Below are 72089 nucleotides of genomic sequence, written 5' to 3'. Positions count from 1 at the left end.
GAAACAAGGTGAGGAATAAGATGGAAAAAATTATTGTTATCTGGACTTTGTTCTGCTGTAAACAAAGATTTGAAATAATTCAAAGCTTCTTCTTTAATTGCCCCCTGTTCTTGAATCCAGTTACCATACTTATCTCGGATTTTGACTATCTGGTTTCTTTGTCTTCGCTGAGTTGTGGAGGAATGAAAAAACTGAGTATTTTTATCTCTACATGAAAGCCATTTGATTATTGATTTTTAAAACCAGTAGACTTCTTCCAACTTATAATGAAAATTCAACTCAGCTTTGATTTGAGAAACTTCTTCTTGTGAAACAGAACAAAAAGGAGAATATTGAATTATTTGAAGAGTTCTTGATAACTCCTGAATTCTCTTTTGAGAATTTCTGACATTCCTTCTGCTCCAAGATAACAAAGCTTCTTTGCAAGATTCCAAGTTTCCCAACAGATTATCTGAGGTAGGATGGTTTGAATTCCACATATTCTTGATAATATCATCACAATCAGAAAAAGAAGACCAGCGCAAATCAAAATTAAAATTACGTCTCAACTTTTTGGTCTTCGATTAAGAAATAGAATCAAAGGATGATGATCAGAGCCTTTAAATTTTCCATGTATTAGTTGGCTAGAAGGAAACAGAAGATGCCATTCTGGATTACTAATGGCCTTGTCGATCCGCTCCATGACGCTAGCTTGTCCTGATTGCATATTAGACCAGGTATGCCTATTCCCTTTGAACTCTAATTCTTCTAGCAACCCATTAAACAAGAAATTATGGTATTCATTTGCAATTTGCCTGTTAATTGAGCGATGACCCCACTTATCCTCATGCTGACTACAAATATTAATATCCCCAATAATTAACCAAGGTTCTCCATCATGAAGATTCAAGGACCTAAGATCCTTGAGAAAAGAAATTCTTTTATGCTTCGCTGGCTCCCCGTAAACAAAAGTTGCATGCCAGGTGGAGGAACCGCTGCAAGATACATCTATCCAACGAGAAGAGGCACCCAAAATCTGCAAAGAAAAATAATTATCCCACCAAAGAGCTAATCCCCCTGATGACCCTGATGGTTCCGCATAAAAAGAGTGAATAAAACCAAACTTCAATTTCCATCTATCCATAAAATTGCACTTCTTTTTAGTCTCTGAAAAGAAAACTAATCCGGGCTTATTTGTTGTTATTTGCTCTCTCAGAGCTTGCATTATCAGGGGTTGCCCGGCCCCCTGACAATTCCAACACAAAAGACACATGGCAATTTTGGTGGCTTCTGGCTACCCACCTTAGTCTCAGAGATGGTACAACCATTTTCCTTTTCAACATTGTGATACCCTTCCAGGTTGGAGGTTCCTGTCTGTGTTTGTGGTTTATTTGAGGTTAGAGTTGCTGTTCTAGCTAGGGCCTTAAGCTTGGGTTTTCTTGAAATGGACAGTTGTTTGGGCTTAGGGACTCTATGGGCTTCTTGTAACTGATGTTGTGTTTCAGAGAAAGGGTTGGCCAAAGTAAGGTTTGTGAAAGTAGAGCAGGGTTGAATGGTGTTTAGGTCGAGAATTGGGTTGCTTTCGGGGATGTGGATTGGTTTTCCAATAATTTGAGCCCAAGAAATCCCAGATAAAGAAGGCTAAGGTAATGGGTTTGGTACATCCAAATTGGGAAGCTTCAAGTCTTCTTTTTGTCTCTTTATAACTGAGAACAAGTTTGACAAAATCTTCTATTTTGAAGAGGCATGGTTACAACAGAAGTGAGCTGGATTGTCATCTGAGGAAGATGACATTTGGTCTATTTTATGGGTTAGGTCAACATGAGTTAAGGTAAGTTTGCTTGTTGATTCAATTTTCTCATAGGTAACAGACAGATGTTTAGGTTTAGGGTAAAGGCTAGTTGATTTGTGCAGAGGTTTGGTGAGAGAAGTAGTGGTTGGAAGATTGGTTTGCGTGTTGAGGGAATGACTAGGTAAATGTATAATGATTTCTTGGTTAAAAGAGGTAAGGTGTGGTTGACTTGTTTGGTGGGTTGGAGTTTGCATGTGCTCTTGTAATTCAGAAGAAGAAACTTCCAATTAAAGAGGGTAGTTGTTACGCGCCACCGCCTTGGAAGTCACCAGAGGTAAATCCTTTTTTGTATGTGTACTTGTTGGATTTTTCTTTGGCTTTGAGGAAAAAATTTTCGCTCTCATCCATGGACTAAGCTCCTGCCTTTTCCCCTTATTTTCACTTCTAGTAACTTGATTTATATTTGGACATGTTTGGATCTGGTGACCTAATAGACCACACATATAGCAAAAGTCAGGAAGCCTTTTAAACCGAAACCGAACCCTTTCCAAAGAACCATCTGCGCTTCTATTTGTAAAACCTACAAATAGCGGCTTCCTTTTATCCACATCTACTCTAATTCTCATACAGGTCCCAATAGACACATCGTAATTCGAAACTAGATCAGTATCAAGCACCCCATGGAAGATCTTGCCTATTTTAAGAGCATTTTCTCTTGTCATTTGATTTCGGGAAAGGCCATGCACTTGAACCCAAAACAGACATGTAGAGAAATCAACTTTTTCTATTTTTAGATGTGGAGACCATGATTTCAAAATTAACAGAGCATTGCTAACTGACCAAGGAATGCCTTCTAAAACTCTCTGTTTATCTCTTTCATGCTTGAAAGTGAATAGAAAAGTATTCTTATATTCAAGAACATTCTTAACATTAAAATCAAAAGCAAGATTCCAAACCTGATTGAGAATATTTCTAACATGGTTTATAGGGAAGCTTCTTGTTGCCAGAACTTTGCCCACCAGAATTAAAGTTGATACAGATTCTGCTTCCTTATCATTTGTATCAAGTTCTAAAGTGACCTCATTCCATGACAAGGAATTTGTTCTCTTACAAAGCTCATTAATAGCTTCCTGGGGCTGATCCATTTTACAGACCTAGGAGGTATCAGCAATTAATGGGATCTTATAAGAAAAAACCAACTACCCTGTAACACCCTCACTTTAGATAGTCCGTACGTTCTACTGTTCCCGTAACCAATGTCTGACCGGACAGTTAGAATGTTTAGAAATTTAGACCAGAGTGAGGAGTCATCAATAGATCAAATAATGGTAAGAAAAATTAAGAAAAAATTTTAGAAATGAAATACAACAAAGTTAAATGAGCCGGTGCTTCAGTGATGGGTGACCTAATGGAAAGTTGCGGTGAAGACAGCTAGTAACCCTAAACCCGAGGGGAACTCTGTGAAATAATTTCTGGGATTCTAGAGAAGAGTTACGACACCCTAGGTAGCATTAGAATGCCAAGAAAATGTTAGGAGAATTTTTAAGATCGGTACATACAGTTTTGGCTCCTTAAGCCAAACGGAGAGCATTTAGTCATTTCAACTTTAGAGATGATTTTTAACCGACTTGTCCGATTAAGTGAGTGAAGATTTTTTTCAAAAATATGAAAAAAAAAATTATGAAAAATTAATTAAAAATGAGTGAAGAAAAGAAAATTGAAAATGGAAAATTAGAAATGGAAAATGGATTTATGACATTACCTAGATGATGTCATAAATGTGAAATAAAAATTGTCCACCAATTGGACTTCAACAAATACACTTAAGAAGACTTAAAGAGGGATAAGAAAAAAAAAAAAGTCATCTTCTACCTTTGGGTAGCCAAACCATAGAGAGAGAGAGAGAGAGAAAGAGAGAGAGAGGGAAGAGAGAAACCTCCATTGGAGCACACTTTAAACTTGTGTTCTACCCCCAAAACCACCTCAAAACCCTAGCTTCTCTTCACAAAAATTTATCCTCACACCTAGAGCAAGACTTGGACAGCAAAAAGAAAGAGAAAAAGTGGAGTTTTCAAGCCTTGGGAATTGGCTAATTCAAGGTTAGTGCCACTTCTTCCATAAACCCTTGAGTTTACTTTGTGTATATTATGAATTGAGTGTTAATTTGGAAGAAAGAAAACAAATTATGTATGTATGAAAAACCACCAATTTTGGCAGCCTAGGGACCTTTAGGGTTTCAATGATTCAAGTGAATTATAATTGTGAATTGATGCAATTGAACATAAAATTGATGATTAGAATATTTGATTGCATGTTGTTTGCGTAAATTAGAATTTTGGAGTAGGGTTTGGGGGCAAAATTAGGGTTTTAATTATGTGTTGGTAAATGGAAGTCCTAATGGTCAATAAGTGACCATTTGGCTACATTTGATGATGAATTGAAGTGATTTATGCCAATGGAATTGAGGTTAGGTATGCTGCCTTAGGTGACTTGCAGGGCTGGATGTGAGTCCAGCAGGTTTGGGCAGCTGCAACTTGAGTGGTGTAGGTTCAATTGATGCAAGGCCAAGGGCATGAAACTAGACAAATAATGGCACAACTTTGATAAAGAAACCTTGCTCTGAAAACAAACTTAGAATACCCTAAAAATTGATCAAATCCGGGTAACTAACCTACTGGTCCTGGAAATTGACCAAATGAACAGTGTTTGTTCAAATAGTCATAACTCAGTGTAGAAATGTCCAATTGACCTAAATTTTATATCAATAAAGCTTAGACAATTTAGGACAACTTTTTTGAAGAACACCACCTCAAATTTTGACCTGAAGCCATCTGAAATGCTGGCCAAAGATAAGGTACCAAAACTGCCAGAACACATTCTGCCCAGAAATTCTCAGTAGATACCAATCCGGCCAGCCTTGCTTAAATTAGTATATCTTGAGCCAGAAAACTCCAAATAGAGTAATTCAAAAAGAAAATTACAAAAGACACATAAAGGAACAACTTTCATGAAGAAAGTTTTATCAAATTTTTACTGTAGTCAGGTCCAATGGAACAGTGAATTTGGATCTCAAATTCTGAAAATTTGAAATAAAACCTAGGAGGCTAGGAATTGAGTTTGGCAATCAATGCCAACAAAAATAAAATGCAAAATATGGTATCTTGGTGAACTTATGCTTAAGAAATCTATTATAAATTAAAAAGTCAACCTTTGAAGGGAAATAGTCAAGTGAATAGTAACTATCAAAAACTTAAGTTACTAATGGGGTCAATGGTACCCCACTTAAAGGATTTAATATATACCTAAATTATGAGAATAGGTAGATGGGAATTGTATTCTCATCATAAATAGAACTTAGGAGACATTGTTAATATATTTTAAAATGTGATTTGTAAATCAATATAAATGAAAATGTTAAACCTAGGGACGTGTAAAATGATGTAATAAATTAGATAAGGAATTATAAAGGAAAAAAATAAATGATATAATTGATAAATTGTGAATTATATAAATGAAATTCATGAATATATGCATTAGATGAAAATGAGTCTAGATATTGTATTTTCACTAGGAAATAAAGTTTAGAATATTACAATAAATATATATAATGGAATATATAATGAAATAATAGACCCATTAATATTAAATGGTACATGAGAGAAAATAAGGGAAATTATAAATATCTAGTAAGTAAAGATATCTCTTGAATTACAAATCATAATTCATATAAATTTTGAAATGAATAAATGAATCACATAAATGTGTGAATAGGACTTTAGTTCTCATTAGGAGAAAAAGAAAGAATATTTTGAGTACAATGGTACATGAGAACTATTATTGTGAATTGTGATGAATATGAGTGATATAATGAATGTATGAATTATGATGAATGCATAATTTATGTAGAATTGTATTTTAGAAATTTATACTTCTGCTAGTAATAAAAATTAAAATGTTATAAATTATAATTAGAACATATAATGAAATAATGATACTTATGAACCCTTAATGGTACTAATGTGTCCATGTATTGCCTAGACACGTGTGTCAGATTGGATAGATTGGCATGCCAATAGGGTATTGTTTGAGCAGTACTGCATAAAGTTTTATGCCTGTATTTATGGCTTTAAGCCTGTACTCATGGCTTGTATGCCTGATTATCTGTTATCATGGCTTTTAGCCATACTGATATGTTATCATGGCTTTTATCCTTACTGACTGCATATGTGGTTGACGTTCCCTATTTCACGTCCCATGGTATGACGGCCTGAGACACCACAGTGTCCAGTGCCCACGACCCGCTTATCCAGTTTAGTTAGTCTGTCATAGGTTACTTAGGCAGTAAAATTTATTGAAATAAGTTAAGAATATTAGTAATTAAAAATATTAGAAATTAAATAAATAATTAAGACGTCCTAAAATAAATTAGAACGAAAGATAGTTTATATTAGAAGTATTACATTAAATTAGATTAAATTCCAGAGTATCCAAAGTATAATCCATTTCTTTCTTTATTTGTATATATTATTTTCTTGTTATATTATTGCACCACTAAGCAACAATGCTTAGCGCGATGGATTGTTTCCTTCACGCAGGTACTGAAGCTCAAACCCAGTGGATATTTGACTGGGATTTTTTTTGGAGTCCAGATCTGCAGAAGTGTCAGAAGTGTTCAACGTTGTCACCTCCTCAGCAATGAATGTAGATAGGGCTCACATTAGTCATATTATGTATTTTTTGTATTATAATTATTTCATATGTTGTAATGCAATCGAGGAAATTGTATTTAATATGTATGGAAATGAATGGATTTGTACAAATGAGTATGTGAATTGCAAGAATTGAATGTGAGATGACTATAATGAGTATGAATGATATTTTCATTGTAAAATATTATTGAAAATTTCAAGCAGGTGAATAGTAAAATACGCCAAATGATAATAAAAACAGGGAAAACTCTGCTGATTTCTCCTTAAAAAAATAATTGATATTAAAATATAACGAGAACAAATTATTAAAAGAATAAAGTAAGATAAGATAGGGTGCTCCGGCACTGAGTGTGACATATCTTGCTTGGCTACACTATAGACAGGTAAGGGGTGTCACATACCCGATTTAAGAGAGAGAAGAAAACCTATAAGAGGATTACTAAGATGGGTAAGTTTCAAACTTGAAACAAATTACAAAGAGAATTGAGAAGGAAACTAAGAAGGGAAAGGGAGTTCTACAAAGAGAACACTGGCCTTTAAGTCACATCACTTACATACTCCTTCTTTCTTCCTTTGCATATTTTATCTATATATTTTTTTAATCAAAACCCATCCAACAAACTTCTTTTACTCTCCCAAACAACCATATATAAAAGTTCTCATTCTCTTGCATTTTCTTTTAAACTTTCACTTCTTGCAAAAAGCCCATCTTTATTAAAATGATACCAAGCTTTCTCTCTCTAACCATCACATAAAAAACTTATTTTTACCTCCATAAAAAAAAAACTTTCATTTTTTACTTCATCCTTTCTCTATTTATTTTTAAGAATTGACAACACATCTTCCCCATAGTTAACATCGTTTATCCTTTCATCGGCATTTTTGAAGCCTCACCTTGCTGTTCATGTTGTTTGGACGTTGACTTTAATACCATTGTGAGGCCACCACCATTTGTGCCATTCACGAAATTTCACTAATGCTATTCTTGATTATCACTACAACTCTTGGATTCACACCATTATTCTCAAGTACTTTTGACTCCCCCGGTCCTCACTTTTACATGTTTGTAATATGCTCATTTGTATGTTTATTTTGAACATGTTGGGCATTGATTTTGTCTCTAGATTTATTTTCATAGAAATGGCATCTAGCTCCTTTACATTTGGCTCCTCTTTAGTAAGTACCTTAATAACAAATTCCTTTGGTACTCGATGTTTATCTTGTGATACACTTAAAAATATTTGACTTATATATTGACAACCCGTGGAACCTTAGGAGACATAGAATACACCCAAGCTAGTAGATACGATTTCCACATACCAGGACTATGGATGGGATGAATGGTGGGAAGTTATACAAGTTAACCAGTCAAGCATGAGAATTATGAGCGCATCGAGAGGGATACTAGTCGATATTGGAGATTCGTTTTACTAAGCTATGTTCGGGGAGGCAAAACACTCCCACTAAAAGAGGAAGAGTCATTTATTGCTTATGAGACAAACACATTAAATGGTGAACAATCACTAAACCACGCCATTGCAAATACATCATTATTGAGACAATAATTACCATAGTAGGTGAGATAGGATATCTGATTAAAGACAAACCGTAAAAGCTAAACACTACAACTGAGCTAATAACCCTAACACGCCATTTGACACTGGCCCTATTGAGTCAAAGGTTAGTATATAAGGTTTCACTTCTTTAAGTTAATTCAATTGAACCTACACAAACCCTAATTCCTTTTGACACTAATCCATGTATCATCCATTCGCGATACCCCTTGTATCACCAAACATTATCTCGCTTGGCTTTTCTAATGTTTTATTCTTAAACTGTGTAGTATTTTCCACTTTGCCCCACTTGGCCTCATAGAATTATTCCTTGGGCCCTTTCTTTGAGGAGCAATAGCAGGCTACACTATTAGGAAGGCCTCATGAATCCATGAGATATTACACCTTTACTCTCTCAAGAGCTAACCCATTAGCCCGAGTTGCAAAAGGCAATAATGAACTGTACTTTGCCAGATGGGATGGTCTATTATTGTATATTCTGTACCTTTTTATGCAAATTATCTTTGTTTTATTATGGAAATTAGTTCTTAGCACTCTAAACTAGGCAACCAATTTTTTGGATGCCTAAATTGTAGGAGGAATTCTGTGAATTTTTTTTTTATTCTACTATGGAGGTTTTCCAACTTCATTTACTACAACTTCCCTGGGTGTAAAATCTTCCCATAGCCTTCCAACTCATAGAATAAGTTCCCATTACCTTCCTAGCCATGATTAATAGCCACTTTTAAATTATTTTGCAACTTTTCTATCAACTCCCTTAAGTGGCTCCCATAGTTCTCTTAGGGATTTTTGCTTCTGTTTTCTAACTTTTTCATTTTATTTCAGAATTTTATGTGGGGAACAATAGTATTGGCCCTTTGGCTCCTCCATAACAACTTGTACTCAATCCTTTTCCTTTAAGAGGTACTGGAGAGTTGCTGTCATTAGTGATGATGCGTTTTTATGTGCCTATAAGGGGGTCAAAATTTTTCATCAATTTTAGAACCTTGAAGCATGTTCAGTTCTAAAATTCATGAAAATTCTTGACCCCCTTATGGGCACATCACTTTTAGCCTTGTTCCAAAGTTGCCTATTGACTTCAAGCTCTCTTCCAAGGATTTCTTTTTAGATTTGCATGTTATGAAAACTATATTTTGATGTAATAAATTTAACATATAAATGAACAATCAAGTATTTGTTGAATAATAAATCATGTTGTGTTTTTTCTTTTTTTTTTTTTAATTTATGAATTATAGTGGCCTCATGGCTTACTTTTATAATTAGCATTTTGTCAACTTTATATAATTGGCAATAATGCCTACTTATTTACACTTTAGCCATTATGTTGGCTTTTATCTCTTTAAATTGATTGCAGGTAAGCCTAATGAAAGGTTGTGGGTAGACCCTAAGGAAAGGTCATAGGTCAACCCTAAGGAGGCAGTGAATTAGCCTTAGGTGCTTCTTCATGCTTGGTGCTCCTTCATTAGCCTCCCATAAGGCATGATGGCTAAGGGCTTGGGGAACTCTTCTACAGGAGAACTGCGCACCTCATTATCCTATTTCATCTCCTCTGGGGAACTAGGGTTTGAGGCTATAACAAATTTTAAATTTATGATATGGGCCTCACCTAGGAGTCATTAGTTGATGCCCCCTAAGTCCTTTAGTGCGCCTTTGATACACTTGTATTATATAGATATTTTTAAGCACATTTGTATAGTATTTCATAGCATTTAGATAGGTAATTTCATGCATAATCATCAAATTCATTAACTTTTGTAAATTTCATCACTCTACACTAAATTTTATGTTTTCTGCTCATTTTTAGGTGCTTTGAAGAAGTTCGAAAGCATAGGAGTAAAGAATGAGGCTTGGAAAAACTCAAGAAACAAAACATTGTTGCTGATACATAGTACACGAGTCAAGTAAACACAACACAGACCCGTGTAACCTGCTATCAGGAGAAAATCAAAGAGGTCAAAGAAGAAACACAGTACACGGGCTGTGTAACATGACTCATGTAACCTGCGGAGACTCGTGTAAGATTCTACCTAGCAAAGCTCGAAGAGTTCCTGGAAGAACAACAGAACAAGGGCCGTGCAATTGGACCTGTGTGAATAGCTGAGACTCGTGTAATCTTCTAACCAAATACGTGATGCAGCCTTCAAGTTCTAGTAAGTTACATGGCCCTGTGTATCAGCCAATAGCCAGTTTCCTGATTAAGTTTCAGCTCCAGTTTTTACAGAGAGAATAGACTCCTGATGCCTTGGGGACTCTAAAACCTAACCCTAGAACATTCAATATAAATAGAAGCAGCAGAAAACAGAGAAAAGATCCCGACATTAGCATTTTCACATACATCTTCATTATTCTCTCCAAGCCGTCTTGAAGAATAGCGCATCAGCATCAAGGAGGAGTCCTCAGCCGAAGTTCCATAAGTTCAAAGCTGTAGATTCTCTTCGATTCTTTTGTTCTATTTCTCAAGGCTGCTTTTATGTTCTTTTATTTTACTTTTATTATGTTTGCTAAACTCACCATGAGTGAGTCGATTCTTTATTCTAAAATTAGGAGAGTAACACTTGTAATCATTATTATGGATAGATATTGAGTTTCATCTATTGGATTTGAGTTTTGTTCTTTGATTTAATATTGTGTTCTTAATGCATGCTATGTGTCAGTACCCACTTAGACATGATAGAAGATACTAATTGAAGAACTGAAAGGTGAAGATTGGTATTGGAAAATCAGAGTATTAAACCTAGGAAATATGACCTAGAGCTGATGACCTTTGTGGAGTTCCATAATTAATCACAGATCTAAAAGGGTTTTTATTAGGACTAATCACCAATAAAAGTAGGGTTTAGCTCTAACTAAGACACACCTTAGGTGCCTTGAGAGAGGATCTAAGATATCTTAGGATTAATTTCCATCAAAGCAACGATCCTTAATCCAATGAATGAACAAGATTAAATCTATAATAAGGTTAAAGTGTGAAATCTTAATTCTGAAATTATTTGAATAGATTGTTTTATTTTAAATCCATTACTCTTTTAGTATTTAGCATTCAAAATAGATCAGATTCATTGCCCCATTTTATTTGATAGCCTAGACAGTCAAAATTGCTATGTAGTTTTTTACTTGCTAATTAAATACCTTATGGGACGATACTCTATTCACTACTTTATTACTTGTTAGCGATCTGTGCACTTGCGAGGTTTTAAAACTAGCCAAAATAAGTTTTTTGGCCGTTGCTAGGGAATTTGTTTTTAGTAATTTTAGGCGATAGGCAATTTAGCTTATTTAGTCATTTACATTTATTATTTAAATTTGTTTAATTTATTTTCATTCTTTTATTTTCTCTCAGGTATTTGGTTTGGTACATGACCAAAACAAAACCGGTTGAAGAAATTTTAGACTTGGACCCCGAGATAGATAGGACTCTAAGAACTATCAAGAGAGAAAGGAGACATTAAGAACAAGATCAAGAAATTTTAGAAGCTCCTATCATGGCCAACATCAACAACCAGCCAAGACCCTTGAGGGCTTATGGAGCCCCATCTTTCTAAGGATTCTAGCCCAGTGTTACAAGATCCACAGTGGAGGCCAACAATTTTGAACTAAAATCGACATGGCTCCAGATGATCCAACAGACCCAGTTTGGAGGTTCACCTACAGAAAATCCATACTACCACCTCCAGTGCTTTCTTGCCCTATGTGACACATTCAAATAAATGGAGTCTCTGATCAAGCTATAAGACTCAGAGCATTCTCATTCTCCCTTCAAGATAGAGCAAGGAAGTGGTTACTCTCTCAACCAGCTGGAACATTCACCACTTAGGAAGACCTCTCACAAGCTTTTCTAAAACGATATTTTCCACTTGCGAAGACTGCAAAATTGAGGGTTGAACTCAACACCTTTAGGCAAAAGGTAGGTGAATCACACTATGACGCATGGGAAAGGTATAAAGACCTATAGAGAAAATGTCCACACCATGGCATAGAGGATTGGCTCCTAGTTCAGAATTTCTATAATGGGCTATTTCCCTCTACAAGGAGCACAGTAGATTCAGCTGCAGAACTATACCTGATGGAGAAAACAGTAACACAAGCTCTTGAACTTTTAGAAAGGGTCGCCCATCACAACTATGAGTGGACAAATGAAAGGGGAGATTCAAGAAGAACAGCAGGGATCCTGAACGTGTACGCCCTAAGCATGATAAATGTTCAATTTGACCAGCTCACCAAAAGGCTTAATAGGATGCAAGCCAATGCTATAAGGATGAACAATAAACATTGCGATAGCTGTGGAGGAGGGTGTATGACTTTAGAATGCAACAACTTCAATGAACCCTCTATAGAACAGCTAAACTATGTGAATAACAGAGGAAACTTTAACTAGAGGCAGGTTAACAATCCATATTCAAACACTTACAACCCTGGATGGAGAAACCACCCTAACTTCTCATGGTCTAACTCATAGAATTAGCTAATGAACAAGTAGTAAGGGCACAGACCACCAGCACCCCCAGGTTTTCAAAACAGAGGATAAAACCTTACACAGCTACCACCGCCTCCTCAACCTCAATAACCTGAACCAAAGTTGACTATAGAATTCATGATGGAGGGTTTCCTAGCAGCCCAACAACAGCAGAATGAAATGATAAAGCAATTAGCTTCCAGAATGGACCAACTAGCCACCCACAACAAGATGCTTGAAAACCAAATTGCTCAGCAGGCAAGTTCTTCAAGCTTAGCTGCTGATAAATTGCCAAGTCAACTAGAAATGAACCCTAAAGAGCACTGCAAGGTAGTTACCTTGATGAGCAACAGAACATTAGAAAAACAACCATCAGAGGAAAAATCAACTGAAAAAATCTCTGATGAATCTGACAGCCAAACAGAGGAGAATGAAGAAGAAGCTAAAAAGGAATAGGAGCAGGAAACAAAGAAGAAGAAGAAGTTACCAGAGCCATATCAACCTCCTCTATCTTTTCCTCAGAGATTTTAGAAGGCTAAATTATATAAGTAGTTTGGAAAGTTTTTAGAAGTTTTACAGAAACTCTACATTAACATTCATTTCACAGAAGCACTTTCTCATATGTCATCCTACACTAAGTTCCTTAAAGAGATTCTTTCAAAGAAGAGAAGGTTGGAAGATTATAAGACTGTTGCTCTTACAGAGGAATGCAGTGCCATATTGCAAAACAAACTGCCACCAAAGCTCAAGGATCTAGGAAGCTTATCCATACCTTGTCTTATTGGCAACATGAAGATAGACAAGGCACTTTGTGATCTAGGTGCAAGTGTGAGTCTGATGCCTCTATCAATATGTCAGAATCTGGATGTAGGAGAGCTCAAACCGACAACAATATCATTGCAATTAGCTAATCGATCAGTCAAATACCCGGTTGACATCCTAGAAAACATCCTCATCAAGGTGGGAAAATTCTTCATCCCCATTGATTTTATTGTCTTAGAAATGGAAAAGGATGTCCAAATTCCTGTCATCTTGGGAATACCTTTCTTGGTAACCACCAAAGCTATCATAGATGTTAAGAATGGGCAGTTAACTCTCAAGGTAGGAGATGAATAAGTGGAATTCAACCCTTTTAGAGCAGTAAAGGATAAACTTGAACCTAATGAATGCTTAAGGGTTGACATAATTGACAAGCTAGTTGAAGAGGAATTGCATGAAACACATCCTAAAGATCCTCTTGAAGCATGCACAGTGCACAGCCACACAGCGGATAATGAAAACACGGAAATTGCAGCTTGTGCATAATCTTTAGAAGTCAGCCCATCCATACCTTTAGCTCAAGCTCTCCAGGTGGAAGAGCTAAAGGAGGAACAACCCAAAAGCAAGCCACAAGAAGATACCAAACAGGTAGAACTGAAACTTTTCCCCTCCATACTAAGGTACGTATTCTTGGATTTAAATTCTAAATATCCTGCTATTATCAATGCTAACCTATCTGAAATAAAAGAGGAAAAATTGTTAAAGGTACTTAGGACCCATAGTAAGTGAATAGGGTGTAAAATAAAAGACCTGAAAGGGATTAATCCTTCAATTTGCATGCATAGGATACCTATAAAGGAAAATAGCAAACCCACTATTGAACATCATAGGAGAGGAGACTTAACCCAAACATGAAGTAGTTAAGAAGGAAATTTTGAAACTATTAGATGCAGGTATTATATACCCAATTTTTAATAGTAAATGGGTTAGTCTAGTGCATGTAGTGCCTAAGAAGGGTGGGACAACTGTCATTCAAAATGAAAACAATGAATTAATCCCTACTAGGTTAATCACAGGTTGGCGTATGTGCACAAACTATAGAAAATTAAATAGTATCACCAGAAAGGACCATTTTTCTCTCCCCTTCATAGACCAAATTAGAAAGGCTAGCAAAACATTCCTATTTTGTTATCTAGATGGGTATTCAAGATTTTTCCAAATTCCTTTTCACCCAGAAGACCAGGAAAAGACTACATTCGCATGTCCTTATGGAACCTTTGCATATAAAAGAATGCTTCTTAGTCTTTGTAATGCCCCTGCTACTTTTCAAAGATGCATGATGGCTATTTTTTCTGATTACATTAAAAATATCATGAAAATTTTTGTGGATTATTTTTATGTCTATATAACTACTTTTGATGAATTCCTAGCTAACTTATCCAAAGTGTTGCAAAGATGTGAAGAATCAAACCTGGTTCTAAATTGGGAAAAATGTCATGGTAAGGGAAGGTATAGTTCTTGGGTACTTGGTATCAGAAAGAGGAATTGAAGTTGACAGGGCAAAAATTGAAATTATTGAAAAGATGCCACCACCAACATCAATCAAGGGAGTGCAAAGCTTTTTGGGACATACAGGCTTCTACAGAAGATTCATTAAAGACTTTTCCAAAATAGCTAAGCCATTGACTAACTTGTTAAGTCAAGATGTTCCCTTAGATTTTGATGAAAATTGCCTCTTTTAATAGGATCAAAAAAGCTCTAATTTCAGCACAGATTATGCAACCACCTGATTGGGAGCTACCATTTGAGGTGATGTGCGATGCAAGTGACTATGCAGTTGGAGTAGTGCTCGAACAAGGGAAGGATAAAAAGCTCCATGCCATTTACTATGCCAGCAATACACTTGACTACGCACAAATTAACTATGCTACCACAGAAAAGGAATTCCTAGCAGTGGTGTTTGTAATTGGCAAATTCAGATCCTACCTATTTGGATCAAATGTCATTATATTCACAGACCATGCTGCCATCTGGTACCTTTTGAACCAGAAGGAAGCAAAGCCAAGGCTGATTCAATGGATCTTACTCCTATAAGAATTTGACCTTGAAATTAAGGACAAAAAGGGATCCGAGAACGTAGTAGCTGACCACCTCTCAAGGCTGAAACAGGAAGACATAGGGGACATTGAGGATTTACTAATTGATAACTCATTTCCTGATGAGTAATTACTAGCATTCTCTCAAGCTCCATGGTATACTAACTTTTTTAATTATCTTGTATGCAGGGTATTGCCACCAAACATGTTTTATCAGCAAAGGAAGAAATTCCTGCATGATGTGCGCTTCGACACATGAGAGGAACCTCTACTGTACAAGAGATGCAATGATAGGCTAATAAGAAGATGCATACCAGAGGAGAAAATGGAGAGCATTCTGCAGCACTGCTATTCATCATTATATGGAGGACATTTTGGCATCACAAAAACAGCAACTAAAATTTTGTAAGCAGGGTTTTTTTGGCCAAATCTATTTAAGGATATGAGATCCTTTGTGCTGGCTTGTGATTAATGCCAAAGAATAGGGAATATCTCAATAAGGAATGAAATGTCACTGCACGATATACTTGAAAAAGAACTATTTGATGTGTGGGGAATAGATTTTATGGGTCCATTCTCAACCTCCTTTGGAAACAAGTATATTCTGGTTGGTGTTGATTGTAACACCCCTCACCCATCTACAGTGTAGCCGAGCAAGGCGTGTCACACGGAGTGCCGGAGCTTCTAATCTTATCTGATTTCATTATAGTTCTTGATTTACTTGTTCAAAAATTGTATCTGAGGTTTAGGCTATTTTTACTGTTTATCAAAATCTGACTAATTTGGAAATTTCAAAAATTTTAATGATAATCTAGTAGAGTGCTGGTTGTAATTTAGACTAACAATTCTTATGAACCTGCCAAAAACAGTTCACAACATATTCAAATTCACAGCTCAATTTATCTCAATAATATCTCATCAGTTTCTCAAAATCAGAATAAATCTCAAAATTTCTCAAATTTAATTTAGATCAGAATCATCAAGATCATATAATCATCTCATCAACTCATATATTAGAATTTCTCAATTTGATAATTTTACATAACTTATAAAGATAGTTACAAAAGTTTCTTTTATACAGGATATACATATAATTTACAATATGCTAAGAATGAACAATATACATAACATGTGTAATATGAGCCCTATCTACATGCATTGCTGAGGAGATGACAACCATGTACTCTTCTAAGACTTCTGTAGATCTAGACTCCAAAAATCTCAGTCGACAGTCTATTGGTTTTACCTTCAGTACCTGCGCGAGAAAATAATTTCATCGCGCTAAGTATTTCTGTTTAGTGGTGCAATAATATAACAAGAAATAATATATATAAATAAAGAAAGTAATAAATCATAATTCTGATATCCAGGAATCAATTATTCTAACTGTATTGTATTTTAAGTCTCTACGGTTCTGCAAATTGTATTTTTGTTATATTTCTATTGCTAATCTCTTTTACTCATTTCATTCAATGCTTAATTTAATTGTACTGAAATTTCCGTATACTTAACTTAACTGCCTGAATTGAATAATATTTTAATTGACTGCCCTTGTAGCCTAAACACTTACCAAACTGGATAAAATGGATATACTAGCACTGGGTACCTAGTACCTCGGGCTATCACACCATCGGCCACAAAGTATCTCCTGGTGTGCAAACAGTGTGGCTAAAAAGCCATATACTTAATCAGGCATTAAGCTGAATATAATAATATAATCCGTATAGCCATAGGCTATTAAAATCATAGTATGGCATAATAAGCCAGAAAACACAATATGGCGTAGAGCTATTTACAGAATAACTATCAGAATCCTATTGGCATACCAACCTATCCAAACTAGTCAACTAGGCAAACTAAGGCATATTACAAGATTAAATATTTATTTCTTTATTTTTAGGGTTTACTAGTCATTATACAATTCACTGGTCAATGAAAATGTTGACCTTTTTATACATCATGGATAAGTTAATTCTAGTATCAACATGTCACAATCTGCATTTTAATATGCTACCAATATAGTGCAATTTACAATTCTCACAAGTTGGCATTTATTGCCAAATTACTTCAAGGCTTCATTGTATGTTAATGTCAAATTTTCAGTTTTAGTATGTTAGATTGGTCTAGCTTAATGTCCTATTTTTATTGGGTTTTAACTTCTGATCAAAGAAGAAAAATTGTAGCTCTATGTCTTATTGAACTTTTGGCACAAATTTCAAGTCATTCTGAGTTGTATAGACCAAGATATGGTCAAGTTACTAAAGCTGGACAGATTGCATCTTTAGTGCAAAATTTGGTCAATTTTAGGTCAAATTCAGTTCTGGCAGTTTTGGTACCCTAATTTGGGTAAGCAATTTGACTTGGTTCTAGTCATTTCTGGGCTTTGGTGTCTTCATAAGAATTGTAGCTCTATGTCTAAGCTTTCCATGGTATAAATTTCAGGTCATTTGGACCTGGTTTGAGTGACATATGATCATTTTAGTGACTACTGTTCATATGGTCAAATTATGAGTTGCAATGGTTCTGGACAGTTTTGTTACCTCAAATTGTGCAAGCAATTTGACTTAGTAAATGACATTTCCGGGTTCTGTGATCTTCACCAAAGTTGTAGCTCTATGTCTAAGCTTTCTATGGTATAAATTTCAGGTCATTTGGACCTGTTTTGAGTGAGTTATGGCCAAAATACTGGCTACTGTTTAAATAGTCAGTTTTCAGATTTGCAAGGATGCAAATCCGGATTTGGTCATTTATTTAGGTATTTCTAGGCAAAATTTTAACATAACTTTTGCATGAAAATTGGTCCATTACAAGTCTAATTTTACCTTCAATTGGTCTCATACCAATTAGGGTCACACATTTTTATTTATGGCTCAAATTATCTACTGTTTTCAACACAACACAACCTGCATATGAAATAACACTTCCAATTGTCATTCCTCCTCCTCCCAAAACTACAATTCTAAATTCATGGCACTTCTATATCATTCATCACATCTCAATTTTGTCATTTTGGGCAAATATACCAATCCTCAATACACCAAATACAATCCTAATTCACAAAGTCAAAGTTCACATAATTTACACATGAAATCACCTAACTAATACATGAAATTCCCACAATAATTTACATACACCTACATTAATCCCTTAGTACCATAATTCATCAAATAAATTCATGAAATCAAGCACTCTTCCATGAACCACAAGGCTGCCCAATTGTACATATGCTTCCATCTTCCATATACACTTCACAACCTTACTTCAAGCACCCATTTCAAGCATACACATAACACCAAACTACTAATACATGTAATAAGCCTAATCAACTTCATTACCCATTAATTACATATAAAAACAAATTAAACTCCTTTAAAATCCATGGCTTCCAAATTCATGCTTCATCATTAATCATCAATTTCTCTCAAATTTCTTGTCAATTCAATTCATCACAACCTTAAAACAAAGTTTAATGAAGCAAGGGATGAAAAACTAGCACTAACCTTATTTTTGAGCTTGATCAAACTTCATCAAATGCTTCCCTTTTTGCTCCCTATGTGTTGCCCATGATGTGTAGAATAACTTTAGTGAAGAAACTTAGAGGAAAAAATGGCTTGATCATGGTTGATGAAGCTTGCTTCATGGACGTCCATGGAGGAAAAATGGATTTCATTTTCGGCCATGGTTGTGCAAAATAAAGAAAATGAATGTTGAAGAGGTCATTGCTGTCCACTTATGGGTATTTATACCCCCACTAAGGTCCACTAATTGTCCACTAATAATAATTAAACATTAGTTTAATCCAAGGTTTCAATATTTGCAAACTAATCCCTCATTTCTCTTTTAATTGCACTTCATTTTTAATTTCATTTTTCATGGAGTTTCAAAATTTTAATACCACTTATTTTTAATGGACATTTAGGTCAAAAGTCCATTCTAGCTGTCAATGACCAAAATGCCCCTCTTCGGTTTATATTTTGGATTTTTCGATACTACCGATTAACTCCTTGTACCGCCAATTTTTTTAATTTTCGTTTTTCATTTATACTGACTTACTAATTTTTCTTTGACATTTTCAATGTCAATTACATCTCAGTAAACCTTTAATTATGTCCGAAAAATATTTACCGGGGCCTCCCGCAGTCCAGGGCTAGTCAACAGTCCTCGCCGTAACTTCCCGGTGCGGTCATCCATCGCTACGGGTTCGGCTCGTTTAACTTAGTCACATTTTATCTCTTTTATTTTTCCTTAATTTTTCTCATCACCTATTTCATTATTTTATAGTTCCTTACTGCCATTACAGTGTAGTTCTAGACATTTCGACTTTCCGAGACAGACATTAGTTGTCGGAATAGTAGGACATACGGACTATGAAAATGAGGATTTTACATTAATTATGTGTCAAAATGGGTAGAAGCAATAGCCACACCAACAAACAATGCCATAGTGGTCACAAAATTCCTCAAAAGGAACATCTTCACAAGATTTGGCACACCAAAGACAATAATCAGCGATGGAGGAAGTCACTTCTGTAATTAATAATTTGAAACATTATTGAAGAAATATAGAGTGACTCACAAAGTGGCAACCCCTTACCATCCTCAAACCATTGGTCAAGTAGAAGTTTCAAACTGGGAGCTGAAACATATCCTTGAGAAAACAATTAATCACTCAAGGAAAAACTGGTCCACCAAATTAGATGATGCATTGTGGGCATACCGCACTGCATATAAAACTCCCATTGGAACGACACCCTTTCACCTGGTTTATGGAAAATCCTGCCACCTACCCATCGAACTTGAACATAAGGCCTATTGAGCAATCCAAACTCCAAACTTTGACCTAAAGGCTGCTGGTGAAAAAAGGCTTCTACAACTCAGTGAGCTGGAAAAAATCAGATAGGATGCCAATGAGAACTCTAGGATCTTCAAGGACAAGACCAAACGATGGCATGACAGATGCATATCAAGGAAAGAAATAAAAAAAGGAGACCTTATCCTGCTGTTCAATTCAAGATTAAAACTCTTTCCAGGGAAGTTGAGATCAAGATGGTCCGGACCCTTTAAGGTGACTCAAGTCTTCCCACATGGAGTGGTAGAATTATGGAGTGAAACTTTAGGTGACTTTAAGGTTAATGGGCACAGATTGAAAACATACTTCTCGGGGGATAAAATTGAAAAAGGATTCATCCAATCCTACAGCACCCCTCCATCTTAACAATGAAGCTAAAGAACAGTCTAGCTAATGACTATAAACAAGCACTCTTTGGGAGGCAACCCAAACATTTTTGTGACCTTTCTTTTGATTTTCATTATTTTACTTTATGTTCTTTAATTTTTGAAGGTACCCCAAAACACAATTCTGCAAAGGCAAGGAACTGAAAGCAAGGGAGGAATGGAGACATCAAGTCAAAACCACAAAAGAAAAGATTGCACAAAACCGGGGAAGTAACTTTGTTGCTAATCTTTGCATTCATTTCATTCATAATGATAGGAAAACTTTAGCATGAAATTTTCATATAGAGAGAAAAGGAGACCCAGAAATTTACACAGGCCGTGTATAAGTTTTACACGCCCCGTGTAACATCTTGGAACACCGAAACCACACTTGCATAAACTCCAGAAACTTACACGAGTTGACCCCGTGTAATGTTACACACCCCATGCTTCATAAATAGAGAGAAAAATTTTGAGTTTAAGGGAGACAGAGATTTACACGGGTCGCCAAATAAATTTACAAGGGCTGTGTAACTTAAATATCAAAATGACTTACAGACAGAAAGTTACATGGGTTCTCAAATAAATTTACATAGGCCGTGTAACCTAGCAAAGAAGGGAACTTTCAGACAGAAAGTTGCGCGGGTCTACAAACTACGACCCATGTATTATGTCGCAGATGGAATACCCAGGGGCTCGAAAATGCTCGAAACGAAGGGACTTTTTGTCTCTTTAAATACTCCAATCCCCTCTACATTCTCATTCACTCTAAAACTCTTCCTCTCCTAAACTTTCACTCTTCAAATACCTCCCCAATCTCCTCTCCCTTCACAAAACCCTAGCCTTTCCTCCTCTCCAAAGCACTAATTGCACCCGCTAAGCAACCAGCAAGAAGAATGGGCTCTTCCTCCAGATAAGAAAGAGATTCCTCACCATCACCACCCTAGCCATCACCATAACGCCCAAGAACAAGGCAGCCATAGTAAAGCCCACCTCCACTACCTCAACCACAACCACAACCCGAACCCGCACCCCAACCTTAACCACAACCTCCACAACCAGCATAAACGAAATTCTCTATTTTTTGGCCATTCTGTGATGCCGCCCACTGAGATTTGTGCACACGGCTTAACAACAGGAGGATTATCTCCACAAAATACATGGATTTCAGATTGTTGAAACAACTCTAACTGTGGGAGGAGATTAATGGGCTGATGGACAGCATTGGATGGACTAGATTTGCTCAACTCTAATTCCCAGCCTATCACGATACCACACTTGAGTTCCTTGGGAGCTTTAAAGCCACCTTATGGCCCATGGATAGAGAGGACAGGGGGAGGATCGAATTTCATCTTCTTGTCATCAATCGAGTGACGAACATGGATGAGTTTAATGCAGTGTTCGGCTTTAACAGCACCAGGTTCTAGGAGATCCCACAAAACAGGATGATCTGCAACAACATGGACTTCTGACGCTCCATAGCACCGAACACTGATGTCTACAACTCCAACAAATCCAAATCCTTCGGTATCACTAGCCTCACTGTACGGTATATTTACAGGCTAGCTGCTCACACCATCACGGGCCGTGGCAATAACGTGGGCTTGGTGAACATCAACGAGCTTTTCTTATTATGGTGCATGGTCATCGGCCAACGTTGTAGCACCAAATTCTTCCTCTGCAACCATCTGCGCCATATATCTCACCAGCTTATGGGGCACATTGTGCTTAGCGGCCTCATCACAGCCATAGCACTCCATTTCGGCTTCGTCCCTGGGCATCATAAGCTGTGCTCCATTACTGGCACCACCAGGATTGACCAAACCATCTGCATATCCATAGGGATATGTAAGAAGGTTGGGAGCACATGCTTCCTCATCAATGTAGAAGGGAACGTCATCCCCAGGTGGAAAAAAGTACAGGAAGAGCCAGGCGAACCCTCACAGGCCCAGAAGGAAGCCCAAGAGCCACTCCACCACGAGTCCCCCATTCGAGTGCCTCCATACACACCACCACTGACAACCCCATCCTCACATACCTTCAGCACATGGAAACCACATTCAACAATAGGATGCAAGCGCTCGAAGACAGCCTCTAAGAAGCTCACAATAAGCTCGATACGATAATTGAGAGGCTCGACGAAGAAGGACCATCATCACCATCAGAGACTTTCTAGAGTTAGGACTTTAGGATAGGTTCTTTCATGTAAAACTTAATTACCCTAGTCCTAAACTGTGCTTATAGGTCTCTACATAATATGCTTTTTGTCCAAACTTTCAATTTTTAATACATAATATGCTTTTTCATAATTTTTTGTGCTATATCTTAATATTGCATATTGTGTTGCTATTGAGGACAATGTCAGATTTGAGTTTGGAGGTACAGATGCCTTTCATGCATTGCATTCACCTTACATTACATTACATCGCTTAATTACATCCATATTATACTTGTGTATCAAAAATCCAGAAAATTTTACAAATTTTGAACTTTTTGAAATGGTTTTTAACTTAGAATTGTCACACCCTACCCCTCTGTAAGGCATAACATGATCCCGTAGTATACATAATGAATTACCAACTCCGTCTACTGATAATCCATTAAATACACTACAAGGGATTTTAAAAACTTTTCTTACTTCTTTTACAGTGGTAAGCACTATTTACAGGTGTTAAAAACTTTTGTGAACTGAAGTGAAACAGCTAACTCATTTGGATTATTTGGAATTTCTGTAAAAATTTTGGCAGAGTGCCATCTGTATTTTGGATAAAACAGTTCTTCAGAAAACCTGTAAAAAAGCACTTCAATATATTTCCAAATCTCAACTCCAACATTTTTCTCAACACAACATATTTCTCAAGTCAAATTCACAGTAATTTTTCAAAGACTGAGATAAAGAAAATATAATACAATTTTTACAAGCCAAAATAACTCATAATTAATTTACAACTGCAAGGTACAATTTGAATTTACAACTGCTCAAACCAAAAACAATATGTACATACAGTGAACATCATTACATTACAAAATACAAAATATTGGTATACTCATTATACCCGGTAGTCTCTCGCTGGAGGTACTAGCAGCCTAGTCTGCTGCCTTGTCTATCTGTCTACCTGCGACAGCAATAAAAAGCTATCGCTGAGACAATGTCTCAGTGGTGCACAACATTAACCAAATACAATTTAAATCACAATTCATAAATCATATAAATAGTGGATACTTAAAACCATAGTTAATTTCAAGACAATAATTGCCAACCAGAATTTAAACTCCGTTTCTCAATATCACAATAAATTTTAATAAGTCAGATCATGGTTGAATTCAAAAGACAGTATATGTCAATAAGAGTTTAAATTCATTTCACAATCTCACAATACATATCAATAAATCACACACAGCTTTAATCATGTTCCCGAGTTCAATTCATCCCAAAAGCCGATGGCTAATGAGGTATTCAATTCATCCCAAAAGTCAATGACTAATGAGGTATTCAATTCATCCCAAAAGTCAATGACTAATGAGGAATAACATAGCTAGCTAGCAAAAATATGAGTACTCATTCTATTCGTCCTCAACAGGCACACACCTCAACACTTCAGCCAGAGAGGGAATTCAATTCATCCCACTAGACAAGCTAGCGAGGAATATAATCAATGTACATGATAGCTGTGGTTTCAAACCAATTACAGTGCTTTTCAATCAATAAGTATCCATCAAATATCTTTCAAACCATTTTTCACAATTTCACAACTTAAAACAATAATATGCAAATAGTCATAATTTATTTCAATTGAAAATAATTCAAAAGAAATAGTTGTTGTGCACAAACCTCGATAATCGTCTCTCTCGATGCGGACTCAGTGTTTCCTTCCCTTTTCCTGAGTCTTTGGTAACTGAGAAACACAATTTGAAGTGTTTCAGTACTAAAATAAACTGTCTCTAACGATAATGTTCGATAAGTAATTCACTGAAGACTATTATTTGCTCAATCACCTAATATACCGACCCTCGATGCATTTTAGGTAATTTAAGTTTTTTGTCCTTAATATGTCACATTCGATAGGGTTTTAGGGTTGGTACGTTTTACCAAACTCATTTACTTGTTTAGTGCATTTTAATGCAACTTGTTGGATTCCGGAATACTAGTTTGACCTAGCCGGACGACCTAGTTCCCTCAGTTTTCGGGTTTCGGTCAAAACTATAAACTTGTAGATCTATGTCTTATTGCACGCGGGGAAAAATTTCAGGTCAATCCGAGTTAAGTAGACCAAGTTATGGTCATTATACTATTGCTGGTCAAATGGCATCAAATTAGGTCAATTTTAGGTCAATTTGGTCAACTTTGGTTCGGCCAGTTTTTGGATCCGAACTTGTGCAAGCTTTTTGACTTACTTCTGGTCATTTCTGGGCTTTGGCATCTTCATAAGACTTGTAGGTATGGGTCTTAACTATTCATGGTTAAAATTTCAGGTCAATTGGACCTGTTTTGAGTGAGTTATGGCCTAAACACTAACTGCTGCCCAATTGGTACATTTTCAGGTCTCAATTGCACCTAATCCGAATTGGTCATTTTTTTATGTCACCTTGCAAGCAGAATTTTGGTATGCTTTCTCAATGAAAGTTGGCACATTTTGTGCCTAGTTCCACCTCCAATTGGTCTCATACCAATTGAGGTTACACATGTAAAGTTATAGACTAAAATACATACTGCCCTTAACTACCTTACTTAACATACATCAATTATACACTTACATTACTATATGTCCACTTCCCTTACCAATTCTGTTTTGGTTCATTACCAAAACCATATTCCACTTTACATTAACATCACTTTGGGCAGATTACAAACATCCTTAATACACCAATTAAAACTCACATTTACAAAGTCTAAGTACAATCACATATACACCTAAACCTTACTAGTTCTTACATACACTTTACACAATCAATCTATATACATATCCATCAACCTTAATGTCAATATTTCTGCCAACACCTTCATGAACACATACATTTATCCAAGAATTCCAAGGCTACCGAAAAGCTTCCTCAACACCAAGTGTCCTACAATTCATCAATTTCCATCCAAGTGCAAAAATCACCATATACATATGGAATAATTTACTAGGATATTAAATCACCCTAACCAACATCATTTCTCATCAAATATATGTACAAATATTTCATCAAATACATAAATCCATGGCTGTCCAAAATGAACATATCAATAGCTTCTCAAACTTGAAATTTTTCTTCATAAAACCAACACCCATAACATGAACACAAAGTTTAATAAAGCAATCTTCCAAAATACAAACTTACCTTATGGTTGGAACTTGCCAAACCTCGATTAAACTTCTTGATTTTGGTATCAAGCTCTTCCTTATGATGTGTAGACAATCTTTAATGAAGGAACCTAAGTGATTAGAAGTGAAGTGAGGGGTTAGATGAAGCTTGCATGAAAACGGCAATGGTGGTTTCTCCTTTCCTTCAATTCGGCTAGGTTTAGTGAAATGAAGAAGATGAAGTTTCTGCTTGGTATAGTGGACTTACATCTGCCCCACTATGTTTCTATTTTATTCCTTTAGTGGCCCACTCACTCAAATTTAATTATATAATAAGCTTACATGTGTTATTTACACATTTTTCACTCCATTTTTGGCTATTTGTATTAGGTACCCCCAATTTAATTTTTCATTTTATTTTCTAAGTGTAATATTATTTATTTTTAGTGGACATTTAGGTCAAAAGACAATTCGGGATGTCAAATGACCATAATGCCCTTGTTCGGATTACATTCCCGATTTTTCGGTAACACCGGGTTTTGTCTGTTTTTCGATTTCTCACTTTTCTTTGTACTAATTATTTAATTTTTCTTTGATCTTCCTAATGATATTTATTCTTCAATAAGGGTCTATTTAAGTCCTAAAAATGTTTTCCAGGGTTCCCCGCAGTCCAGGGCTAGTCAACGGTCAACGCCGTGACTTCTCGGTGCGGTCACCCATCGCTAGGATTCCCGGCTCGCTTAACTTGGCTACATTTCTTTGCTATTATTTTTCCTTTGTTTTTCTTGTATTTTCTTTTCTTGTATTTCATTATTTTATGTCTCCTCACTCATATTGAAGTGTAGTTCTAGGCATCCTAGCTGTCCGGACAACACTGGTCACCGGAGCAGTAGAACGCACTACCGAACTTAGGGGTGTTACAAGAATTATAACCACAAGTATTAATAAGCTAAAAATTGGACTCCATGGAATTGAAGAATGAATGTATCTATATAGGCAAAAAGGGCTTTAATATGTTATCGATGAAAAACTTAATCACCTTAGTGGAGCTAGACTAGTTAAATCCCTTCATAGCTATTAATCTGTCACATTGAACTTGCAAAATTAGAAAAAAAAAAAATTTGAAATACAAACAAACCTAAAAATACCTCACCAGCTCTAAAACATGTCTCTTGGACCTATCGAGGCAAAATCCTAGCATATGCTTAATGAAGAGCTGATTAAGGCATTCTTTGATATAGCCACACTAAGCCTTAGCCATTCCTAATTAAAATATAAATCCCTTGCAGCTAACTTGAGCCTATATTTTTACTTGTATAATTTTTCTTGTTTACCCACAAATATTTACCTAGCCCCTAGCCTAAACACTCACCTTACCCTTTTGAGAAAGCCTAGTGTATGAAGGATAGCCATATCAAGTGTAAAAGAAAACATGGGGAGAAGGTGTGAAAAACCAAGAAGAGTGCAAATGTGCAATTAAAATCAAGGAAAAATTTGCCTTTCTAACCCAACCAAAGCAATAAGTTTGGGGGAGAGGACAAAAGGGACACACACACACACATATATATATATATAAGAGTCCCAAAATAAGTATGCTTAGCACTATAAAGAATCCTTCTTCCCCACACAAAATCAGCAGAATAAACTTGGTATGCTTAGAACTTTGTGCATGAAAGCTATCCTCATATTTGCATTCCTTAAGACCCTTCATTGGTAACTAAATCATTATCCCTTAACCTCATTACAACCTTTCTAAAGACCTTTTGATCTTTTGAAAGTATGTGCTACATTAGTGGAGATAGGGAATTGAGATGTGCCTATAAAGTTGGAATTAAATCAAACTCACCAATATCCATAATAGAGGCAAATTTGAGGGGAGTAAATGTTTCTTAAGTCTATCCTAATAAAACAGGTTATTTGTAACTTATTAATAGCCTTGTATCGAGGAGAAATTAGTCGAAATATTATGAAAGGAGGTGAAGCTTTAAATAGGCAGCTATTGAAACCCTTATGCCTTGAAAGAGGGTAGTTGGTATGAAGGTTGAAGGAGTTCAATTATATGCATATTGAATTTATGGTTATGTTTTTAGTTTTCCCTGAAATGTGTTCTAAAAAGGTTTTGATTTGTTTGAGGACAAGTAAAAGTTTGAGCTTGAGGGTATTTGATACACTTGTATTATATAAATGTTTTTAAGCACATTTGTACAGCATTTCATAGCATTTAGATAGGTAATTTCATGCATAATCATCAAATTCATTAACTTTTATAAATTTCATCACTCTGCACTAAATTCTATGTTTTCTGCTCATTTTCAAGTGCTTTGAAGAAGTTCAAAAGCATAGGAGTAAAGAAGGACGCTTGGAAAAACTCAAGAAATAAAGCATTGTTGCTGATACATAGTACACGGGTCGTGTAAACACAACACAGACCCGTGTAACTTATTGCCAAGAGAAAACCAAAGAGGTCAAAGAAGAAACACAGTACACAGGCTGGGCAACACGACCCGTGTAACCTGCAGAGACCCGTGTAAGATTCTGCCTGGCAAAGCTCGAAGAGTTCCTAGAAGAACAATAGAACACGGGCCGTGCAACTGGACCCGTGTGAATAGCTGAGACCCATGTAATCTTCTAACCAAATGTGTGATGCAGCCTCAACTTCCAGTAAGTTACACGGCCCTGGGCCGTGTAGTGACACACAGGCTGTGTATCAGCCGACAGCCAATTTCTTAATTAGGTTCCAGCTCTAGTTTTTACAGAAAGAATAGACTCTTGATGCCTTGGGGACTCTAAAACCTAACCCTAGAACATTAAATATAAAAAGAGTAGTAGAAAATAGAGAAGAGATCCTGGCATTAGCATTTTCACATACATCTTCATTATTCTCTCTAAGCTGTCTTGAAGAATAGCACATCAGCATCAAGGAGGAGTCCTCAACCGAAGTTTCACAAGTTCAAAGCTACAGATTCTCTTTGATTCTTTTGTTTTATTTCTCTATGCTGCTTTTATGTTCTTTTCTTTCACTTTTATTATGTTTGCTAAACTCACCATCAGTGAGTAGATTCTTTATTCTGGAATTAGGAAAGTAACGCTTGTAATCATTATTATGGACAAATATTGAGTTTCATCTATTGGCTTTGAGTTTTGTTCTTTGATTTAATATTCTGTGTTCTTAATGCATGCTATGTGTTGGTACCCACTTAGACATGATAGAAGATACTAATTAAAGAACTGAAGGGTGAAGATTGGTATTGGAAAATCAGAGTATTGAACCTAGGAAATCTGACCTAGAGATAGGCTGATGATCTTTGTGGAGTTCCATAATTAATCACAGATCTAAAATGGTTTTTATTAGGACTAATCACTAACGAAAGTAGGGTTTAGCTCTAACTGAGACACACCTTAGGTGCCTTGAGAGAGGATCTAAGATATCTTAGGATTAATTTCCATCAAAGCAATGATCCTCAATCCAATGAATGAACAAGATTAAATCCATAATAAGGTTAAAGTGTGAAATCTTAATTCTGGAATTGTTTTAATAAATTGTTTTATTTTAAATCCATTACTCTTTTAGTCTTTAGCATTTAAAATAAATCAGATTTACTGCCCCATTTTATTTGGTAGCCTAGACAGTCAAAATTATTGTGTAGTTTGGTACTTGCTAATTAAATTTCTCGTGGGACGTTACTCTACTCACTATTTTATTACTTGTTAGCGATCCATGCACTTATAGGGTTGTAAAACCAGCAAAAACAGCCTTCCTTTCGAGGAACTCCACATCATGATCTTTCCAGACTAGCAAGAATTGATGAAAATAAGAGGGAATGTAACAGTTGGCGTGGATCTAATCCCTCCTAAATAAGGCTTGATAATTAGTAGTGGATCTAACCACAAAGAAAGTAGTTATAGAAGTCTTACTTCCTACTGTTACCTCTACTGGCAAGACATCAAGAGTTTTAGACACCTCCCTAATGAATTTAAAGACTAACATGTCCATGGTAATAAGTTCTTCCTTTGATTTCCCTAAGGCTAATGGCATCCTGAATGGTATAATATTTACTGTAAACCTATAGTCAATAAGCAACCTAGGTGTGGGTTGAACTTTGAGAGCAGAGTAACTATTAGTACTATGGTTCCAATAATTGTAATATTTATAGTAATCTTTCCCTTTTATCTCTTTTTAAGTTGGTAGCTTGTGGTCTGCAGAAAAAGTAATGAAATTCTCTTTCAACAGGAAATCAAAGACCTCATTTGTCTTGGTTTTATCAAAAGAGTATATTTGGGGATGATTAAGGCTTAGTTTTTCTTTAGGGAACCACTTTGTTTGGAGCAACTAGGATAAGATAAACACAAGAACCAATAATGACAAGGTCAGCAACTACTAGTTCATGACTATTTACGTCTTAGAAATAGGTTTCTATGGTAGTTTTCTTACTTTGTGTCACCTCCTTATGTGGCTACTCATACTTGGCCACCTTGGCTATAAAAGTATTTGTTAATTCTCCATTTTTACGTGTCATTCTCAACAGCTCTACTACCTTTTTGGATTTTCTTTGAAGAACCTGGTATTGCATCTATAGTTAACTTAAAATCAAAGGAAGTCATGGTGTTACCTTTGAGCAGTTTTGTTGTTGATCTTTTTTGGTGCCATTGAATTGGATTGAATTTGGTGATGTATTTGAAACTTGTAAAGAGGAGATGAGAGGTAGAGAGCATGCCATAAATTTGTACGCACAAATTTGTGTCCTGAAAATTGAAAAACAAGAACATAGTATAAATTTATATTTAATAAAATTTAAGTATACAACCTCTAATATTGCTCTTCTTATATAAAGAAGATGTAACTTCTGATTCTTCTAATTTGCCCCAACATGATCCAAGGGTCGGACAGACTTTTTCTTAAATCAATGTTGAAATCTTCTTCTCGTTGATGGAGAAGGAGGTTAATTTGGAACTTGAACTTGGGAGTTTAAATCTTCTCCCCGTTGAAGTAGAAGGTCATAATCTTTGCGCTTGGAATTTGGAGATAACTTTGCGATTTCAATTTTGAAGACTTTCTGAGTTTCTGAACTTGTGCCAATATGTACTCAGAATGGGGGAGAGCCCCTCTACTTATAAAGGCTTTTGGGAGGTCTTCCAATTTATTTAGAATTCCTCATTTAATTTAATTGGTCCACTTAGCATATTTAATTTGACCAGACATCATTATCATTTATTCTTAAAGATAAAGATGAAATTAATTAATAATTAAATGTTTTAATGACTTTTAAATACCTTGATTGGTCAATAAAATAAATCAATTTAAAAAATTAAATTTAATTAACCAAATAATTTGATTGGCTAATTAAAATTTATCAAGGTAATAATTTCATCAGCTTAAAAAAATTTATACTTCTACAATATTAATTTTTTACGTATTTCAATATATTTTTCTTATATTCAATATAATTCAATAAATACAACATTTAAGAATTAATGAAATTTTATAAATTATCATTATTGCAATTTTCCATATTTTGTCCCTAATTTTGGAGACAAAAAAAATTTTTTCGTGATTTTTTTAAAAAATATATATTTCTTACCATTTTGACCCTGGTTCAAATTGTACTTAACAACATAAAAATTAAAACTAGAACCAAGATCATCATTGAACCAAGATTAAATCCAACACTAGATTACTGTAACACCCCTTACTTAGTTTACAGTGTAGCCGGGCAAGAAATGTCGCATTCTGTGCCAGAATACCTTGTCTTATTTTACTTTATCCAGTATTAATTTTAATCCCATTTAATTTTAATAGTCAATATATTTAAGTGGAGAAACTGACAGAGTTTCCTCTGTTTTATTAAATTGTGACCTGTTAATTTAATCATTTGTTTAATATCTCATCAATAATCATATTTTCCAACTCAAAATCTCATTATCATTCTCTAATTCAAATCATACAATCAATTGTAGCATAATCTCAATAAATTCCTCATATTAGCTCATATCAATTTTAACACTCATATTATACAAGAAATCATCAAATTTATTAATATACATCAAATACAAATTTTATTAAATTACATCATATACAAACTTTTATACAATCTCATAATTTACATTACAACTTAATAAATTACAATGTGCAAAAATAACTAATATGACTCATGTGGACCCTACCAAAATGCATTGCTCTGAGGAGGTGACACTGAACACTATCTGCAGATCCGAACTCCAAGATTTTAGTCTGATATCTACTGGGCTTTATCTCTACCTTCAGTACCTACGCGATGGAAAATCTAACGCGCTAAACATTTCTGCTTAGTGGAGCAATAATACCAGGAAAATATAATATACAAATAACATTAAAAATTTCAAGGTCATAGTACTTATAGGGAAAATGCATAACTAATGAATTATAGATTAGTTGAAGGCTCATTAAGACTTATAGTATCAACTCTTCCTAGCATTTTATGGGTCGATCCTATAACAATCTTAAACATCATTTTAAGTTTTATTGAACTTTGGGAACATTTATTTTATTAAAATCTTTCTTTTCCTTCTTTGTCTTATTTTTTAATTCTTTTACTTTATTTCAATACATGTTTAATTTCATTAATACTTTTCACTATCCAAGTAACTTATACAGATTAACTGGACTGGATAAGCAAGTAACTAGCACTGGACACACTTGTGCTATGGGTCATCATACCATGGGACACATAATATCAATCAGGTATGTAACAGAATGGCTAAAAAGCCATGATAGCAATCGGGCATAAAGCCATATCAATCATCATGTAACAGAATGGCTAGAAGCCATAATAACAGAATGGCATGAAGCCATAAGCAGTACTGCAAATCAAAACCCTATTGGCATACCAATCTATCCAACCCATACATAAAGTTTAGGCATACAAGGGCAATTACTATTTTTAAGTATTCCCATTATTCCATTATTTCACTCATATATTATTCATTGTACTATTCATGCTCAAAGCATTTTCCTTTCATTCATGATGGGAATCTAAGTTCCAAATAGGTATTCATATGAATTATAAGTTTATCAAACCATATATGTCAAGTATAAATCACATTTCAAGTCATTCATAAGGTTTTCACAAATTTCAGATTTAGTGTCTTTACTTCCCTTAGCAATCTAGTCAAGATGCATATTTCTTTTGGCCATACTTCCTTCATGGAAGCTGTTCCTCTATGTCTTATCTTTATTTTTTTTTTCCTTTTTAAATCATGTCATTTGTAGTTTTAGAACTCAAAGTTATGGTTTATTTTCCAAGACTGGTCCATTGACTCATAACTATTCCAGAACCAGGTAGATTCTGGAGTCAATCATTGCCAAGTCATTTGGGTATGCTATAATCATTTTTAGGCCTAATGTCCTTCATATGTGTAACACCCCTAATTTTAAATTTATTATTTTATGAGTAAATATTAATATTTTATTTTATTTGAATTTTAGGAAATTATTTGAAATTTTTCGAATTTTAGAAATCGGGTTCGATTTTTTAAAAATATAAAACTTTGATGATTTTTAAAAATTAATTTAAAGACCACGTGGCAAAACTAAAAATATATTTGGACTCTATGAATTTTTCTGAGTTTTCTAGAATTTTTTCGAAAATTTTGGGCCTCGTTTTTTGTTCCAAGGCAGAGTAAAAATTCAAAATTTTGTATCTTGAATCGGACCAGCCGAATCGAGCCGGACCAGATCGGACAGGCCTTTTCTTTTTCTTCTTCTTTCTCCCTCGTGCGCGCCCGACGTCCCACCTTCCCCTCCCGTTTTCTCTCTCCTCCCTCCTCCCCACGCCGGCCAGCCACTTCCCCAGCCTCCCCACCTCGCCAGCACCACCGCCCCAGCCTCCCCACGCGAAGTCACGCGACGCGCAGCGTGACGCCTGGCCTTCCCGGTCGAAATCTGGCCGATCCGGCCACCGATTGGGCCGAGTCTTATGTCAAACACCTTCTACACCTCGAGAGCTTTCCATAAACACCAAAAACACCAAAATCCATCGAGCGATTTGCCTAATTTTTGTCCGGGAAGTTTTAGCCCATTTCAAATTTTGGGCTAGATTTCTTGCAAACCGTGAACCCCACGAGAAAACTGAGAGTACCAAAGCGCTCCACTCATCGAGAGCTTCGTAGCAATATAAATTTTAAAATTTTTTGACACCATTTTTTGGTGAGTCTCATGAAACTTCGTAGTATTTTTTCAAGCATTAAATGAGCTTAGAAAATTCCGTAAAAATTATATACTAACCCCCGTGTTGTGGGCTTCGTGAGCATACCTTCGATTCGAGGAAATTCAATGCTTGCCCGGGTCTGTGAATTTCCGGCCAGACAAACTAGCTATCGAAAAAGTCTTGGAATCGGATTTAGATTTTGGCCACCCCACCGTTGTCAGACGTTCTGAACGCGTTCCCAAGATCAGAATCGGCATAGGTAAACCTGAACCTTACTTTTTCTTAATTTTCTAGTGCTTGAATGGGATTAAAAATCCATAAAATATTCATGGTAGCTCAAAAAATTATGATTCTTTTTGCATTAGCTTAGTAATATTGCTAAGGATCGCGGGGCAAAGTTTTAGAATTTTTAGAGCTTATTTGGGTAGTTTTTGCAAAAAGGATCAATTATAAGGACTAAACTGTAATTTTACATATTGTGATTGATGACTGTTTGGATGGACCCAGGAGAGGCTGTGTGATATGATTGAGTTATGGGTGCATGGTTTGTGGATATAGAAGTGGGTTTTAAGCCCTTTTACAGGTTAGATAGGTCCTAGGTATAGGAGAGACTCTGCCGGATTTTCAGCATGACTTAGGACATCTTTGGTCTTTTTCTTAGTTTGTATTGAGTCAAACTAAGATCTTCGCTGAGACCTGGTCCTTAGTTAACAGAATTATTCAGGACGGGTAGACACGGCTTGAGATCTTTGCTGGGACCTAGTCCTTCGGGGTAGACACGGCTTGAGTTCTTCGCTGGGACCCCGATTTGGTTTATTAAGCGAAAGTCCGGCTTGAGTTCTTCACTGGCACAGGTTGGATTAGGAGGGCTGTATAAGAGATCAACTCCCATATATGTATTGTTTAACCTTATCGGGTGTGTGAGTGCTCCAGATTACCTTTTTGCTGATATGATGTGAAAATATTGACGATATTGCATTTCACTCTACAGGTTGCATTAGCTTTAGATAGCTATAGAGATTATAGTTAAAATTGATATTTTACTTTCTGAGTCGAACGCTCACTCCTGTTCATTATTTTTTCAGGCTACAGGAGGATTATTTTTGTGGTTACCCTGCTTTTATTCTTCGTAGGTCGTTTATTAATGTTTGTATTATTCTGTTAACTCCTAGAATTTTTGCATGTGTTAGAAATATTTATTTAATTTGGGTCTATAATATAATTTACCATTTTAGACCTGTAAACTTATTATATGCATGTATGTTGGACTAGATGAGGGAGCTGAGCTCCCATTTGACTTTATGTTATTATGAGTATGTGGAGGGTGAGCTGAGCTCTCCAACTGATTATATATTGTGTTTATAGGTCGGGTGAGTCAAAAACTCTCCGTTAAAAGGTTCATTTTATAGCCGGACTCTGTCTGGTTGAATTCTCAAAATTGGGCTCAAATAGGCCTTAGAGTTGGGTTGATGAATAGTTAGGCTTACTACGGGCCTCGGGGGCTTTAGGCTGGCCCAGGTCCTAGTGCCAGTCCGGCCCATAGGTTAGGTAGTAACAATTGTGGTATCAGAGCTTAGGCTCCAGATTCATAGGAAAAAATTGTCTAAAGTGTTGGGAAGAGTCTAATAGGAGTCACATGCAGAAAATAGGGTCCACATTTGTCTTGCATTGTCATCTTTGCTTCTAGTTCTGCTTCATATATTGTGTGTAACTATGAGTCTATAGAGTTGTGTAATATGCAGTTTTGAAATTTTGTGGGCTAATGCTGCTGAATTTCAGAAAAATGCGAAGAAGCAGGAGAGCTATCACTGCACCAGAACCAGATGTGCCTGACGAGGTGTAGGCATAGGATGAGGCGCCTACCCCGAGGAAGCGAGGTAGGAGGCCCAGAGATTCTCAAGTAGATGAGCAGCCACCACCAGTTCAGGAACAATCTTTTATGGCCCCAGGTCCCATGGACCTAATGGCAACTACTCTAGCTAGTTTGCAGAGAACCATCGATATGATGGCACAGTATATGGTCCACCGCCCCAACAGTAGCAGTCCACCGCACCAAGAGGAGAACCTTACAAACAGATAATTAATTTCAAGAAATTAGTGTCGGGTACTTATGATGTGTCAGATGATGCTTATCGATTTTTGGATTCCTGCAAATAGGCAGGGATGGAGTTGCAGTTGACTGATAGGAGGCTCATAGAGTATGTACAGCATGTCATGGGGCCTATGCCTAGACAATGGATGAATGACTACATATTACCTCAGATGGAAGGTTTGTCATGGACCCAGTTTGTGCAACTGTTTATCAACCGTTTTGTACCAGAAAGTTTCAGAGATCAAAAGCAGTGGGTCTTTGAGGCCTTAAGGCAGAATGGCAAGTCTGTAGATGAATATGCTACAGAATTTCTGGAACTGAGCATATATGCCCCTACAACAGTGGCTATAGAAAGTATGAAGCTAAAAAGGTTTCTAAAGGGGCTGGACAGGAGGTATGCAAACCTGGCCATGATGTCTGATCAGTCTTTTGATGTAGTAGTTGATCGAGCCCGACAGATTGAGATTAGCTACAACGGAGATGACAGTGGAAGAGCAAAGAAAAATAGAGCAGAGGGTTCTTCAGGTGTTCCCCACATGGGTGCTCCGGATAGCGAAGGCCAAAGTAATTACAGAGAAAAAAGTAGGAACAGGAGGAGTGGTTTTAGACACAAATCTCGAGAATTCAGACTAGGGTGCGGATCCAGCAGTGGTCACAGTTCGGGATACAGCAGTTCTGGGTCTGGTTCAGGATCCTCCTTGGCACCTTGCGCACAGTGTGGAAGAGGACATTCAGGACCTTGTCTGATGGGTTCAGGAGTATGTTTCAGGTGTGGCCAACCAGGTCACTTTGCTAGGGAATGCCCCGTGTTCAACGAGCCACAGATGGGGTCACAAGGTTCTGTTGCTAATGTTTCTCATTAGTTGTATCCTGGTGCTTCCAGCATGACAGGCAGCCAATTTAGTGGCCAACAGGGCCGAGGACAAGCGGGACATGGATTTAGAGGTAGATCAAGAGGTAGAAGTTAATATCAGGGTTCTGCAATGTAGGGTAGGGGTCAAGCTTGGGTTTTCACCCTGACCCACCAGGATGCTCAGGCTTCCAATGCAGTTGTGGCAGGTATTCTTCTAGTCTGTTCCTATAAGGCTCGTGTTTTGATAGATCTGGGTGCTACGCACTCATTTGTCTCTCTAGTGTTTGCCATGAGATTGGGTAAGAATCCTACAACTTTATAATGTCCTTTATCTATAGCTACCCCGCTTAGTGACAACATAAATGTAGATATGGTTTTTCCAGGTAGCCCAGTAGTAATGGATGGAAAGATCCTCCCAGCAGACTTGGTTCCTCTACCAGTAATGTATTTCGATGTAATCTTGGGAATGGATTGGTTGGCAACTCATTATGCCACTTTAGACTGCAGGAACAAAAATGTGTATTTCCACATACCTGGTGTGGAAGAATTTAGCTTTGATGGTGATAAGAGCGTGGCTCCATATAATTTGGTATCAGCAATTAGTGCTAGAAAAATGTTGAGGCGTGGATGTCAAGGGTATTTAGCATTGGTGAGAGATACATCTGTAGAAGGTGTCAACATGGAAAATGTTCCTGTTGTCAGAGAATTCATGGATGTCTTCCCTAAGAAGCTTCCAGGGTTGCCACCAGGAAGGGAAATAGAGTTCTGCATTAATGTTGTACCGGGTACAAACCCCATATCAATGCCGCCTTACAGGATGGCACCAGCAGAATTGAAAGAGCTAAAGGAGCAACTACAGGAGCTTTTAGACAAGGGTTTCATATGTTCGAGCACTTCACCTTGGGGCACTCCTGTTCTATTTGTGAGAAAGAAAGATGGGTCATTGAAGTTGTGCATTGACGATAGACAGCTGAACAGGGTGACTGTGAAGAACAAGTATCCACTTCCTCGGATCGATGATCTATTTGATCAGCTCCAAGAAAGCTAGATTCTTGTCCAAGATAGACCTGTGAGCAGGCTACCATCAGTTGAGAATCAGGAATGAGGATGTGTCCAAAACAGCATTCAAGACAAGATATGGTCATTATGAGTTCTTGGTGATGTCTTTTAGACTCACTAATGCACCAGCAGCCTTCATGGACTTGATGAACAGGGTGTTCAGGCCATTCCTGGACCATTTTTATCATCGTATTCATAGATGACATTTTGTTATACTCTCGAACTGAGGAAGAACACGTGTGACATTTGAGGATGGTGTTGCAGACTTTGAGGGAGCACCAGCTATATGCCAAACTTTCAAAATGTGAATTTTGGCTACAAAGTATCTCATTCTTAGGACACATGGTTTCTAGTGAAGGCATTCAAGTGGATCCCAAGAAAATTGAGGATGTAATTGATTGGCTTAGGCCTACAACCGTCACTGAAGTGCAAAGTTTTCTGGGCCTAGCTGCTACTATAGGCATTTCGTGCAGGATTTTTCCAGGATAGCAGCTCCCTTAACTAAGTTAACTCGGAAGAATGTTCCATTCATTTGGATAGATGATTATGAGGAGAGTTTCCAGAAGCTTAAGGAGTGTCTAACCACCGCCCCTGTGTTGATACTACCAATGAGTGGTGAAGGATATACTGTGTACTGTGACGCCTCCAGAGTTGGCTTAGGGTGTGTTTTGATGCAGAATGAAAAAGTAGTAGCTTATGCTTCAAGGCAGCTGAAGAGGCATGAGCAGAACTACCCCACCCATGATTTGGAAATGGCGGCTATAGTCTTTGCACTAAAGATTTGGAGACATTACCTGTATGGTGAAGTGTGCGAGATATACACCGACCACAAGAGTTTGAAGTACATCTTCCAACAAAAGGATTTAACCTTGAGATAGAGGAGATGGATGGAGCTTCTAAAGGACTATGATTGTACCATCCAATACCACCCTGGGAAGGCCAATGTAGTAGCAGATGCTTTGAGCAGAAAATCTTCTGGCAACTTGGCGCACATATCAGCAGATGAGAGACCGTTGATTCAGGAAGTACATAAGTTGATGGATCAAGGTCTGATCTTAGATCTTTCAGATGAGGGGTTATTGTTGGCTCATTTTTCAGTGAGACCAGACCTACGAGACAGAGTTAGAGTTTCCCAGCACAGAGACCGGCAATTGATGAAGATCATAGAAAGAGTATAGTAGGGTGAAGGTGGTGAGTTTGGATTTGCCAATGATGGCGCTCTTATGCAAGGTTCTAGAATATGTGTGCCCGATGTGGACAATCTCAGAAATGAAATCATGCGAGAGGCACACTATACACTGTACAATATCCACCCAGGCTCCACCAAGATGTACCATGATGTGAAAGATAGTTATTGGTGGAATGGCATGAAGAGAGACATAGCAGACTTTGTGTCCAAGTGCCTGACTTTTTAAAATGTGAAATTTGAACATCAGAGGCTGTCAAGGAAGCTGCAAGAGCTCCCTATCCTAGAATGGAAGTGAGAAATGATTACTATGGATTTTGTGACTGAGTTGCCTCATACCACGCGGGGATATGATTCGATATGGGTAATTGTAGACCGACTGACTAAATCAGCTTATTTCTTGCCTGTGAAGATTACATATTCTGTTGCACAGTACACTCGGCTCTACATTCGAGAAATAGTCAGATTGAATGGGGTTCCTACTTCCATAATATCTAACAGAGGGCCCCCAGTTCACTTCTTGATTTTGGAGAAAGTTACAGGAGGCACTTGACACGCAATTGAACTTTAGTACCGCTTTCCACCCTCAGACAGACGGACAGTCCGAAAGGACAATCCAAACACTGGAAGATATGCTCCGCATGTGTGTTTTGGATTTTAGAGGTCAATGGGATGATCAGCTACCTTTGGTAGAGTTTGCCTATAACAACAGTTATCATTCCAGCATAGGGATGGCACCCTATGAGGCACTATATGGTAGAAAGTGTAGGTCTTCTCTGTGTTAGATGGAGATGGGAGAAGCAAAGGTACATGATGTAGACCTAGTGCAATACACTTCAGAGATAGTTCCTTTAATTAGGGAACGATTGAAAATAGTTTTCAGCAGGCAGAAGAGTTATGCAGATCCTAGACGGAGGGATGTAGAGTTTGCAGTAGGCGACTACGTATTCTTGAAGGTTTCTCCGATGAAGGGAGTCATGAGATTTGGGAAGAAGGGCAAGTTGGCACCTCAGTATATTGCACCTTTTGAGGTTACTAATAGAGTTGGAGCAGTTGCCTACCGGTTGGAGTTACCACCCAACCTTTCTCATGTTCATCCTGTATTCCACATCTCCATGCTCAGGAAATACATACCTGATCCTTCTCATGTGCTACAGCCGGATGTAGTAGAGCTGAAAGAAAACCTGACGTTTGAGGAGCAACCTGTAGCCATAGTGGACTACCAAGTGAGGCAGCTAAGATCAAAACAGATCCTTATGGTTAAGGTTTTGTGGAGGAGTCAGTCAGTGGAAGAGTGCACCTGGGAGTCAGAGCGGGACATGCGTAGCAAGTACCCTTATCTATTCAATGTGTAATTCTGTACTTTATTCTGCCTTGTGTAAAATTCGAGGACGAATTTTCTATAAGGGGGGAAAAATATAATACCCCTAATTTTAAATTTATTATTTTATGAGTAAATATTAATATTTTATTTTATTTGAATTTTAGGAAATTATTTGAAATTTTTCAGATTTTAGAAATCGGGTTTGATTTTTCGAAAATATAAAACTTTGATGATTTTTAAAAATTAATTTAAAGACCATGCGGTAAAACTAAAAATATATTTGGACTCTACGAATTTTTCTGAGTTTTTTAGAATTTTTTCAGAATTTTTAGGCCTCGTTTTCGGTTCCAAGGCAGAGTAAAAATTCAAAATTTTGTATCTTAAATCGGACCGATCGAATCGAATCGAATCGAACCAAATCAGATCGGTCGAATCAGACCGACCTTTTCTTTTTCTTCTTCTTTCTCCCTCGCGCGCGTCCGACGTCCCACCTTCCCCTCCCATTTTCTCTCTCCTCCCTCCTCCCCACGCAGGCCAGCCACCGCCCCAGCCTCCCCACCTCGCGGACGTGCCGCCCCAGTGCCTCCCCATTGCCGGCCGCCGCTAGAACGCCAGGAAAATGTGCACGAAGTCACGCAACGAACAGCGCGACTCCTCGCCTTCCTGGCCGATCTGGCCACCGATTGGGCCGGGTCTTATGTCAAACACCATCTACACCTCGAGAGCTTTCCATAGATACCAAAAACACTAAAATTCATCGAGCAATTTGCCCAATTTTTGTCCAGAAAGTTTTAGCCCATTTCAACTTTTGGGCTAGATTTCTCACAAACTGTGAACCCCACGAGAAAACCGAGAGTACCAAAGCGCCCCACTCGTCGAGAGCTTCACGGTAATATAAATTTCGAAATTTTTCGACACCATTTTTCGTGGGTCCCATGAAACTTCATAGTATTTTTCCGAACATTAAATGAGCTTAGAAAATTCTGTAAAAATTATATACTAACCCCCGTGTTGTGAGCTTCGTGTAGGTACCTTCAATTCGCGAAAATTTGACGGTTGCCTGGCTACTGAAAAAGTCTTGGAATCGGATAGAGATTTTGGCTACCCCACCATTGTCAGACGTTCTGAACGTGTTCCCAAGATCTAAATCGGCATAGGTAAACCCGAACCTTACTTTTTCTTAATTTTCTAGTGCTTGAATGGGATTAAAAATACATAAAATATTCGTGGTAGCTCAGAAAATTATGATTCTTTTTGCATTAGCTTAGTAATATTGCTAAGGACCGTGGGGCAAAGTTTTAGAATTTTTAGAGCTTATTTGGGTAGTTTTTGCAAAAAGGGTCAATTATAAGGACTAAACTGTAATTTTACATATTGTGATTGATGACTGTTTGGATGGACCCAGGAGGGGCTGTGTGATATGATTGAGTTGTGGGTGTATGGTTTATGGATATAGAAGTGCGTTTTAAGCCCTTTTACATGTTGGGTAGGTCCGAGGTACAGGGGAGACTCTGCCGGATTTTCAGTACGACTTAGGACATCTTTGGTCTTTTTCTTAGTTTGTATTTAGTCAAATTTATTAAATAATTGTAATAAAATTGTCAAGTGAGCCAGGACAGCCTTCCTCCTCTGCCCAGCCGCCACAGTGACTTCGAATGAGTCTGTGAGTAAAATATTAATTTTAATTATAATTTCGATATTATTATATATTCAAGCATACCCATGCATCACTTATAAATATGTATCTATGTACTTAAACTCTAGGCACGTTTTATGTTGTATTCACAACTGTTAAAGTGTCATGGATGTTGTTGTGGTAATTAGGAGTAGTGTGCGTGAGTTGGCGTGCGTGTGGTGTGGTGTTGGCTATAGACAGGACGGGTAGACACGGCTTGAGATCTTTACTAGGACCCGGTCCTTCGGGGTAGACACGGCTTGAGTTCTTCGCTGGGACCCCGATTTGGTTTATTAAGCGAAAGTCTGGCTTTAGTTCTTTGCTGGCACAGGTTGGATAAAGAGGGCTGTATAGGAGATCAGCTCCCATATATGTATTGTTTGACCTTATCGGGTGTGTGAGTGCTCCAGATTACCTTTTTGCTATTATGATATGAAAATATTAATGATATTGCATTTCACTCTACAGAGTGCATTAGCTTTAGATAGCTATAGAGATTATGGTTAAAATTGATATTTTACTCTCTGAATCGAATGCTCACTCATGTTCATTATTTTCCCAAGCTACAGGAGGATTATTGTTGTGGTTAACCTGCTTTTCTTTTTCGTAGGTCATTTATTAATGTTTGTATAATTCTGTTAACTCCTAGAATTTTCGCATGTGTTAGCAATATTTATTTGATTTGGGTCTGTAATATAATTTACCATTTTGGACCTGTAAACTTATTATATGCATGTATGTTGGACTGGATGAGGGAGCTGAGCTCCCATTTGACTTCATGTTATTATGAGTATGTGGAGGGTGAGCTGAGCTCCCCAACTGATTATATATTATGTTTACAGGTTGAGTGAGTCAAAAACTCCCCATTAAAAGGTCCATTTTATAGCCAGACTTTGTCCGGTTGAATTCTTGAAATTGGGCCCAAATGGGCCTTAGAGTTAAGTTGATGAATAGTTAGGCTTACTATGGGCCTCGGGGGCTTTAAGCTGGCCTAAGTCCTAGTGCCGGTCCGACTCATAGGTTAGGTCGTGACAATATGAGTTGTTACCCTATGTCTTAGGGTCACTTAGGTTCAAAAATTACAATTTTTCAAGTTATGTAGGGTGAGTTATAGTCAATTAACTGACCTGGACTCCTGAACCTAGTGTCTTCAAGATTTCAGGTTCAGGTTAGTGTCTTTGATTCCCAATTTAGGGTTCCTACACTCAAAATTTGAGGAAAGTTCCTAAATTAAAGTTGGAGTTCTATTTCTTAGGTTTTCAGAACAGTTTGGCTCATCCCAATTGGAGTTTCCTAGTTGGAGATATGATTTAAATACTGTTCTGGGGTCAAATGGCTATTTAGCTCAATTTTAGGATTTGGGATACTGATTTGTCCTACCAGTTTGGCCAAGTTCCATTACGTTCTGGATTTTTGTCAAAACACCAAAAGTGTAGTTCTAGGTCTTATAAAAATTTTGGCTTTAGTTTCACTATATTTACATTTTTGTGGATCATGTTATAACATTTTAGCCAAATCTAGTCGGGTAGGTCTAAGTCCATAATTTCAGGTCAGTTTTGGTTCTGGTTAGAATTGTTGATTTAAATTTTTCTAGCAAATTGATTGGGTTAGAGTCAGAATTGGGCTCTGTGTTCTTCATGAAAAATGTGCTCCTATGTCTAACCATTCCAATAGTTCAAGAATCAAGTCATTCTGACCTTCCTAGAGTGAGTTATGGCTATTTGAACATTTACTGTTTATATAGTCATTTTTCCAGGTCTAGCAAGTGGTTACCCGGATTCAAGCCAATTTTAGGTCATGTTAGGTTCAGTTTCTGGGCAGAGTCTCTGCATAAAAAATGTAGCTGTATGTCCTAAATTTTATTTTCAATTGGCCTCACACCAATTGGAGTAATGTGGCTCTACTTATGGCCACATAACCGTGCTGGACTCATATGTCCAGAATCCTGCACAGAAATTCAATACTTTCAATCTTAATTCCATCTAACCACCAAACTTCAATTACATTTATGGCACTTCAAATAATCAACAATCAACCTCAACAACATCAATTTCAAGCCACAATATTCCCAATTTAGGTCAAAACCCTAACTTCCAATTTCATAATTTCACTTTACACATGTAATTCATGATCTAACTCATTTATACTCATCACATGCCATCACTAATAAGTTTAAAACAATTAAAAACATCAAACCATCACTATCCCCATGGCTACCAAAATTTAGGGTTCCATTTACTCATGGTATTCTTTCTAATTTCATGAAATTTTAACTTAGGTTAACATGCTAACCATACTTGGAGAAGAAAGAGAGCTTAGATAGTGCACTAACCTCACTTGTAACCAACTTGACTTGCTAGAACTTCAAATTTTCTTCAATTCTTGGTTATCTACGGCTTCCTCAAGGTTTAGGAGTAAGTTTTTGTGAAGACAAGTATGGGTTTTGGTGTGTAAATGGAAGAAAATTCAAGGTTGAAAGCTTGAAAATTAGTGGAGGGTTTTTTCATGGGATTTGGCCATGGTGGATTCAAGAAGAAGATGATGAGCTTTTTGGCTAATTAAATTAATTTATCTCTATTTATATGTGGTTGTCTAATTTCTATTGGATATAAATTTTAATGATGTCATTTTGACATCATGCTTATGTCATAATTAACATTATATTTTTATTTCTTTCTTTTCTTTCTTTTCCTTTTCCATTACACAAATTCATGATTTTAATTTATTTTTAAAGTTTTATTCTCTCTCATTTTGATTGACATTTAGGTCAAGATTCAACACTAAGGGTGAAATGACCAAAATGCCTTTCGTTGTGTTCATCGAGTTATAATTGTCTTTACCGATTAGTATAAATTTCCTTGACATTCCTTTGACATTTATATTGTCATTAATCCTCATAAATTCTTCAATTTAGTCCCAAATATTTATCTCACGGGTTTCCCCACGAGTCTGAGGTTGGCAACTGTCTTCACAGTCGCTTCTCGTTAGGGTTACCCATCGCCAGGACCTCGGCTCCTTTAACCTATTTGCGCTTCGTTTCTTTTTTTTTTAATTTATTTTTTTGTCTTTATTTAATTAATTTATGACTCATTACTCTAATTTAAGTATAGTTCTAGATATCCCAACTGTCCAGACAAACGTTAGTCATTGGAATAGTAAAATATATAGAACCACCTAAAACGAGAATGTCACAATTGCCTTGAACCAGAACCTGCTAAAACCGCTAGAACTGGTCTAATTTCAATTCAATCCATCCTTTAGCCCTAAACTGTGATTTTATTTCGAAAGCCCTAGCCAAACATGTGGCTACGCTTAGTAAAGCATCATGAACTTTCAAAAGACTACATATTTTTCATTTAAAAAAAAAAAAAAAAAAAAAAACCACAAGGCACATATAGGAATCAAGAATTGTGATGCAATCTAGCTATAAAATGAGAGAAATTTACAATTCAATTTTTGAGTGTTATCATTAATCATTATTTAGTTTTGGTATTTTGATTCTCAGGTGCTTTAGAGGGCTTTTACAGTAGCTCTACTGTTCTACCTCCTTCATACCAAATTGCTAACCATGTATCTGCCACTGCTTTACTTCAATCTCGCCAATTTCTACTGACAAGGCGATCTAGAAATCAAGTTGCTCATGCTCTCTCAAAAGTTGGCTTGCGTTAGAGGACATCAAGTTGCCTATGCAGTCTGGATTTGTTTTTTTTGTTAATTTGATGCGCTAATTTATTTTTTTTTTTTCTCCCTGATTCGACATTGTTACAGTGAAAGAGATAACAATGTGTAGAGGGGGGGAGGGGGAGGAGGGGGAGAAACAGTAGGGAGTGAGAGTAAAGAAAGGGTATTTTAGCCATTATAAAATTTCTAGTCACTTGGATCACAGGAAAATTGCCTGACTAGCTAGTTTTTTGGATGGAGGGAACTTAGATTTGAATGGAAGCGAAAGTTAGAGACTAACTCGTTTAATTTTCAGTTTCTATCACCAGTATTTGAACTCCAAATTGTCGAGCAATATGTAAACTGAACAACATTGCCATCCTTTCGTAACATCTACTTCTATCAGCCCACTGATTCTTTTCACTGCACACTCTAAAACATATATATGTAAACTTATTAACCATTTCTTCCATCCATGGCTCACCAACTCGACTAAGCTATGGCACGAGACTAAGAGGTGCTCACGAAAGATATATCGTCCCAATTGGCAGCGAGATTGCCTAGTTGGCCAGCCAATCCACTCTGCTATTCGCTTCCCGGTAAACATGACTCGCAATAATCTCCCAATCTTAAGAACATAACTTCGAATCGATTCTGCCAGCAATTGACAGTTCACAGGGACACTTCCTCTACCTTGAAGAATTGCAATAACCTTCACATTATCCCCCTCAACAACCAACTTTCTACACCCTCTATCCCAAGCCAACTTCATTACTTCATAAATAGCTAACTCAGCATGGGTCACAAAGCAACGACCAAAGAACGAAGCAAGCCCTGCCCGCCAACATCCCTGGCTATTATTCTTCAAAACCAGAGCTTAATTGCTAAAATTGGGAAAATTTATAAAATTTTAGTTAAAATTAAAAATAGCAATTTTTTGTTCTTTTTCCCCATCTTTTGTAAAGGTAATTTCTCAAGTAGGAAATTGAGTACTAGCAGAATCCTTCCAAGTCAGAGAATCCTTCCTCTCATCTGGATCGTCCATCCCATGCAATCAAGGAGATCGAGTACTAGTACAAAGAGATAATCTCTCAAGTTAATGCTGTCACTCAAACAGGCAATAACGATGATGGTGCTATTGAAATGGACTTGTACTGATTTTCAGATTTAGACTGAGTAATTGATGCAGGTATTGGGTAAACAGGGGTTTGAGTTTGGGTTACTTGGGACAGCGAGAGTGAGGTTAGGATTTGATGGGAAGCGAAAGCAAAAGAAGAAGATAAAAGAGAGGGTAAGAAGAAGAAGGGGCTCAGGAGAGAGAATTTGTTGGTGTTTGTTCTCTATCTTCCAAGCATTCAACAGAGATGCAGAGAAGAATGTAATTGTTTTAGTTAATTTAGAATGTAGTTGTTATAGTTAATTTTCTCCAATTTTAATATAAACATAAATCAAAGACTAAATAGTTCAGTTTTCAAAATTTAAAAACCAAATTGTTATTAGCCTTAAAATTTGAAGACTAAATAATAAATTTTTTAATAAATTAATAAGAGTTTTTGCGCCAATAATTTTCAACCTACCTCTCATCATATGAGTACAAGACACTCTTTATATTCTCAATATTAAGGGAAGAATAACAGAATAGACACAAAATAACAGAATAGACACAAACCATCAAAAAGGCATAAAAGAGAAAATTTGATATGGTCCTTTTGTTATCTTGTATATTATCACGCCACAAAAAATAAGAAAATCATGAGGAATACAATCAATACAAAGAATATCTTGATCATCAGCCATCGGTTGGATGAAATACTGTTGAGATATCTGACCAGTTGGCCCTGTGCACCTTCTACATTTGACAGTGTCTCGTCCATGTTCTCATCAATCCTGCAAAGTCACATGGTGTCCTTAGTGAGTTGTTATTGTTGCTCAATCTCATAAATGGTGATAAATCTAAAACAGTTTCTCTCTCTTCATAGTAACTCATAACTCTAATATTCTGTTGACTTGTTCATCAGTATTTGGTGGATTTGGCTCCTCTCAAGCAGTTAATCTCTATTCACCTAATTCATTCACGGAAAGAAGGCCTTTTGTGGCACCAAACATATAGAAGCAACCAGCACGCTAGCCTCTTTCATTGAAAGGTAGCAGCACCCCAATGACTAGGAAAATTTGTTCCCATTAAGAGGTGCCCAAAGAGGGCATCCACCATTAAGAGAAGCACCACATATGGAAATGGAAACATTGAAACAAACATTTACTTATTAACCTGATTGCAAGCTCTCCTTGGTGTGAAACCATGGTTGCTAGTTGTGTAAAAATGTTGCTCAACTCATGAATTGTCGACTCCACATTGTGCAGAGCCTCAGCTCTACTTTGCATGTAACTGTCTTGTAGTGGAACCATCTGCTGTTGCTGTTGCTGTTGCTGTTGCCGCTGCTGCTGCTGCAAAAGTGGCTGTGACTCAACATCTGTCTGCTTGCTGGAACGGAAAAGGAAGACAATTTTAGTGGGAAATCAAAGGCAATTCCCTGTCGTCTCAAAAGGAATCCCATTTCAGACTATCAAGTCCACCATCCTCATCTAAATTATTATAACATTTGAAATCAGAGAGAAAATCATTAACAGTTCACAAATGAAACAGAAAATTGAAGTTCCAGGAATGAAGAAAACGAAGCTTCAAACAAAAAATCATGACATCACAATTACCAAGTATGCTGTCACATGTACCTGGGAAATAACTGAGATGAGGATGCAGAACCATTGGCCCATGGAGGAGGAGGAGGAGGAGCTGGTGATGCATTAGCTGCAGATCTGGAAGCTAGTGGACGCTGTCGGACGAAGGGATTTGTAGAATCTTTTGAAGCAGTTGAAGAAAACAATTGCCTTCGGTTCTCATGAACCTTTAGATTCTGTAAACATACAGAAGAACCCAAAGTATAGCAGATTAACAATATGAACGTCCACAGATATTTGCTGTGTTGAGCAGAAATGTCTAATGTACCTCTGTCCGCATTGTAAGGACTTCTTTAAACTCCTTTGTGGCGCTCATCAACCGGTTCTTCAAGTTATCAACAACAGTGGTTGAATGAGTTGAGGTATCACTTGAGATATTTCCGCTTTCGTTTTGGGAATTGCAAAGGAATTGGAGGTCTACAACAGCTGCATTAAGGGCAGTAATATCTTGCTTTATAACCGCTGTATGCTCTTGGATCTCTGTAGTTGGATCATCAAACATGGATGTTCTCTTTGCCACTGTTCAAATAAATAAATAATTTTAATGATGCTAATCATTAAAGGCTCCGCTGGTATAGCACAAAATGTATCCAATCACATAACAACCAACACTTTTCCAGCATCTATCTTAACACAATCCCTATATTTAATCTTTTATATTCAATCTAAACATAAATCCACAAAGCAATTGGAAAAACATAAGTCAGTCATCAAATTTAGAAATAAGAAAGGAGAGCGTGTGTGTGTGTGTGCGCGCGCGCACGAGAGAGAGAGAGAGAGAGAGAGAGAGAGAGAGAGAGAGAAAGAGAGAGAGAAAGAGTAAGATCAACCATGCTCATAATATGAAATTAAGTTCTTCAAGTCCATTAAGGTCATAGCACAAAGGGGGCTCCATTTGTAGCATTCACAGTGAGGAAGAATTTATCAACTAATAAGAGAAATTATTTGGCAAAGTTGCACTTAAATTAAGATGGTGCTAATTTCCTAAAACTTCTTGCAGGTTTCAAAGTGAAAGGTCTAGAAGTCATATACTATTTTGTAATTTTAGATCTATAGACCCTTTTTCCTTGTGCAACAGCTATTCTTAAACCCCCATCTTCTATACTATTGGCTTTTCATGATGCAGAATCACTATCTTGACAGAATAAAAAATCAACTAAACATTTCTTATTAATTTACAATTACAATGTTAAATGAGAGACAACTTAAGTTGCACACTAAGAAATGTAGCTTGACATTTGCAACTCCATAAATCAGTCTAAAATTTATTATTATTCCAGGAGGTTTTAGAAAGTGATTCCCCATAATTTTCACCAGACAGAATAAAAGAACAAAAATTATGCAGAGTCGGAAAACTAGATAGCACTAGCTACATAACAGACGGTAAACCAAAAAATCTTCAAGCTTATGTAACCCCAATCATGAGGAAAATGGAGGCATACCAAAGAATCAGTGTAACATGTATGCACTTTAAAAATTTTTGTTTTACCTTAAATTACCTCTTTAATTGCATCATGGATTGAGGGCTTGGCCTAGATAAAATTCAAAGTAATAATATGGACCATGAAACAATCTATATGTACCATCTGAATGTATAGAACTTATATTAACCAATTAAAACAATGTCATGGGTCAATCAAACACTTGAACAATATGTAATTAGTTTTCTCAGAGTTACCATACAGTCACACCATCTGTTGAAATTTTGCTTGGGTTAGGAAACTAATTGCAGAATTTGAGTTCTCTGGCTATCATTCTGAATTAGGGTTATTTTTCTACATAGACCTTAATACTTTAATAACTCCGCCTAAGTAGTTTGCGCTTAGCCGGTCCCAAGCCAGGGTAAAGGAGGAGGGTTGCGGTAGGTGACAACCAGCGTAAAAATTTCGTCACACCCTATGATATGGATTCAAATGATATAAACGTTGGGGCGTCCTCTACTAACGACGCGCTACATCGTAGCCCGGGTGTAGTGATAAATATGCAAGGGTGTAGGGCGTTCACCGAAAGCGACGCGCCATGCCGGCGCCTGGGTGTGGTGTTAAGTGAGCAAGGGTTCCCACATCATGGACGGGTGTGGGTAAAGAAGTTAGTCCATAGGACAGATAGTAGAACAAATAGTGGAACAAAACACAAGATAGATATAGAAAACAATAGAAGATATTATAGAAGGAGACCAATTAGGAAGGAGCAGGATAGGAGGAGGATCAGGGTTGGTACTTGGAATGTTGGATCACTTACAGGAAAATTAATGGAGCTTGTGGATACCTTGGAAAGGAGAAGGGTGAATATTGCTTGCATTCAGGAGACTAAATGGGTAGGAGAGAAAAGTAAGGAAGTGGGTAATTCAGGGTACAAACTGTGGTTTACCGGAAAGGAGAGAAATAAGAACGGAGTGGGTATAATCATAGACAGAACATTGAAAGACGCAGTAGTAGCTGTGAAAAGAGTAGGAGATAGAATTATACTAGTAAAGCTAGTACTAGAAGGAGAAACAATAAATATAGTTAGTGCTTATGCCCCACAAATAGGACTAGACAGTGAGAGTAAACAAAGGTTTTGGGAAGATATGGATGATTTAATGCAAAGCATACCGAATGAAGAGAATGTTTTCATTGGTGGAGATTTGAATGGACATATAGGAAGTGATAGGCAAGGTTATGAGAATGTTCATGGAGGTTTTGGTTTTGGCAGTCGAAATGAGGAGGGAAAAAGCATCCTGGATTTTGCTATGGCATACGACCTAATACTAGCAAATACCTACTTTATAAAAAGAGAGTCACATTTAGTGACTTTCAAAAGTGGGCAACATAGAAGCCAAATCGATTTCCTCTTAACTTGGAAGACAAATAGAGCTCTATGCAAGGATTGCAAGGTCATTCCAGGAGAGGCTTTAACAAGTCAATATAGGTTGGTGGTCTTGGATGTCAAGTTTAGGAACAATTCAAGTAAGGTTAGAAGAAATAGTGTAGCTCGAATAAAGTGGTGGGAGTTCAAAGGAGTAAAGCAAGTGAAGTTCAAAAATGAGCTTCTCGAGTCCGAAGTATGGAAGCTAGATATGGAGGCCAATGATATGTGGATACAGATGGCATCAAAGATTAGAGAAGTAGCTAGAAAAGTATTTGGAGAGTCTAAAGGACATGGACCACCCTCAAAAGAGAGATGGTGGTGGAATGAGGAAGTACAAAAGGCAGTGAAGAGAAAAAGGGAATGGTATAAGAAATTACCTAAATGTGATAATAATGAGGCATATGAACAGTACAAGATAGCAAAGAAAGAGGCAAAAAAGGCAGTTAGTCAAGCAAGAGCACAGGCCTTTGAAAAGTTATATGAGAAACTTGAAACTAAAGAAGGGGAGAAAGATATTTATAGATTAGCAAGGAGTAGAGAAAGGAAATGTCAAGATCTCAATCAAGTTAGGTGCATTAAGGATAAAGAAGGAAAAGTGTTGGTGAAAGATGAGGACATTAAAGAAAGATGGAGAAATTATTTTAATGATCTCTTTAATAATAGTCAAAATGGTAATAGCGTGAATATAGATTATAGAACAATAGAAAAGAATGTAAATTATACTAGAAGGATTCGATCTTTAGAAGTAAAGGAAGCACTTAAGAGAATGAAAGTGGGTAAAGCCTGTGGACCCGATGAAATACCAATTGAAGTGTGGAAGTATTTGGGAGATATGGGAGTGGCATGGTTAACTAAATTATTTAATAAGATTCTAAACTCAAAGAAAATGCCTAATGAATGGAGGAAGAGTATTTTAGTACCTATTTTTAAAAATAAGGGAGACATACAGAGTTGCTCAAACTATAGGGGAATTAAACTCATGAGCCATACTATGAAGTTGTGGGAGAGAGTTGTGGAGCATCGACTACGTCATGATACTTCTATCTCTCTCAATCAATTTGGTTTCATGCCCAGTCGTTCAACTATGGAAGCGATCTTTCTCATTAGAAGCTTGATGGAGAAATATAGAGATGGGAAGAAAGATCTACACATGGTTTTATTGATTTGGAGAAGGCTTATGATAGTGTTCCAAGAGAGATCTTATGGAATGTGTTAGAACAAAAGAGGGTATCTATTAGGTACATACAAGTATTGAAAGATATGTACGAAGGAGCAACTACTATTGTGCGCACAGTGGGAGGGGACACAAGTGATTTTCCGATCTCAATTGGATTACACCAAGGATCAGCCATAAGCCCTTACCTTTTTACATTAGTTTTAGATGAACTGACGAAACATATACAAGAGAGTATTCCTTGGTGCATGATGTTTGCGGATGATATTGTTCTGATAGATGAGACACGAGAAGGAGTCAATAGGAAGCTAGAACTTTGGAGAAGTGCTCTAGAGTCAAAGGGTTTTAAGTTAAGTAGAACGAAGACAGAATACATGCATTGCAAGTTCAGTGAAGGCCAAACTGGTGATAGGGAAGGAGTTAGTTTGAATGGGGTGGTACTGTCCCAAAGTAATCACTTTAAATATCTAGGCTCAGTCCTTCAAGTAGATGGGGGATGTGAGGAGGATGTTAGTCATAGGATTAAAGCCGGATGGTTGAAGTGGAGACGTGCCACGGGAGTTTTATGTGATCGTAAGATTCCCAATAAATTAAAAGGAAAATTTTACCGTACTGCCATACGACCGGCTATGTTATATGGTAGTGAGTGTTGGGCACTGAAAGAGTCGTATGCATCTAAGATAAGAGTTAGATAGATGAGAATGTTAAGGTGGATGAGTGGCCATACTAGACTAGATAAAGTCCGTAATGAGAGTATCAGAGAAAATGTAGGAGTGATGCCAATTGAAGATAAGTTGAGAGAAGGGAGATTGAGGTGGTTTGATCATGTGAAGCGTAGACATACGGAGGCTCCAGTTAGACAAGTAGAGCACATTAGGTTAGAGGATAGAAAGAAAAAAAGGGGTAGACCTAAATTAACTTGGAGGAGAGTAGTACAACATGACTTAGAAGCATTACACATTTCTGAGGAATTAACCCAAAATCGTTCAGAGTGGAAAAAGCGAATCCATATAGCCGACCCCAAATTTTTGGAATAAAGGCTTAGTTGAGTTGAGTTGTAGTTGAGTTGTAGACCTTAATACTTTAATAGCCCAAAAGGTGATAACCCCTAATCACACAGATATAACTCAAACATGCTCCCTTTCCAATCTAATTACTGTATTGACTAGCTTTCAAGCAATCTTGGGTGCTCATCCAAAATAAGCACAGATCCATAAGTCTTGACTGACACTTCATAAACAAATAGTTTCCTGCTACTACTACAACTAGCTATTGCAATAACCTACGAAAACACGGAACCAAATAAATAACCAAATTGTTTACATTACTCCCATCAATATCAACTTATATATCCTCTTTTCTGGCAAAATAAACCCATACAAATTATATGTGCTGCATCCACGAAGAAACTTCATTACCATACATCATGAATCCTCAAAACCCAAGTGGTGAAATCCCCTAATGATACGTAGTCAAGTTCAGGCCAAGACGTATGTTGCGAGCACCCCAATAGAATCTGGTCTTCCAGTTTACAACTAGCTCCCCCAAGGGTAAGAGAACTAAGGGCAAGACACGACCAAAGTCACCAGCCAGAATCTAGTCACCAGCCAGAATCTAGTCAACAGCCATAACCCAAACATTTATTTTAATTTTCTGCATTTCTCTATTCTGTTATCCATAGTGGTTGTTTCAAATCCTAAGTTATAGGAGATGATGCCTCCACTTTGTTTTCCATTTTTTCCTCTTGTAGGAGGTGGTTATTCTACCCAGCAGCTATTTAAAGAAGGCAAATAGAAATAAAAGCTCATCAGAATTTTATGCAAAGTTTTGAGTACTTCATACTCGAGAGTTCTTCGGGTTCTCTCTTACAAGCCCGAATTGCAGCCATAGGTAGAAAGAAGAAAACCCGTTCACATCACAAACCCAACCTACACCCTTTACAAACAGACTCATAACGAGATCCTTAGTATAAATACAAAGCCATTGTAAAATACGATCTTATCATAAAGAGGCAAAATGACAAAATTTATCAAAATGACGCATCAAAAGAAACTCACATTTGGCAAGTTTCGCTAGCTTCTGCGATGTCTGGTGGATCCCAAACCCTATCTTCGACGCTCGTTTATTGAACTCCGATTGAATCGCCACCGCGGATCGTGTCGCGTCATGCTTGGCGCTATTGCTACTACTGCTAGATGTCGCTGCATTGTTCGCCGACGAGAATGACTTCTTTAGCCTCTCCGCTACGCTCAAAAACTCTTGCGTCCGATCCCGATACGACAATTTCCCCGGCGCAACCGACATATCTACCGAATAAATTTTCTACAAGAAAATGAATTGAGGCCAAAACTGCAGCATAAAATTTTCAATTCTTATATGGAGGCATGAAAAGGTGCACAAGCGAATGCAATCGCAATTAGTTTTGTTAGGGAAAGAGAGGGAAGAACAAAGAAGACATGGCAGAGATCTGGAAACCCTAAATTAAGGATTAGATCGATGCATGTAGTGGTGATGAAACGCAAGCGTTTTCGCTGGTGAATGAAAAGCTTGTGTTAATGAAAGGAAAAAGGGACAGAATGGTAATTGGAGGAGGCTTGAACTAAGGACAGTACTCATGAAGTTAGCAGATTTTGGAGGTGGAACTGCACACACACACACACACACACAGAGAGAGAGAGAGACAGAGAGAGAGAGAGAGAGAGAGAGAGAGATGGAAGGGAAGGAAAAAATGCTAAGGTGAGAGCAGATCTAGATCTGCCTGAATATCTTTTTCGGGTTAAAAGTTTGGATTTTCTTTGCCCAAAACGCACCGTTGTAGCGGCCACAACGGTTCATATATAGTCGCTAGTTGCCTACCGTCTACCGGCTAACCACCAAACGTGCTACTGCCGTTTGCGCGCAAATTAAAGTGTGCCGTTTTGGTCTTTTGGAAGATGTTAAATGCACTAATACAAGGAATTTTTTAGAATAATGTTTCAAAAAAAGATAATGCAATTTTAAAATTATTTTTATTAAATTAGTGTGATGCATTTTATAGATGGAAAAGAAAAAAAATGTTGAATTTGAGAGAGAAAATTAATTATTTAAAATTAATATTATAATATTTGAAAAGTTCTTTAGATTTATTTATTATGAATTTAAAATATAATGCAATGAAATTTATATTCATATATTTTTATTTTAAATTTATAGTGAATTAATTTTATATAATTTTTTTTATAATATTTAATGTTGGTAGAAGTTAATATGTCTTAACCTTGTCATCATCCTGAATTTAGAAATGTAGGAAATAAATGAGATAAGCAACCTTTTATCATTTTGTCTTCCAATGTAGAATTCATTGCATCAAAGTGATAGCCTCAAAACAAAATCAAACATAAGAACTGAATCATCCGAATATAATATAATTTTCAATTAATTAAAAGGGTATTAAAATTTTGGAAACTATCATTATGATTATAATTATTTCTTGGATATTTAATGATAATTTCTGTACTCTTCAATTTCATTCTGACTCTTCCTGTCATGAGCTAGATATCGATGATTTGCAAAAGATGGCTTGTCTTGAGTGAAATTTTTATTGAGTGAACGGTTCTTGATTTACTGGAGATAGGGAAGGAAATGGATACAAAAGGAGCTTCACTATCCTTTTGCATATCTCTGATGTGTTCCAGTCTAGCAAAATATAATTTACTAACAAATGCAATGAACATGAAATGAGGAGACTCAACATTTCTCGCTTGAAATGCAAAATTTAAGACAAACAGCGGGCTAAAAACACAACCTACCTGCCTGGCCTTGTGAATTTCCATGTAACACATTCACAGCAATCCCAAAAACACTAGAAAACCCCCAGTAATTCTTATTAATCTAGTAGTCTCCCATGGAATGCCAATGAATGAGCATAAGCAATCATAATTGGGAACTGGCAGTCACCATCATATGGATCCTTGTCTGTAATTACAGCCAGACCAGAGAAATCACAGTTCCAATCTTTCTGGTCATTCACCTGATGATAATACATGTTAAAGGCATTAGAAGCACTCCCTTCAACACTAAGATGACTACAGGAGGACCCATAACCCAAAGCAGTACAATCTGATAAGCCGCAAGCATAGCAATGCTGTCTGGCAACCTTTTCGGATAGAAGCTTTAATACTAATGCTAAACAGAACTTGAGCCACATTATTTGAGGGCTCGTGATATTGCTGTAGCTTGACTTGGACAGAAATTTCTAATAAGGTAAATTGCCTTTTAATTGGCCTAATTACAAAAGAAAAAATAAATATTTAGATTTGTGTCAACTATCAATTATATATCTTGACACATAGCTCAGCTATATTATTTTCTTGAAAGCTAATACGGTCAGTTTAAACCTTCATTTATTTATTATATTAAATTTATTTTTTAATTAATTTTTAATATTTTAATTAATATTATCTCAATAACTGCTATAATCAGACTCACATGTCGGCAATTGCGGAGAAAAAAAAAAAGAAGCACAATTAAAAACGAAACGGTGCGTTTTGCATTGGGACCGAAATCATAGTGGGAAGAAATCCCTAATCTCTTTGAAAACAAAGAATTATGGTCAAAACAATTCAATCAAATCCTTGACATGAGCAATTCAATCCCCAATCTCACTGACCAAATTCCTTTTTTCTTCATAATTGCTGATATGTCTCACACAATAAACTTCAGGCTGGCCAACAAAGCTTTCAGGCAAGTAATTTGGCCAAATTAGTTGTGCGCCCCAGATACGATCAATGCAAATTTCAAGCTTGTCATATATTCGTAAAAATTAAAAATTTTGATAAAATAACAAAAAGAGCTAAAATATAGGCAAAGGTATAGGTTAGAGCATCATCTTTGAAGCAAAGAGTGATTATGCATTTCCATTTGCAGAATGAATGTTAGCGTCATCATCTTTGAAGCATGCTTCTGGTAGCCTAAAGCTTAAGCAAAACATTGCCTGCATGATAAAAATAATATCTAATAAATAAAATAAAATAAAAACTGAAATGAAAACTTTATACTGCTGTTGAAAGCAAATAATTTCACTAATTTTAGTAGCTTGTACCTTATTTGGAGCAACATTTCTGACCCTATGAAATTTCGGGTCTTGTATACAAGCACTTAAGGCAGTTTCTGCCTCCTGCAAAGAGATTGAATAAAGACAATTAAATGACAATACATGAAAAAGGAAACCACAGATATTAAGATAAACACTTTGTGCAGCTTTCCATGACACCAACAGCCATAAAGAAGTTTTAAGCATTTACAGTCTACTCCACTAGCGCACCAAGATCAATTTTGATTGTTACTAGAAGAAAGTTGAACAAAAAAATAGAGAAAAATAAGTCCCTACAAGCAAAGCTTACCAAGATTATAGATTCTTTGGTTTCATTTGTCTACATGAAGCAATACCATTGAATCCAAGGAAGAAGCCCCTTCCAATCTTTCCTCTGGATAACACCCCTAAATGCATCTAATTAAGAGGGGAGAAAAAGAAAATAATTATTTAATTATTTCAGGTAAATATCTTTGCAATAGAATAGATTTGAGCAGTGATGGAAAATGTCTAGACAAATCAATTACATTACACAGTCAACATAGAAACACTGAAAAAGGAAATTATGGCTTTTCCTCAGCAAAGAAGAGGTTAATCCCTGTCCTTGCAGCCAAGAGACATGACTGAAGAAGAAATGATATCAAACTCCCCCTCCAAGAATGGAGAAAGTACCAATGGCATTGATGATAAACAGAGAAAAGTATTTTGAAGTTGAACTTAGATATGCCAGAAAAACCATGAAATAGGAAATTCATAATCTAGAACGAATAAAGAGTAGAGATTGAATGATATGCATTAAAGAAATGTACAAAGCCAGCAACTAAAGAATATTTTTTAGCTCCGTCCTAAATCAGTTGATGGTTAACAGAATTTCCATAAAGAAAAAAATTCAAAAGGGGGAAAAGGCAAAGGCAAGGAGGCAAATGATGTAACTGGTACTACATAACTACAAAACTGCTACCTATATGTTCACTGACATAAGGAGTATCCAAAAATGAGAGAGAGTAGCCAGAAAAAATATAGAATGTACCTATTGTAAAGCAGATGCAGGGAGGTTCATTATCACATGATCAACATGCTCCCAAGGCTTAGTATTGGGCAACTCAGATACTCTCATCCTCTTATTTGCACTTCCTTTTCTCCTAGAAGTGAAGGCAATAGCAGCAACATGGGTGTTTTCACTTTCAGCACAAAAAATGAAAGATAATTTAGACATTAAAGGTAAGACAAAATGATTGTTTCATGCATCTAACTCAAGAAGCTGAAACTTTTGCAATGATCAATTCCTTAAGTTGGTGCTTATCATACCTTCCTGGAAAAGATATGAAGGCCTTTTGAATGCAGCTACAGATGCATCTGCCTGCCTGCATGAAACTTGTGCACTTTCATAGTCACCTGAAACATTATCACTTGCCGCCCGAGTTTCCTCATTGGCCTTTATGCTGGGATTACCACATGCTGTAAAAGTGGATGCATCAGATTCTAAATTATCTTGAGAAGTTGGTGCTGCCATCAGTTGGGAAATAAATTTCCTAGCATCCATTTTATATGCATAAATGCGATAATCAACCTTGTTGAGTTTTACACTAATCCTCAAATATTGAAAACTGTCTGGATTTAAATCATTTGCATAAACAACACATCCTTTTTGTGCTGCCGGAGTTGCAAAAGGACCAATACCAGCAAACAAGTCACAAATAATCTCCCTAGGTTGGAATTGAGAAACCAGCCGTGTATGCTCATGTTCCAACCTTGAATTCCAGTAAACCAAGCTATAATCAAGCTTGAATATAGCCCCATATTGCTTCATTTCTGTGACCAAATCATTTTCTCTAGCCAAAATTTCAAACTTTGGCACTCACAACTCATTTGCAATGGTTCCAACTTTATTAACAACTGTTCTGATGCTAGGATGATTTTTCTGCCAACATAATAAAACAATAAAAACACATTCTTTTTTTTTAACCATCCAAGAAATTATTAACTAAAGAAAAGGATATTCAAACAGTAAAGAGAGCAAAAGTCTACATCAGCTACTACAACACTACGTATAGTAGCAAACAGAACTTGTACATGATTAATTTGTAAAACAGTGAAATAAAATAAGATTGTTAAGAAATATTTCCTTTAAGATTGAGTTAACAAATATTTCCTTTAAGATTGTTTTAAATTTCTGCAAGAAAGACCAACGAAAAATATTCCTTGAATAAAAAGCAAATCATACATGTTCTTTACATCATACTTATTTACCAAAAAATAAAAATTATGATAAAAGCAAAGATTGTGCTCAGGTGATGAAAACTTACATCATAAATAACATTAGCAATAACATCCTTGTATGGAAGCAGTTCTTCATGTATATTCAGATGTGCAATGTGACCTACAGACAATAAGTCACTCATCAGATGATGAGGTTACCCAGGCTGTAAACTCACAATCTACCATCAGCAATAGTCATCTTACAAACTACATGGCAATTAATAACCCACATGAATTTTGAAAGACTTTAAGGTTGAGTTTGGATTCATGGATTTGGAGCTATGAATTTGGATTTAGATCAAATACCTCATTCGGAAGATTTAAAAAAATATGAATTTGGATTTTGCTCAAATCCAAGGTAAACACATAGAGACTTACAAAAAGTAAGGATTTGAAATAACAATATTACCTATGTTTTTTGAAATTCAAAGTGAACCTAAGAAATATTTTTTGGTTGGATGCTCACCTCCATTTTCACTAACAAAAAAATTGAAATTCTTTTTGTTATCCAAACAAGTTATTTTTAAATTTCTGAATTTTAAATTCTAAATTTCAAAACCAATATTTAAAATTCAAATACACGAATCCAAATGCAACATAAACGAAATTGCAAGCAAATGGAACGCCCAAGATGAATACAACATAAATCGAATACTTAACTATTGTTTCAAAAGATGAAGGTATCTCCACTCCAGGAGGCAGGATCTGCTTCAATATATGATCTGGAAGCAAAGACAACATCTTAGGTAGTTATGCCATTTGTCAATATACAGATTGGACTTAGATATCATTATTAATAGAGGACTAATACAAATTTCACTCTATGTCTTAGTCCTATGATCAGCACATAGGCATTGCACAATAACACAAAAAACCGGAGCATCTGATACTGGAAGTGCCAGAAAATTAAAGCATGTTAATGATTCACATACGAAAATTCATTCAGCAAACAAGGCATAACCATGATCTTTGAAGTTTAAATAAGTTGACAGAAACTCCAGTAAGCAAACAGTGAATGCCAGGAGAAATTATGTGCACAACAATGTGCGCACAATTGTATTGCTAAAAACAAATATTCAGAGTTGCATAAATGGTCAGAAGAACAGTTGGCACAACCTATATATAATAGGCAACTTTCAGCAAATTCAACTTTTTGGCAATAATTTACAAACACACACACACATACACACACGCACATATGTGCATCAGAAGGGCACAAGCACCAACCTGCACCCCAGTAGGAATATCCAAGGGTCATAGATTATGGAACTACTTCCATCTTGCATAATTTCTTCAGCTCATCAAGTTTTTCAGCTGGGATATCATTCAAATCTGTTCCATATAGAGAAATTTCAACTACAAGAGAAGCAAACTCATTGCGTACCACTAATCATGACTTGATACTCAGTATTTTCAGAGAACTAGAAAGAAAGAAGATTCAGAGAATAAAGATAATAGAAATAAAGGAATTCTGATTTGGTTATTCCTCAACCAGTTCAGATTACAATTATATATTCTCCCAAAGATCATTGAATGATCATGAAACCTTTTAATAACTTGTAACTAACTAACCATATTAATTCTCACTTATTGGATTACATTCCAGGCCATTCATTCCTTGGAATTCATTCTCAAAACAGCATAAAAATTTGGCATTTAGGGTACATTAAAGGTAACCAGATAAAGAGATTTCTTTTTCTTTTTTTTTTTTATAAAAAAAAGGGTCTTTCAACAGTTTTTCAGATAGTAGTTTCTTAACACTAATCATCAAAAAATTTCTCACCAGGATTTTGAACACTTTCAGATAATATCATATAACGATTATTGTCAGAAGTAGGATCTTCAATAATGGGTTTAACACGAACTCTATCAAGTAAGTATCTGCATCAATTTAAAAATGCAACAAAATTCAAATGATATAACCATGAATCTCCTAATTTTAAAGTTAAACCAAAAGGCAGTAGATGTGGATTTCCGGGCCAAAATGCATACCCATTTAGTAAGCGAGTAGCAACTCTGCAGAATTCGCGAGGGATTCTCAGTGCCCATAACTTCAAATGCATATCAAACTTGCTCTCATCCAACATTGCAGCAATTAAAGAGTTGATTTAGACAGGCAGCTGATCAAAGTAGAGCAACGAGTAATAAAGCTTAGTTACAGTAAATATGGGACCGTTCAACTATAAAAGACAATGGATAAACCCTAGCAAATTAGCAAAACCAATATATTATAGCAGTAATGGCAAGGTACCATGACATTCGGGATATTCCAACCCAAATCTTGTAAAAATATTACTAACCAAACTAGACCAAATCTGTTTGCAATTAAACTCTTGTTACATGTACAGGACCCAAACCCGACTACCAAAATCTGCATACTATCCCAACCTGCCCGAACAAGGTATTTCTGCTGAAAATTCAATTAGACAACATTACACATATTTAAATCACTGGTGGCAACTTCAGGAAATAGCATAATAACCATTAGTTCTACATGTACATACAATAAACCCCCCGAAATATATCAATTTCAGGAACCCAACTTACAATATGAAAGTAAGAAACACTAAATCATTTGCTTTATATACTGATACAAAGCTCTAAAAAAAAACAAGTATAACAAATAATTCCATTTTTTTTCAATTTATTTTATTTGTTAATCACTTTGAAATACATTTCAAAGAACAGTTACAAAAAGAAAAAAAAAAGTGTATGAATTACATTAACATGGGCATGCCGCGCATATGTGCAAGTTTCTACTTGCAAGAATGGGTTTCTTGTGTATAAATTATAAAATAATTCCAAAAGAAGAGAGAGTCAAGTGATTTCAGCGGTAACAATCAATGAAGAACTAATAACATTAGACAGTGATGTCCTAAAATATGTCCAAGAGGAGGTGAATTGGACTTTAAAAATAATTTTTTGATTCTTACTCAAAATTTTTGAAAAATTATAGTTTGGTTCAACCTAATTTTTTAATGTGAAATAAGTGCAATACTTTTCAATTGATAAGTTAATACAAAGTTGACTCATAAGCATTCAGTATATTGATCTAATAGAATATATTGGTATTCAGTAAAAATTTTAGTAATCTGAATAAGATCACAATACAGCAAACGGAGCAGTACATTAAATATATTAGTTGACAGCAGATATAGCAATAAGCAAATTATATCAGATATCAGCAGATTCAACAGTAAACCAATTATCTCAGCAAAATCACTTTAATCAGAAAATTAAAATGCATAAATGTAAAGAGTAAGGGTTGAAAAAATTGAACACTGAATTTTTATATAGTTGTTCAGCTCAACTAGCTTACATTCACTCTCTCAAAGATCTCACTTTGAGTCTTCACTCCACTAATCTTCTCTTTTAAAGGCAAGAGACAAAAGCCCTTTACAAATCTTCACACTTCTACCAAGTATTATCCCAAACTCTTTTCACAATCAAGTTTCAATAGGTGCTTGAATAACCTCTCATAAATGATAAGAAAGTGTTTAAAACTCAATCTCACTCAATACAACAGAATTTATGAAGAAGAGATGAGTAGGTAAGCCAATGATGAGCAATAAAAATAATTTGAGCACTTTGAATGAAAGCTTTAATGATCTTGAGAGGTTAGGAATAGTAAAGAGACTTTCATTAAGTGCAAAATGGCCAAGGATAGGTGTATTTATGGCTTTGGAATGTTTCTGACCGTTTGAAAACTTATTTGAACATTATAATTTCAAATTTCAAGAAAATAGCAGTTATTTTGTCTTTTTCTGCAATGTTGTGCAAAGTTGAGACAGTTAGCATACCAGAAAAAGTAGCAAACCAGTTAGCATACCAAAACAAGTAGCAAACCAGTTAGCATACCAGGAAAACTTTTCTACATAACTTTGAAAACTTTAAAACTTTATACCTAATCATAATCAAATGCTTTTAAGCCATTGATGATATTTAAAAGAAAATAATTGAGAGATTAAAAATAAGTATCATTGGCTTCTGCTCCTCAATTCTTTTCACAAGCAATCCTAAAAGTTAAAACTAACTTCTATACTACATGTACTTTCAAATTTGATCTTCAATGCAGCTTTGGAAGGTAACATTTTCTTCCTTTATCTCCTTTGATTCATCATGTGTTATCTTAAAATGTCATCATTTCTTTAAAAGTACGAATCGATCATGAATTCCTTGAGTCTTTTTCTTTGTTCTTTGAGAAGCACAACACTTAAAACAAGATTAGTTTGATTCTAGTTGAGTTTTATTATCATCAAAATCTATGCTCCTTTGAGCTCATGGGGTTAACAATCTCCCCCTTTTTGATGATAACAAAACTCAATTGAATCACCATGTAAGAATTGACAAGTGTGAGTATGTGTATGAATGTATATGTGGGAATAACTCCCCCTATGTATGTACCTATATCAACACATATTAACAAATAACTCCCCCTTAATAATTTCAATGAAATATTCATAAGCATTTTCTGTCACAAGGAGTTTTAGATAAGTGTGACTAAAATACTAACTAAATATGCTCAATATATTTTAGACAAGTGTGACTAAAATACTAAAATACTAACTAAATATGCACAATATATTTTTATAGGCTATATCACTAATATATTAATCACAAGCTATATCAACAAGATCACTCATTCATTTCTTTCCCTTTTTGTCAGCATCAAAAGAATATGGGAGAAAACATGCACATGTGTATAAACCAAAATTCAGTTTAAGTGCAGTGAATAAAATAGTCAAAACAATAGATAATATAGCAAACTAATTAAAGTTAAGAAAACTAAAAATAGCAAACAAAGTAGCAAACTAAGAGATGGACTGTCAGACAAAATAAAATCAGTAAACATCCAGTATGGGGATTTATCCTTTCAGCCTAGAGCTTCTTCTGATTTGTCTTGGAGCAGCCATCTTCACCCTTTTTTGCTTGACAGGTTTATCACTCAAGTTTTGAAGGATTTCAGCAGTCATTGCAGTTCCAGGTGTTAAGGGAACAATAGGGCCAGTAACTAACTCAGATGCAGCAGTAGTACCAGATTCTACAGTAGGCTTTTTGCCAGTTTTAGCCTTTTTGCCAGCTGGTTTACCAGTTTCTTCTTTCCACTTGCTTCTTTGTTCCTCTTTAGCTATTTTTGTCTTTCCTTTTGCAGGTGCAGTAGGAGCAAGAGTCTGTGGTTCCAGCTCAGAATCAGAGTCACTCATGTTATTTCCATTTTCTTCTTTGCTGCCTCCTTTTCCATTACCATCATCGGAGTCTTCTTCCTTTTTTTCAGTTTCTTCTTCTTCCTCTTCTTCCTTTTCTTCCTCTTCCTCTTCTTCTTATTCTATTTCCTTTTCTTCTTCCTCTTTTTCTTCTCTTTCTTTTTCTGTTTGTGGAATATAACCAGCAGCAGCAACCTTACTGGTTTCTCTAGCTTCAGTGATTGAAATACCCAAATGAACTTTGATTTTGAATAGTTCTTCCACAATTTTATACATCAACATCAAAGTTCCATCAATCTTAGAATCAAGTGCATTCATAAGAACAGTTTGAAAAGCTCTAAATTTTTGTATTTCTCCAAATTCAATCTCAACAAATTGCCTTAAATTATTCACTTCTTTCAGAATTTCTTCAATATCAAAAGCACCACTTGCACTATCCCTAGAACTAACACTTTGTTCAAACCTTAGTTTTTTGCAATCATCATCTTTCTGCAGACTTGTAATTGGAATCATATTTGTTCTAAGTTTCTCAGTTTCCAGGGGTATCCCAAAGTCTCTACATAGGCCATTAAGAAGATGGGCATAGGGAAGTCTGTAGGGTGGTTTCCACTTCATAAATTGCTTCAGCATAAAGTACGCAAGATTAAACTCAATTTTATTCACAATATGCCAAATTATGCAGAGATCAAGTGTGCTTAAATAGTTTGGACAACCAGTTCTAGGATTCAGCACATAAATGATGAAGCTATGAAGGATTTTGATGTGTTGGTGAGCATGGGTGATACTAGTCTTATCTTTCACTTCTCCTTTAAATACTTCTGCCTCAAAATCTTTTTTATTGAACCCTCCAACAGCAAATACTTTTTTGTGAGAACATATTCTATTCCCATTGTTTGGGATGCCTAGGGCTTTGGCTAACCTTTCTACTGTCACCTCATAAACTCTTCCTTTCATTTTAACCTTAAAAGATTCATCTCTTTCAGCATCATCAACTCTTAAATTTCTATAGAATTCTTGAACTAAATCCACATATATTCCCTCAGTATTAGAGCATAATCTATCCCATTTTTTATATTCAAACAGAGACTGTAAATGAATAGAGACTTCATTAAAAGCAGGCTAGTGAATGTACCTTGGTTCATGAATGGCCCTTTCCATAAGCGCAATTGGAGCTTTAGAAGTCTTTTTCTTCTTAGAACCTTTTTCCTGGACAGGCTCACTGGTCCTTTTCTTGGACTTTTCTTTTGATTTTCCAATTACCAGAGGAACTTCTCTCTGTGGAGGAGGTGATGCAGGAACACTCGTATCAGTAGAATCTGAAGATGATGAGGGTGTGGTGACCTTTTCTTTTCCTTTTCCTTTTGACCGTGCCATGACCAAATCAGAAAAAAGTTAGCAATAGGGATAGAGAAAGCTAGGTTCACAAAATGAACAATGTGAGCAGTCAACGTATAACCATTAGAAGCATGTCAACACATTTTTAACACAATGTCATGTATTATTAAAAAAAAACTTAGGACTGACAGTAAGAAATATTTGGGTTTTTGATAATCAACAACAACAAATTCATGATTTTGTCATATAACGCATTTTGGTGTAATGTGAATAGTCAAAATAAGAAAATCCATCAACTAATTTCAAGAGTGAGGGACGAAAGCAAAATGAAAAAAAAAATGTAAATCATGTGTCCATTAATGTTTCAAAATCAATACCTGATACTTGTAGAGAGAATATGAATCGATGAAGACAAAAGAGAATGCGTCGAAAAATTTTAACCTAATGAGAATCAATTTGAATGGTTTCTTTCGACAGATTGAGAGAGATATCGGGGAATGAATAAGAAGGATTTAGGGATTTTCTAACTTGAAGAATGCAGAACGATAGCTTTGTTTTAGAGCAATTGGGTTTCAGAAATTTTTAAAGAAGACAAAGGGAGATGATGGTTGAGAGGGTTGTGAGTGAAATGGGTTAACAATGGAGAGAGGATGCATTCGATCAAATTTCGGGAGGCGATGCGTCGGAAAAGGGAAAATTTTTGAATTTTAAACTTGAAAAGACATAAATGGAGATTTTGCAGAGTGATGGATACCGTGTACTAGTGGAGAAGCAGAGAAGACTGATGGTTCTACAAAAATTTTTGAGTCCCGTGCTAGTTAATATGTAAAAGGTCTATTTTACCCTCAAAACACATAATGATGCAATGCTTTAAATAAAGGGGTATTTATGTAACATCTCGAACCTCCGAGTTATGAATAGTATCATTTTTTGTCCATGACCAGTACTATTCAAAAACACCTTGAGGACCAAAAATAAATAGAAAATTAATTGGGATAGACACAATAAAAATTCAAATAACTAAAAAATATAAGGACTCACCGGGTATATTGTAAAAGAGGGATTATGACCCAATAAAGGGCATTTTGGTCAATTCACTTTAAGAGTGGATTTTTGACCAAAATGTCAATTTAAGTAAATGAAAATAATAAATTGAATTATGAATAAATTTTTGAGGAAAAGAATTCAAGTATAAAGTGAAAGGAAAATAAAAGAAACAAAAATTTTAGGACTAATGGACTTTGGACAATTCCTCTAGTGGTTGGAGCCCGATCGTTACAATTGGTATCGGAGCCGCTCACGTGTCCTCTTGGGCGATGGTAGGGCAAACCTCAGCGAGGACGCTAAGTCTCAAAAGGGGGGGAGAAAAGTTCCTTAGGCAAATCCCACATCGACAAAGCACAAAGATAGTCTTGAGTTCAAAAAGTAATGATATATAAAATGAGGGAACTAATCACGAGAAGCGCCTTTTGGTGGAATAGCCTGGAGAGTTGGAAGAACTTCAAAGTTAAGCGTGCTCGCCTGAGAGAAATCCTATGATGGGTGACCTCCTGGGAAGTTCTCCATTCCACCTATGGGACAAAACCGTGAGGATTACGGCCAAAGCGGACATATAAAATGAGGGAACTAATCACGAGAGACGTCTTTTGGTAGAATGGCCTGGAGAGTTGGAAGAACTTCAGGGTTAAACGTGCTCGCTTAAGAGAAATCCTAGGATGGGTTACCTCCTGGGAAGTTCTCCATTCCACCTATGGGACAAAATCGTAAGGCTTATGGTCAAAGCGGACAATTCCTTTAGTGGTTGGAGTCTGATTGTTACAATTGGTATCAGAGTCGCTTATGTGTCCTCTTGGGCGATGGTGGGGCAAACCTCAACTAGGATGCTGAGTCCTGAAAGAGGGGGGGGGGGGGGAGGAGAAAGGTCCCTTAGGCAAATCCCACGTCGACAAAGCACGAAGATGGTCTTGGGTTCAAAAAGTAATGATATATAAAATGAGGGAACTAATCACGAGAGGCGCCTTTTGGTGGAATAACCTGGAAAGATTGGCTAAAATGTACATTGATGATGTGGTGAGGTTACATGGAGTGCCATTGTCTATTGTGTCGAACAGAGACCCAAGGTTCACTTCTAGATTCTGGAGTAGTCTCCAAAAAGCCCTAGGAACTAGATTGAACTTCAGTACAGCATTCCATCCACAGACAAACAGCCAATCTGAAAGGATCATTCAGATTTTGGAGGATATGCTTCGGGCTTATGTGATTGAGTTTGAAGGGAGTTTGGACACACACTTGCCTTTAATTGAATTTGCCTACAACAACAGTTATCGGTCAAGCATCGGATGCCTCCATACGAAGCACTTTATTGCAGAAAGTGCAGAACTCCCTTGTGTTGGGATGAAGTGGGCGAGAGGAAGTTGATTGGCCCAGAATTAGTGCAGCAGACGGAAGAAAAGGTTAAGCTCATTAGAGATAGACTCAAAGTTACAACGAATAAATAGAAGTCCTACATTGACCTAAAGAGAAGAGATATTCGATACAGTGTGGGTGATAAGGTGTTCTTGAAAGTTTCCCCATGGAAGAGGATCATGAGGTTTGGTAGAAAGGGGAAATTAAGTCCTCGCTTCATTGGGCCATATGAGGTTCTAGAAAGAGTGGGTCCATTGGCATATAAACTTGCATTGCCTCCGGAGTTAGAAAAGATTCACAATGTCTTCCATGTCTCCATGTTGAGGAGGTACAGATCAGACCCCTCTCACATTTTACCAGTAGAGGAGATTGAGGTGAATCCAGACCTGACGTAGGATGAAGAGCCCATAAAGATCTTGGCACATGAGGTGAAGCAGTTGAGGAACAAGCAAATACCTCTAATACAAGTGCTGTGGAACCATCATTCAGGCCAGGAGGCTACATGGGAGCGTGAGGAGGACATGAGAAAACAGTACCCACAGCTATTCAGAGAATGAAACCAGGTAAATTTCGAGGACGGAATTTATTTTTTAGGAAGGGAGAATTGTAACACCCTGAACCTCCGAGTTATGAATAGTACCATTTTTGTCCGTAACTATTACTATTCAAAGACACCTTGAAGACCAAAAATAAATAGAAAATTAATTGAGATAGACACAATAAAAATTTAAGTGACCCAAAAATATAAGGACTCACCGGGTATATTGTAAAAGATGAATTATGATCCGATAAGGGGCATTTTGGTCAATTCACTTTAATAGTTGATTTTTAACCGAAATGTCAATTTAAGTAAATGAAAATAATAAATTGAATTATGAATAAATTTTTGAGGAAAAGAATTCAAGTATAAAGTGAAAGGAAAATAAAAGAAACAAAAATTTTAGGACCAATGGGCTTTGGACAATTCCTCTAGTGGTTGGAGCCTGATCGTTATAATTTAAGTAATATGCCTTTTAAAAATATAGAATAGGCGCTCAGAAAAGAAGAATAATCTTAGAATTTTAGTGCAATAAGACCTAATTACCAGTTTGCCAACGAAGTATTAGGAGCAGTGGTAAAGCACTTAGCAAATAAGAAAATTAGCAAACAGATTAGTATGCCACTGCAATCAAATTCTACAGAATACTGTCCACATTAGATTAGACCCAGAAATTTTCAAAGTGCACCAAAAATATCAAAACACAATTTTAACACCACAAACCAACATATATCACTTCATTTTCATATAGGAACACGAGAATGCATCAAAAGTTAAGCAAGAGCATCAGTCATACTAAGTTCACTTCTTATTTTGCAAAAAGTTTCCTCATTAAGTGGCTTTGTAAAAATGTCAGCAAGCTATTTTTTAGAAGGAACAAATTCAATTTGAATATCACCATTTTGAACATGATCCATAATAAAATGATGTCTAATTTCAATATGCTTGCTTCTAGAGTGTTGGACAGGATTTTTTGACAAGTTTATAGCACTAGTGTTGTCACATCTTATGGGAATATGATCAAATTTAATTTCAAAATCTTCAAGTTGTTGTTTCATCCATAAAATTTTTGCAACACAACTTTCGACTGCAATATATTCAGCTTTTGCTGTAGAAAGTGCAACAGAAGTTTGCTTTTTTACTGTGCCATGAAACTAATGCATGACCTAGAAATTGACAAGTTCCAGAAGTGCTTTTTCTGTCCAATCTATTACCAGCAAATCTAAATCACTATAATCAATAAGATCAAATGATTCACATTTTCGATATCATAAGCCAATGTTGTGTGTGCCAATGAGGTACTTAAAAATTCTTTTAACTGTTACAAGATGAGATTATTTTGGACATGATTAAAATCTTGTACATAAACATACACTAAAATGAATGTCTGGTCTAGATGCTGTCAAGTAGAGTAAAGAACCAATCATACCTCCATAGAGTTTATTATCTATCTCCTTACCTTTTTATCTTTCTCTAATTTAACTGTTGAGCTCATGGGAGTTCCAATGCTTTTCATATCTTCCATTTTGAATTTCTTTAGCATATCCCTAATGTACTTGGACTGATTTATAAAAATTCCATCTTTCATTTGTTTGATTTGCAATCCAAGGAAGAAAGTAAGTTCACCCATCATACTCATTTCAAATTCACTTTTCATTATATTGGAAAATTTCTGACAAAGGAAATGGTTAGTAGCACCAAAAATGATATCATCTACATAGATTTGCATAATAAATATGTCTTTTCCTAGTTTCTTAATGAAAAGAGTCGTATCCACTTTTCCTCTTTTAAAATTATTTTGAAGTAAAAATTTACTAAGTCTCTCATACCATGCTTTAGGAGCTTGCTTTAAATCATAGAGAGCTTTAGTAAGCTTGTAAACATGATTTGGAAAATGAGAGTCTTCAAAACCAGGAGGTTGAGCCACATAAACTTCTTCATCAATGTATCCATTTAAGAAAGCACTTTTAACATCCATTTGATAAAGCATGAAATTCTTAAAACATGCAAATGCACACAACATTCTAATAGCTTCAATTCTAGCAACCGGAGCAAAAGTTTTATCAAAATCAATACCCTCCTCTTGGTTGTATCCTTGAGCTACTAATCTAGCTTTATTTCTAATTACATGTCCTTTTTCATCCATCTTATTCCTAAATACCCATTTAGTTCCAATAATAGAATGCTTTTTAGGTTTAGGAACAAATGTCCACACTTTATTTCTTTCAAATTGATTTAATTCCTCTTGCATAGAAAAAAGTCAATTTTCATCATTTTGAGCATCATCATATGTTTTGGGTTCAAATTGAGAGACAAAAGCAACATTACCAAAATATCTTCGGGTAAATTTCATTCATAGTACATGAATTTTAGGGTTGGTAACACTACGGTACATGAATTTTAAAATTTCACTTAAAACCTCTTAAATTACAGTAATGTCACTTTAAACCTCATACAACCTACAATAATCGGTTTGAAGGTAAAAAGATAACTTGGCATGTCCAGGTAAGATTAAGAATCACTTATCCCTTTTTGTCTCTCCTCCAACTTATATTACTTCACTCTCTCACTCTTTCATATATATTTTCTCTGTCTTTGATACAACAGGTTGTGTCCCTTCA

The 72089-nt window shown here is 36.3% G+C and overlaps 2 protein-coding genes and 1 pseudogene across 2 annotated transcripts; all 3 read right to left on the bottom strand.

Annotated features, from left to right (window-relative positions):
* Positions 1-2058: 2058 nt before the first annotated feature.
* LOC131170226 (uncharacterized) lies at positions 2059-2916 on the bottom strand. Its single transcript, XM_058129294.1, has one exon. The coding sequence runs from the start codon at positions 2914-2916 to the stop codon at positions 2059-2061; it is 858 nt and encodes a 285-aa protein (XP_057985277.1).
* A 44690-nt stretch (positions 2917-47606) lies between these two features.
* On the bottom strand, positions 47607-55400 carry LOC110654434 (syntaxin-32). Its single transcript, XM_021810422.2, has 5 exons — positions 54713-55400; positions 48900-49150; positions 48626-48807; positions 48165-48377; positions 47607-47782 (listed from the first exon to the last, which is right to left on the bottom strand). The coding sequence occupies exons 1-5, from the start codon at positions 54957-54959 to the stop codon at positions 47623-47625; spliced, it is 1053 nt and encodes a 350-aa protein (XP_021666114.2). The 5' UTR covers positions 54960-55400; the 3' UTR covers positions 47607-47622.
* Positions 55401-57160: 1760 nt separating this feature from the next.
* LOC110658552 (tRNA (guanine(37)-N1)-methyltransferase 2-like) lies at positions 57161-62674 on the bottom strand (annotated as a pseudogene).
* Between the last annotated feature and the right edge of the window lie 9415 nt (positions 62675-72089).

The sequence above is a fragment of the Hevea brasiliensis genome, chromosome 11 (genome assembly GCF_030052815.1).
Source record: "Hevea brasiliensis isolate MT/VB/25A 57/8 chromosome 11, ASM3005281v1, whole genome shotgun sequence".
NCBI lineage: Eukaryota > Viridiplantae > Streptophyta > Magnoliopsida > Malpighiales > Euphorbiaceae > Hevea > Hevea brasiliensis.
This window is presented reverse-complemented; position numbering and strand designations above follow the sequence as displayed.

Bases quoted from the DNA above. Each gene is read 5' to 3' on its own strand.
- LOC110654434 (XM_021810422.2), bottom strand. From the start codon at position 54,959: ATGTCGGTTGCGCCGGGGAAATTGTCGTATCGGGATCGGACGCAAGAG. The intron at 48,378-48,625 runs GTACATGTGACA...TTTCCGTTCCAG, and splicing joins TCATCTCAGTTATTTCCCAG to CAAGCAGACAGATGTTGAGT. The intron at 47,783-48,164 runs GTTAATAAGTAA...GTGACTTTGCAG, and splicing joins CAAGGAGAGCTTGCAATCAG to GATTGATGAGAACATGGACG.
- LOC131170226 (XM_058129294.1), bottom strand. From the start codon at position 2,916: ATGGATCAGCCCCAGGAAGCTATTAATGAGCTTTGTAAGAGAACAAAT.